At 51.2% G+C, this 70,475-nt stretch overlaps 1 protein-coding gene across 5 annotated transcripts; it reads left to right on the top strand.

Annotated features, from left to right (window-relative positions):
* Positions 1–31,148: 31,148 nt before the first annotated feature.
* Positions 31,149–54,357, top strand: PFKFB3 (6-phosphofructo-2-kinase/fructose-2,6-biphosphatase 3; the record flags this gene model as incomplete). 5 transcript variants are annotated; one of them, XM_079700911.1, is made up of 16 exons in its annotated part: positions 31,149–31,224; positions 38,129–38,254; positions 39,238–39,334; positions 39,913–39,979; positions 40,448–40,522; positions 40,913–40,969; positions 43,148–43,272; positions 43,981–44,188; positions 44,610–44,756; positions 44,864–44,968; positions 46,310–46,439; positions 47,068–47,130; positions 47,245–47,309; positions 49,072–49,245; positions 50,699–50,721; positions 52,808–52,850. In XM_079700911.1, 16 exons carry the CDS (start codon positions 31,149–31,151, stop codon positions 52,848–52,850), a joined length of 1,581 nt encoding a protein of 526 aa, XP_079557037.1. The 5 variants fall into 5 exon arrangements, with proteins under 5 accessions (XP_079557037.1, XP_079557039.1, XP_079557038.1 ...); XM_079700913.1 differs by lacking the exons at positions 50,699–50,721; positions 52,808–52,850 and adding an exon at positions 54,310–54,357; XM_079700912.1 differs by lacking the exons at positions 50,699–50,721; positions 52,808–52,850 and adding an exon at positions 54,307–54,357.
* Between the last annotated feature and the right edge of the window lie 16,118 nt (positions 54,358–70,475).

The raw sequence follows: 70,475 nt of genomic DNA, 5'->3' as shown, positions 1-70,475 counted from the left end.
GCAGGGTGTATGCCTGTGTCCTTCCTCGGCCCCCAAAGGATGACTTCAAGTGCAGGAAGAAAATACTGCAACTTTTCTTTCTATTTATTATTAACTCATCCTTTTTAATTTCTAATTTTCAAGCAAGTTTTATAACGTACATAATATATCAGCGCAGTAGCACCTGTATATAATTTACAACTAAAGACGTATCTTATTAGGGGGTAGTGATGTGTGATCAGAGAAGTTGGGAGGCCACTGCTTAGAGAAATGATGACACAGCAGGGAGAGAGCAGTGCTTTGCAAACTTGAATGCACGTGACTCATTGGAGATGTAGTTGAAATGCAAACTTGTGTTCAGTAGGTCTGGGCTGGAGCTCCACCTTCTATAGTTGGAGGGTTGACTCAGAAGGAGTGGAATGTTTCTCTCCTCCCCCGCCCTTTTTTTTTGCCACAGTATCCATTCATTCGGTGTCTTAGTCATAGAGTGTAACCTGGAAGCCAGCAGGGGGTCAGGAACAGATATTCTGGAGCCTCCTCCCCAGAATGTCCCAGCTTTACCCCTGGCACTGCGTGGAAGTCCCTGTGTGGTGAATATCACAGAGGTCCTGGCATCTGTTCCCATCAGGGATGTGTCATTGTCCTGGGTCATATGACGTTGCTTTGCTTGGTCCAGATGGCCCTAACCCTCTGCAGTGCAGAGGGAGAGGAGGGGGAGGGGGGAGGGGGAGGAGGTGAGCGAACAGGTACACCCCGTTAAAGCCGCCCCCCACCGCCCCGCCTTCTGTGCATTCCCCGCACTTCCCTTCCCTTGCCGGCCTTGTCTGGGCACTCTGAGACACAGGTGACACGGTTGGTACCTACCACTTCTAACGTTAACTAACATTGGCAAAGCACATTTCGACACTGCTGCTTAAAAACCACAGCTCCCCGGGCCTAGAATTCCTTTTACCACTTTGTAAATGAGGAAGCTGAGGCCCTGAGTGGGCAGCCGACTCATCTAAGATCGCAGGGCCGGGCAGCCGTGGAGCCGGGCAGGCTCTTCCCGCTGCATGCTCGCTTGTTCTTTACGTTGGAATAAAAACTTGTCTCTATTCTGGGAGCCAGTGAGAGCTAAGAGGCTTGAGTTTTTGAGGACTTCAATCCTCATTCATTCATTCATTCATCAGATAAGTATCTAGGATGTGTCCGGTCTTAAGTGTTCAGAATTCAGGGATGAACAAGGCAGTCCTTGGCCTTAAGGAGGGAGACAGAGGAGCAAAGATGCATCTACCAGCCTGTTGGGTGCCGTGATGGGGTCAGGTCTCTGTGCTGCTGTGGGTTCCCGTTGCCATGGAAGGAGCAGCAGAGAAGGTGAGACCTCAGGGTCTCATCAAGATAAGGCGGGCGCGGGGGGAGGGGAACGGCAGAGGGAATTTCTCCTCAATTCGACTGAAGCAGAAATGATGGTGATTAGTACGTTTGAAACTTAATAACGCTAATTCTAATGATTTATGCTGGTTGTTATGTCTTCTTGCTAAATCAGCCTATTTAACCATTAAGGAAGGTCCCTCTTGAACGCTGCTAATATTGTTTGTTCTGAAATTTACTTTGCTGTTAATACAGCAACTCCCTTTTCTGTTGACTAGTGTTTGCATGCTGTAGTTCCCCCATCCTTTTACTTTTAATGATGCATGTCTTCATACTTAAGCTGGATTTCTTTTCGTGGGGCTTGCTTTTTCTTTTTATCCAGTGTGATGTGTCTTTTAAGTAGTGTTTGACCATTTGCACTTAACGTAGCTGTGAATTGTCCTCAAGCACAAGAACAGAAATGTCCCCTCCGGGAACCAAGGTGGGAAGATTTTCTTCCAGTCTGTTCTGGGCCAGAGTCTGGATTGGGTTCGGCCTGCTGGCTCTAAAGAATATTTCCCCAGGGCTTCCCTGGTGGCGCAGTGGTTGAGAGTCCGCCTGCCGATGCAGGGGACACGGGTTCGTGCCCCCAGTCCGGGAAGATCCCACATGCCGCAGAGCGGCTAGGCCTGTGAGCCATGGCTGCTGAGCCTGCGCGTCCGGAGCCTGCGCGTCTGGAGCCTGTGCTCCGCAACGGGAGAGGCCACAACAGTGAGTCCGTGACCTCGGGTCTGGAGCCCATGGAGCTTGGTCTTCAGGTTTGGGAAAGGAGCTGACTGTGAACAGACAGCACAGGCCCCACTGTCCCCATCCTCACACCCATGTCTCGCCATTTAGAAGCCCCACCTTCCCCCTTCAAACCCCTCTGGCTAGAAAAAGCCCACTTAGGAGGCTCATAAGCCCACTTCCTCCATGAAGCCTTCCTGGGCTGCTGACTGATGTACAAAGGGGTTTGCCTGTGGAAGGCATGCACATTCAACACCAGCCTTGTGGTGGCCCGGAGTGCGATAAACTTCCCCGACACAGCATGAGAAGAGTCTCTTTGAAAAGAGAATTTCTAACGCTTTCCCTGAAGCCTCAAATGTAACAGCCAGGCCTGGTTTGGCACGTCCTGAAGCAGAAGGGGTTGGCCCTGGGCGTGGGAAAGGTGGACATCCACCCCTGTGTCTGCAGCATCCGAATGGAAGGTTGCTCTCCAGGTAAACATCTGGATGCCCTGTTGATGCATCTGGTCACCACTCAGCGTCCTTGTGGTTCAAACACTAAATTCTCAGACCCCTAATGGGACCCAGCAGTCAGTGGGTGGGGAGACACAAGAGGCTTGGTTTCCGACGAGGACCAGGAGCACATGGCAGGTGATGGGTCACCAGGATCTGGGCACTGAGGACCAGAGTGATTTACCAGCCCCCCAAGGCCAGACAGCACCTGGGAAGGAGCAGCAGGACAAGATCCTCCACCTCCAGGAGTGCTGGAGCACGTGTGCCCTGTCTCTCCCCAGGAAAGGCCCCTCCGTGATGAGCCTGTCTTCACCACCTGCTCAGTCACTAAGGCCCGTTATTCAGGCCTCCCCAGACCCCCTCACACACGATCCTCTTCCAACTGGGGACGTCCTCCTCTCTCACCCCTGTGCTCCCCCTTCCCGCACTTGACACTTCAGATTTCCCCTCACAACCCTTCCTCCACGAAGCCTTCCCAGACTGCTCGTGGCAGAATTGAGCGTTCTTCTTCTTCTTTTTTTTTTTTTTTTGTTGTACACAGGCCTCTCACTGCTGTGGCCTTTCCCGTTGCGGAGCACAGGCTCCGGACGCGCAGGCCCAGCGGCCACGGCCCATGGGCCCATCTGCTCCACGGCACGTGGGATCTTCCCAGACCGGGGCACGAACCCGTGTCCCCTGCATCGGCAGGCAGACTCTCAACCACTGCGCCACCAGGGAAGCCCCTGAGCGTTCTTCTTGCTCCTTCCACCAGGCCCTCACGCACTTCTATAACCGTCACTGCTTGTGTTCGTGTCTGTGTCCGCAGTGGCCCATGGAAGGTGGAGGTGAGATTCCGTAGTCTCCGCGTTCCCAGGGCCGAGTGCATCTAAACTGGAGGAAGAGCTTGTCAAGAAGGCTGCGCATGCTGTCGGCGTCTTGTGTGTGTCTAGTCCATCAGCATATACTTTCAGCACCCACGTTCTGGGGGGGCTATGCTGCCCGCTGTGTTGGATGCAGAGAGAACATTCAGGCTCTGAACACACACGCATAACACAGATCCACGCATGTGAAAAGGTGCAGACAGGATGCCAGTGTTTGATGTAGTACAGGAAGTAAAAGCTCACGGGAACAGCAAGGGAGAGATGCTAAGAGACACGGAGGACATGTAGGGATTGGACAGAAAGGAGGAAAGGGATTTCCGGAGGGTTGCTCTGTTGAAAAGCAGAGACAGACGGGGGGGGTGGGGGGTGAAGAGGGTGGGGGAGGGCATGTCTGGGGGAAGAAGCAGATCTCTGGCCCAAGTGGAGGAGGCACAGGGGAGAGAGGCCGCCGAGAGTCCCCTGCAGAGGACCTGCAGTGAAGACTGAGGGGGTTGGAAGTGGTCTTAGGGGAAGTAGGGAGCCAGTGATAGTTCCTGAGCGGGGGGGGGGAAGAACAGAGCTGAAGTACCGTTTTAGGAGATGAGTGTGTGAGCAGTGTGTACGTTGGACTGGAATAGGGAGGCTGGGGGAGGAGATGGGAAGTGACGACCTGTGGTCTCGGGAGGTTCGAGGGCTTACATCTGACCGGAGACAGTAGGAGCGGGCAGCACACAGATCACTTGTATGAGTGACCTTACGTAGAATAGGGTCTGGTGACTAAGTAGCCGTGGGGATTGGAGGGGCAGGTTATGGTCAGAGGAGGGACCAGGGATCACCAGTTGGGCTTGTCTTCTAAGCTCCCTAAGCCTCAGTTTCCTTGTCTGTACACTCAGGGAGCTGGGGCCTGGTGACTCATCCTGGTCTCCTGGCACACGCCTGCTGTTTACATCATTTCACTGACCAGCCCTGTTTACCGGAAGCCCAGCCTTCCCTGATCTCTTCCCGTCTGGCCGCATCACCTACTTTTCCCATTCATCCAGCGTGGGGCTTCTTAGAAGAGTCCCAGCACCCCCAGCACCTGGCCTGGTCTTGGCCCGGCTGTCCAGGCAGGGTGTCCCCAGGTGCAGCTCAGTTTCCATCTAGTGAGGGTGGCCACAGCCCGGGCTGACCTCCTGGGCCCGCTGCCTGGAGCTGCTCGTGGCCCCGGCCAAGGAGGCTGAGATGGAGCCCAGCTATCAGGCACGTGGTCATCCCTGCCCCGGACCGTGGGGACTGGCCGGTGGGGCCGGAACTAAGCGCTTTTGGTATGGGGGGGACAAAGGGCGGGTGTGAGGCCACCTGGCGCTCCGTGGGGCCCGGGGGCTCCGAGTTCCCAGTCTGCAGGCTTTGCGGGCGAAGCCTGGACCTGGGGTCCTGGCGAGCCTCATGCATGGGCCTGTTTGGTTTTTTTTCAGTGGAGATGAATCGGACCCAGCATCTCTCCTCAGACACCAGCATCACCTCTTCTCGGGTTCCCGCGCATGAGGGAAATCTCTCTTTTTCATAGGGAGAAGCAGGAGGCCGCTATTGAAGTGGTGATAAATGACTGACAGATTGTGAAAAATTACTGACAGGTTGTGAAACGTTGTCTCGGTCTTGCTCTGCGCCCTCTGTCCTTTTTCTCTGCAGTTTCAGGCTCTTTCAGGGGCAGATTGCCAGATGTCGCGGTCAAAATCCCAATGCATTGAGCACTTAGTTCATGCAGGTGTCGTCCTGGATGTTTGCGTGCGCACATTGAAGCTTACTGAGTGAGGTCCTGGCATCCTCAGCCCTGTTTCACAGAGGGTGTCGCTGGGCATGGGGAGGGGTGGAGCCCAGAGTGATGGCCACTCCCTGTGTCACTGGAGCTGGAACGTGACCAGGAAGTCTGGCTCCGGAGCCCTTACCCAGGAAACGGCGTTGCTCCATGAAAGTCACTGTGGAGGAAGGAGAAAGAAAAACCAAACAAACCAGAAAGGACTTTAAGGTGGAAACACAGATATACATCTCATTGTGTTCAGAAGAGGAGGCATCCAAATGGTCAGGAAGCAATGAAAAGTGACTCCATCTCCCTAGTCATTTAGGAAATCAATTCAAAGCCACCATCAGACCCTTGAACAATGTAGGGGTTAGGGGTGCTGACACCCCCCCAACCCCTCCCCCCCACACACAGTCGAGAATCCACGTACTGCTATCTCTGCCTCAAAAACAGAGGAATTGATAAATGACTCACCCAAGGGCAGGAAGCTGACACAGTTTGGAGCGAATCAGGATTCAAACCTTTGTTCTTTTTTTTTTTTTTTTTTTTTTTGCAGTACACGGGCCTCTCCCGTTGCGGCGGAGCACAGGCTCCGGACGCGCAGGCTCAGCGGCCATGGCTCACCGGCCCAGCCGCTCCGCGGCATGTGGGATCTTCCCGGACCGGGACACGAACCCGTGTTCCCTACATCGGCAGGCGGACTCTCAACCACTGTGCCACCAGGGAAGCCCAAACCTCTGTTCTTTTGATTCCACGTATCATGATCTCTAAGTGCCACAAATGTTTCCCCACCCTTAGTTAATTTAAGGGTCTGTAAACTGAAAACACAGGTACTCTATTTATTGAAAAAACTCCACATAAAAGTGGACCCACACAGTTCAAACGCATATTGTTCAAGGATCAACTGTCTGTCCCTGTTTCAGCCAGGATGGCTAAAAAGAAAGAGACCAAGTATTGAGGAGACTTTGGAGTGACAGGAATGCTCGTCTGGAGGTGAAAATTGACATCATCATTTTGGAAAATGCTCTGGCAATATTTACTGAACTGTGGTCCAGCAGCTTCAGTCCTCGGTGTAGACCCGCAGGAATCGTTTATGTGCCCAGACGTGCAAGAACGTTCCCAGCGGCATTATTGCAAGAGCCCCTCAGTGGAAACCATTCAGCGTTCCAGCAACATGGAGAAAGAAATTGTGGTACATTGTGCAATGGAACAGTGCTAACGAAGGAACCACGGCTGTAAGAGGCGACACGAAAGAATCTCACGGGCACAGCGTCGAGTGCATAAAGCCAGACCCAGGAGAACAGTAATGTGCTGCTCCGCTGACGTAGCGCTTGAACCAAACAGACGAATCCGTTGTCATAAGTGGGTGGTGACTGGCAAGGGCACGGGGCTCCTGGCGTTTCGGGAAGTGACCTAGTTCTTGCGCGGGCGATGGTTACGCAGGCGGGTTCACCTGGAGCTTTATCGAGGGGTGCATTTACGTATGTTACAAAAATGAGAATGAGATGTTGATTTTAAAAATGGCTTGGGGGATTGGAAACCTGGGTTCTAGCTGTCACCAACTTGTGAGTGCCTCGGGCCAGCCACCTCCCTCTGGATCCACTTTTCTGTGAAGTTGATGGCCCGGACGAGGTCGTGGTTTGCAGATCTCTCAGGGCCGCAGAACCATCTCTTCAAACAAAACCTCACCTGAAGTCTAAGTACATGAAACAGATCGAGTGGGATGGGAAGAAATCGGGGATGAAATCAAGATGGGAGATGCAGGTGCTGTCTGGCCAGGGCTGGGGAAAGCAGGTGGGAGCCCCCTGACCGCGTGCTCTTGGGGGCTTGCCGAGCTGGGCTTCCTGGGCTGGGAGCAGTTCTGAGGCCTCCTATGACTCCGGTGTGCAGCGCTCAGAGCGCCTGCAGGGAGCCACCCCAGCGCTTGTGGTTCTGCAGTGGCTTCTTACAGGACACACTTCCGAGCTCTACAGTCAGCCCAAACCGGGAGGGTTTGGCTGACTGCTTCGCTCTTCCTCCCAGTGGACAGAAATTCAGCCGCTACCTGGTGACTGGCATGCAGCCGTTCACCTCTTTGTATGAATTCCTCGTACCAGATTCTTTTTCCCCTACACATAAAAGACTTCAGTAAAACCCAGTTAATGGGACGTTTTGGATGCACGCATGGGGTGGGGATCGTTTGGGGAGCGTGGAAAACTCTGGGAGGTGGAGTGCATCGCAGAGAGCTCCAGGCACCTGCAGGGGTGCACGTGAGGGTGGATGTGAGAAGTGGGGGCTGGCGTGAAGACCCCAAATATGGGAGGGGCCCACGTACGGAGAAGCTCCCGTCGGACTTGGATGCCGCCTGGGTAATAATGGGAAACGTGAGACATCGAACACCAGTGATGCCCAGACTCAGAGAGAGAGCCCGTTTGTTTATTCGGGCCCCATTGCTTAGGCCTCTGTGGGCACACGCTGCCCAGCACAGCACCACCCACTCGTCGGATGTTTACGGCACACCTACTGGGGGCCGGGCTTCGTTAGCGGCAGAAACAAACAAACAAAAATCTCTGCCCTCATGGAGGAGATGAGACAATAAACAGGATAACATAACACAGCACGTTAATGGTGATAAGTGCGCGGCGGGGTGGGGGGGGAATAAAACAGGAAAGAGGGGTGTGAAGTGTCGGGGGCATGTGTGTGTGCGCGCTAAATCATAGTGACGGGGCGGGGTATCACCAAGTGACTTCGGCAGGGGGTGCGGGAGGGGAGGAGGGGCCCGGAACTGCCACGTGGTGGACAGAGAGCTCCTCCCCGACACAGGGGCCTTTGGTGATTGCGTTGGAATGCAGTCAGGTGGTATTTCTCCTGGGGGCAGGGAGTGGGCGTCTTTGCCTTGAATTTTTCTGCTGGATCAAGGGATTTATTGCTTTTGGAGCAATTCCAGGCCTCGCAGGGCTCGTGGGGCAGTGTCTGAGGGCCCCTGCGTGTGTTTGGCCCCTACTTGCCTCTTCTGCCCCAGAGGGCACCCTGCGCTTCTGCTTCTGCACATTGGGCTGGTGGGATTTGATATAGGACTTTGGTCACTGCTGGCACCACTTTTTTTTTTTTTGCCGTACGCGGGCCTCTCACTGTTGTGGCCTCTCCCGTTGCGGAGCACAGGCTCCGGACGCGCAGGCTCAGCGGCCATGGCTCACAGGCCCAGCCTCTCCGCGGCATATGGGATCTTCCCGGACCGGGGCACGAACCCGTGTCCCCTGCATCGGCAGGCGGACTCTCAACCACTGCGCCACCAGGGAAGCCCCACTTTTGAAACAAACTGCCTTGGGAAATGGTCTCTAGTCCCAGTTTCCTCCTCCCTACCCTGGTGACCACTGTGGAAGGCTTCTCCACCACTCCGGGTCCTGAGACAAGTTATTAAATCTCTCTGAGATTGCATCCTTATCTCCAGAATAGCAATAGTTCCTACCCGGTTGGGTAGTTCTGAAGATGAGAGATAATCTCTTTTAAGTACTTAACACGACGCCTGGTACATTCAGTAAAAGGGAGCTGAGATGAATTTATTGGCTAAGAATAAAGATAGCTAATACTTCCTGGGCTCTATTTTCTACCCTGTTTTACCAGTGAAGAAACTGGGGCGTAGAGAGGTTAAGTTCTTGGTCCAAGGTCACCCAGCTGGTACGTGGTGAATTTGAACCCAGGCAGCCTGGTTCCCACCAGGGAAGAGCAACAGATGAAGGTGAAGCAGGCAAAAGCTTGAACTTGTAAGACCCTATGCTGCTTTTGAGCTTTCTCCAAGTCCCTTACTCTTTGCTGGAAGCTTTCTGATCATTTATCAGCTAACAGTTTGTTCCCTTAGGTGCTGAAAGGCCACATCTACAAGGAGAAAGATTGGGGCATGGGGAGGACGCCCCCAGCTGGAGGAATTTCCCTGTCCCTCCTTCCTCTGCTCTGGGGTGTCACCATCAGTTCGGGCCCTCAAAGGATGGTGTGGAGGTCCAGGAAGGCAAGGGGCAGGAGGTGGAGGAAGAGAAGGAACCCACCCCGCTGAGTTCTACCCGTCGGAGGCTGGGTTTTCGAATGGGGAGGAAGCTGGCGTCCCAGGAGCCCGAGGTGGACAGGAATCCTGTTGTCTGAGCAGGTAGGTACGGGAGGGGCGAAGAACAGAGACGTGCCTGTGAGCCAGACTCAACCAAGGCAGACAGCGGTGCTGGCGCTGGAACCCAGTGCTCCCTTCAGTTTGGTGAGTTGTGAGATGACCTCTGAGCCCCCTGAGTGACAATGAGGCATGTGACTAGCTCCAGACGGGGAGTGCCCTTTAACAGGCGCAGAGTGAGATCAATCTAAGTGACAGGTACGACTGCACGGGAATGATTGGACTCTCAGCACTCAGCCATTCAAAGTTACCAGGTTTTAGAAATGTCTGGAATTAACATTATTTTGAATGAACGAGTGAGTGAATGATGTACATGTAAGTCAGTGTGGACTCCGGGACAACAGGCAGTCCAAAGGCGTTCAGACCAAGGGAAAAACGTAGTACTATTATTTTTTCCCTAAGGATAACAATAATACAGGCTCACTGTAGAAAGGGCAGGGAAATACTACGAAAGAAAGGCATCACCCGTGTTTCCCTAACATAGAGGTAGCTGTTGTTATCATTTCCGGGAATTTCCTACTTTTTTTCCAAAAAGTTGATCATGGGATGTATGCAGTTTGTACTCTGACTGCCTTACTTTTAAGAATTCAAACTAAGATGGTCTACTCGGTTTATTCATTCTCTGGAAAATGGCAAATTGTTGAATGTGTCCCTAAAACTAAGGCACATCCTAATCATATGATATAGAGGTTGACCCTTGAAGAGGCGTTTGTACACCCATGCACATTCACCACAGCCAAAAGGGGGAACCAGCCAAGTGCCCATCGATGGAGGAATGCATTAATCCACACAGTGAGATAATACTCGGCCTTTGTGGAAGGAAGGACTTTGTGACACGTGCTGCAACACGTGTGAACCCTGAGGGCGTCATGCTAAGAGAAATGGGACAGTCACGAGAGGGCAAATATATGATTCCACCTCTCTGAGGAATTCAGAGACAGGAGGTAGAATGCAGGTTACCAGGGCCGATGGGGAGGGGGAGGGGGACTTATCCTTTAGCGGGTGAGAGTTTCAGTTTGGGAAGATGGAAATTTCTGGAGGTGGATGGTGCTGATGGTTGTACCGCACGTGGATGTGCTCAGTGCCACTGGACTGAACGCTTAGAAATGGTGAAATTGGTAAGTTGTAGGTTACATCTATTTCACCAGAAAGAAACGAAACAGGGCAAAAGATAAGAGTTGGAGCCATGGAGCCTGGCTTCCAGCCGTGGGGGTCTCTGCTCCGGTGACTCTTTGTCCCCCTCCTCCCCGCGCTGCCTCTCTCACCCCTGACCCGTCCTCTGGGAAGCGTGAGTGTGTGCGTCACACACAAGAAGAGGAGAGGAGATGGGGTAGGTAGCGGAGGGGAGCCCGGCACACGCTTGGGGCGGCTTGGAATCCTGACACCACCTCTGGGAGAAGCAGGGCCTCCCAGATCACAGGCCCGATGCCTCCCACGGGCTGGCTCTCCACCCACTCCTGTTCCTCCAGGCTGCGGACATGGAGCCTGGCTCGGGAGCCAGTGGGGGCCAGTGGAGGAGGCGGCGAGATGGCCCCAGGCTCTCCCTGGCTCAGCTGGACGATGCCCAAGTGTGGGTGAAGTTTGTCATCCAGTCCAGGGTCTGGGGCCAGGGTCAGGAGGGCAGAGGGCCGAGTCTCTGCCAGACAGTGCAACCCCATTGCCAGTGCCCCAGGGACTCCACTTGCTCCACGGCAGGGTCAGCCGGAGTGTCCGTCTGTCCCCATGGACCCACCCTGTTGACCTCAGAAAGTGGACATGGCCGAGCCCTGCAGGGTCTGAAGCAGCAGAGCCCTGCGTGCACACATGTACACGCACACACACACACACGCGTGCACCCAGGCCCATCCCTAGGTGACTTAGTCTTTACCCGCTACCCCAGCTGCTCTCATGGGGGTGGGGAGGGGACTCCCAGTGATTCTCCTCATCTCTGTTGGGTGAACGGACCTCGTGGGTAAATGACCTTTCGGGGGACTTTTCTAGCCTAGCAAAGCAGGTAGGAGGGAATTTTCTCTGGAAACTACCTAGTAGTTTAGTATCCTAAGAATTTATCCAGCCTTCTTTGAGAAGGTCAACCCAGTTCTTCATTCTCAAAAGCAAAACAAAACAAACAAGAACAAGTTTCAAGGCTGCTAAGTGGCTGGTCATAAGGCACGGAAAAGAAAAGGCTGCAGGTGTACCAGGAACACCGACTCCGAGAGGTTCACTTATTCTAGATGTTTTTGCTCACAGATCTCTCCAAAACACCAACAAACTCCATGGCGATTGTGTCTACTAGTTGCTTCCCATGCAGATATGTCTTGTTTCCTGAACAAGATATAAAGTATTTGTAGTCAGATGCCACGAACTTCTCCCAATCCTGTGGCCCCAGCCTGAAGCTCAGCATAGGGCTGGTTAGGTGTGGTGCAAATTAGGATCTTTATTTGGCTAGACACAATGATCACTTGAGAGGCTGTTAAAAAATTGCAAAGCCTAAATCCTACCCAGCAGTTCTGACCGAATGGGTCTAGCATGGGGTTTACACATCGGATGTTTGGAAAATGTTCTCTGGGTGGTTCTCATGTGTCCCTGATGCTGAAGACCAGTGATCTGTATCATGGTTCAGGTTAAGTAATCAGTTTTGCGTGTTCGCGCCTTTTTTTCCCCTTAGATTATCCAGCCTATCAGCCTGGGATCTCAAGTTATTGAAACCCAGGACATAACAAACCTGATTGAAATAGCCAGGAAGCTAAGGCCTGGCTTTCCATGAGGCTCAGTGGAAGAAACGCGTGGGTGACCAGGTCGTGCCCCAGAGGGTTTCCTGCTGAGGTTGCTTCACTTCAGCAACTCTTATCGGCCCATGAGGCCTTCCAGTTCTCTCCTTACATCCTCATTTGATCTGTCATTGCTTTGGGAGGATTATGGAAACAACTGCTGTTTTAACCCACAGTCCATTTACAAGGCATCCCGGGCCAGGCTGTTTCTGCAGGGAGCTCATCCCATCCACGTTACCTGGAGGCTGTAGCATCTGCCAGGACCCATAAGTTTCTTCTCCTTTTGGTGCCTTTCCTCCAACCTCCAGCATGGGGCTCCTGAGTTCCCTTGTCAAAAAAAAAAGAAAAAAAGAAAGAGAAGGTGATCAGAAGACACCCCCATTTATAGTTGCTAATATGCTAGTCGTTTACTGTATCCTTTGTTTTTGTTAACATGTTATTTAACCCAAATTTGCACTGGAGGTCAGACTGAGAAATGAGAGCCTTTGTCTTCCTCCAGGAAAACTGTTTGGATCAGCAAGTAGGTGAGAAGGGGCGGTGAGGGCTGCCAACCTCAGGCTCCCTCCCCGGGGAGTTAACCTGTGTTATCCGAAAAGGATGATATGGCAGAGACTGCGACAACATCCACGCGCCCCCTTTCTGAGCAGCAGAATCCCGGGCATTTGGTCCAGATAAAAGACTGAGTTTCCCTCCTGACTTTGTGGCCAGTGTGGAAACCACGTTCTGGCCAGTGAGGTGACAGGGAGGTGTTCCAAGACTTCTGCAGAGTGTTTTTTTGTTTGTTTTTTTTTTAATATTTACTTACTTATTTGGTTGCACCAGGTCTTAGTTGTGGCAGGCAGGCTCCTTAGTTGTGGCATGCAAACTCTTAGTTGCGGCATGCATGTGGGATCTAGTTCCCTTACCGGGCACCAAACCCGGGCCCCCTGCTTTGGGAGCGCGGAGTCTTAACCACTGCGCACCAGGGGAGTCCCCTGCAGAGTGTTTTAAAAGTAAAAAGCCAAGCATTCCTTATGCCAGTATATTTTGCTCTACATAACTTTATAATATTTAAATAGTGTAATATGTATGACATAGCCTATGTTACACTGTTTAATATAGTGTAATATATATGACATGGCTTATGTTACACCATTTAAAATATAGTAAATGAGGAGAGAAATGTTATGCAACTATTCTAGGCTGCTTCTCTACAAATTACCTGTTTCCTGTGTGGCAGGACTTTTCTTTTTCTTTTTTTTTTTGGCCAAGCCACATGGCTTGCGGGATCTTAGTTCCCTGACCGGGGATCGAACCCAGGCCCTTGGCAGTGAAAGCTTGGAGTCCTAACGACTGGCCCGCCAGGGAATTCCCAAGTGGCAGGTCTTTTGTTGCCAACAAGTGAAAAGTTAAATTAAATGTAATTGCCAGTATACATTATCTTTCAACATTAGGTTTTGAAATATGAGAGATGCCGTGATTTGATCAGATGCATGCAAATTCCAACCCTGAGGAAGAGCCTTTTGAAGTGAATGTGCAGAATTACTACCATTTTAGGTGCTTCATGAACTTAAAATTTTTTTACTACCATTTTAGGTGCTTCATGAACTTAAAATTTTTTTACTACCATTTTAGGTGCTTCATGAACTTAAAAATTTTTTTGAGTTTTATTTTTTGTTTTGAAATAATTTCAGACTTACAGGAAAGTTGCAAAAATAGCACAAAGCCTTCCAAGATAGCCTTCATCCAGATTTTGCAAATGTTAACATTTACCCTATTTGATTTCTGCTTCTCTCTTTTTCTCTCTCTTTCCCTCACTCCTCTGCCTGTCTGTCTCTCTCTCTATCCATCCATCCATCCATCCATCCATCCATCCATCCATCCATCCATCCTACCCACCCTAGGTGCGCCATGTGAGTGAAATCATACAGTATTTGTTCTTTTGTGACTGGCTTATTTCACTCAACATAACGTCCTCACGGTTCATGCATATTGTAGCAGATGTCAGAATTTCCTTCCTTTTTACAGGCTGAATAATATTCCACTGTGGATAGACCATATTCTGTGTATCCATTCATCTGTGGATGGACATTTGGGTAGTTTCCACCTCTTGGCTACCGTGAATAATGCTGTTTTGAACATGGGTGTGCAAGTAACTCCTCGGGATCCAGGCCATTTATTTCTTAGAATATCCCCCTATCTGGGTTTGTTTGTTGCTTCTTTATGATTAGATCCAGCCTCTACATTCAGGAACACCCGGGGAGTAGTGCCGTGTCCTCGGGGTAGGTCTTTGTGTGGTAGGTCTTAGTCTTATTCCTGCCCATGTTCACTTTGATCCCTTGTGTAGGATGGTGTCCGCCAGCTTCCTCTACTGTGAGGTTTCTGTTCCTCCTCTGTAATTAATAAGTGTCTTGTGGGGAGATACTCTGAGATGCTGCAAATATCCCATTTCTTGTCAAACTTTCAGCCACTTGATGACTCTTATCTGAAATAATTATTACCAAGTAGTGCCTTACAAATTTCATCATTGCTTTTACACTTACTTGTTGGCATTCTGTGTAAAGAGACACTCTTTCATCTCCTGCACCCATTCATTCATTCGTTCTATTTACAGGTGAATGGATTTGGGGATTCTCATTTTACTCAGGGTTATAATCTATTACTATTATTCATTTTGTTGCCCAAAACTTGTACCAGATTTGACCCGTGGAATGCCTTAAAGTAGGCCTTTGTGATTTCTTTCTTTGTGATTTCATCTCCTTATCATTTTCTCATGAAGTCACATGTCAACATCAATGATTCTTGTGGTTCCCATCTTTACACAGTCATCAATACAGTTCTGTCGTCAAATACCAAATAACTGAGACTAAATTCGTCTAAAGCTGTACCATGGCCAGACCCCTCAGAGCGGCTGCTGATAATTCATCTGAGCGATAAGCCAGCCAAGCGTCAAGAGCACACTCATCTTGCACCCTAACTTCTCTGAACTCCATACACACTCGGATGCTCTCAAGCTGTTTTATTTTGGGTATGTGTGTTGGTTGGGTCCTCGGGGAAGCAGACAGGAGTCAGAAGTGCAAGAGATTTATTGGGGGTAGTGCTTGTGAAAAATAAAGGGAGAGGGTTGCAGGCCTGATACCTGTGAACGACGAGTTGGGGGGTGTGCGGGAAAAGGTGGAGGGCATCTCCGAGAAGTCTCTGCCAGCCCCGGTGGGGAGCTTCAGTGCAGAGCTTGCCCATTGTGGGCAGAAACGGCCAGACCCTGGTGCCCTGCTGGGCTCAGTCCTTACCTGGGAGCTGCCGGGAGGGGCATGGCCTGGGCTCCGAGGCCACCACGGATCCCGAAGTGCTGTGGTTAGAGACTCATTTAACTGCACCGCTCATAGCTGACGAGCAAGTTCTTTCTTAAAGGGAGACCGGAGGGGCATACCTCTAAGGCTGCCTTAGGAAAAATATTTAAAGATTGTGTTTATTGATTCAAAAATGAGGAATTTGAAACAGAACTAATTTCTACACGGGGGGTGAACATCCTCTTGGGGTCCCACACGTTTGTCACTCCCTGAGGTTTTAATCATCACTAGATGGGAAACACTGGTCTAGGTGTCTAACTCCGTTCTCGTCTGGGGTTTCGAGCTGGCGTCTCTGATTGGTTCAGAGGGGCCGTAATGGTCTCAGTTGCCCCAACGGGTGACTAGAAAGAATGAGTCGTCAGCCGGGATCACGGGAGGGCTATTGCATTCCAGGGGGCTTGTCAGAGTAATGTTCCACCCAATCTGTGGCTCCTGGCCCCTTGGCTACCCAGGCTGATCAGATGTGTGATTAAATGCTGGGTCAGCAGCTTTGTACCCAGATTCATTTCGTATCGTGGTTCTAGACTTAAAGACTTTACAACGGAAAAGGACCACTGAGATGATGAGGTCGTTCCACACTTCAGGTGTACAGAAGTGCCCTGCCCCAAATCACCAAGCTGATGAGCTGGGCCGGGGGCTCACAATGGGGCAGGCACTGTGTCATCATTCTGTACCATCATGGTCCCCCCATGGCCTCCAGCCCGCAATCGGGCTTCTGCTTCCGGGAGCAGCACAATGCAAGTCAGCTCCCCTGTATTGGTAGCTGTTTATCATTTTATCTCATCATCTTGTCCTTTATCTCACATCTAGTTCTTTAGCTGTTCCTCACAGAGTGGTTTCCAGATGGCTGGGGCCTTCTGACTGCCTTCCTCTGGATGTGTCTGAGTTTGTTACCGTTCCCTTAAAAGGCGTCTCCCAGAACCGGACACATGCGCAGTGTGGTCTTAGCACGGCGATAACAGACCACCCGCCCCGCTAACTTGAACGCTAGGCATTAGCACGGCCCAGCTGCTGTAGGCTGTCCAACATCTACTCAGTGCCGTTTTCTAAAACCTGCATTTAAACAGTTTTTTGGCTTGATTTGGCTCTATTTTTAGAATGTTTTCCACCGGGAGAAGGAAGAAGTACAAGGGGGAACAGAGAGGGGAAAGGATGTCAGCTCGGATTTGGCAATTGCAGAGCTGCATGCACCACGGGGCGTAAGCAGGCTTGCGACACAGCCTGCGCCCCACTTTCTCAACCTCGGCTCCCGGTGCGTCGCCCTGGGCGCTCACCACACGGCAGAAGGTGGCTGCTTGTCAGTTCCGTCCTCCCCAGGGTCCTGGGTCGGGAACCTCGGTTGTTTTGACTTCGGCTCTTCTCCGTGTGTGTGTGTGTGTGTGTGTGTGTGTGTGTGTGTGTGTTGAGGAAACCAAGGGCTGGAGACCAGGTCATGTGTGTGTGTGTGTGTGTGTGTGTGTGTGTGTGTTGAGGAAACCAAGGGCTGGAAACCAGGTCATGTGTGTGTGTTTGTGTGTGTGTGTGTGTGTTGAGGAAACCAAGGGCTGGAGACCAGGTCGTGTGTGTGTGTGTGTGCGTGTGTGTGTGTTGAGGAAACCAAGGGCTGGAGACCAGGTCATATGTGTGTGTGTGTGTGTGTGTGTGTTTTGAGGAAACCAAGGGCTGGAGACCAGGTCATGTGTGTGTGTGTGTGTGTGTGTGTTGAGGAAACCAAGGGCTGGAGACCAGGTCATTGTGTGTGTGTGTGTGTGTGTGTGTGTGTGTGTGTGTGTGTGTGTTGAGGAAACCAAGGGCTGGAGACCAGGTCATGTGTGTGTGTTTGTGTGTGTGTGTGTGTGTGTGTGTGTGTGTTGAGGAAACCAAGGGCTGGAGACCAGGTCGTGTGTGTGTGTGTGTGTGTGTGCATGTGTGTGTGTTGAGGAAACCAAGGGCTGGAAACCAGGTCATGTGTGTGTGTGTGTGTGTGTGTGTGTGTGTTGAGGAAACCAAGGGCTGGAGACCAGGTCATGTGTGTGTGTGTGTGTGTTGAGGAAACCAAGGGCTGGAGACCAGGTCGTGGAGCCTCAAGAGGAGAAGAAGTCTACTAACACGCCTCAGCCACCACCTCGGGGTGGGCCTGGATGATTCAGAAAATGCTAATCTTCATGTATGTGTTGAGTACTGGAGTGTTTGCATGAGCACTCTTAGTGGTATCTGATTTGTCCCCTTCCTCACCTCGCGAGGTGCACAGGCAGCGATTATCCTGATTTTCCAGATGAGCCAGCTGCTCACCAGGGCGAGTGGCTCTCTGTCCCTCTCCAAGCCCTGGGGTTCCCTGAGTGGTTACGGAGGCTACTTCCAGCCCATGATGTGAGCCATATAGCATCACTGCAAATACATTCTTCCTTCATCCAACATACTGAAGACGTCCCGTGTCCTGACATGATGGCAGGCTCTAGTGATACACGGATGAATAGCTGTCTGTGTTTTAAGTGCTTATAGTCTAGTAATTACCATCCAGTTTCTATTTGCATTTCACTGAGAGCAATTAGAATCCTTGGAGAAGTGGAGATGCTTCCAGACCATCTAGAGGGCTCATGGGCAGAGGAGGGAACTTGGGTCCAGAGAGGGCAATCCCGTGACCTGGTACAGACAGGGTCAGGGCGGGGTCCAGGCTCCCAGCCCTAGCCCACGCCCCTCCCCACCCTGCAGTCTCTTCCGTGCCCCCACTCCCGCTGAATAAGCTTTGGAGACCAGACAGGGCTGGTTTGCATAGTTGAGGATCCAAACCTGGGTTATCCATAGGTTCCCTAGAATCACTTTTTGCCAGTCATTTCAAGAGCCTGGCTGTGGTATTAACAGTAGGTCTTATGGTGTCAGTCAGCATTCACTCCTCCCTAGAACCTGATTCCTTTCACATCATGGGGCTGGTCCACTCTTGCTCTGCTGTGTGGAAAGCTGTGTTCACACTGCTTTAAAGCCCAGGAGTGGGCTTCTGAGCCTGAAGAGTGCATGTCTCATGGGGACACGACAGCTGCTCACACAGGTTGGAGGGTGGGCATCTGCCCTGGAGGAGGGGGCAGGTGGCAGAGAGAGAATTGAGGGAAGTTGCAGGAAGGGACATTTGTCTGTCTGGCCAGCAGCCCATCTAATAATAGAATGACCAGCCTGAAGCCACAGGTTCAAGCTGAGGCTTTGGGGGAGGGCCGTCAGATTTCTAGATTGGGGTTTCTAAATGCGGTGTGGAAAGAGCCTAGGGAACATGCAGGGTGTGGAGGGCGGGGAGGTAAGCTGTTCCAGCAGCAGAAGACGGTGCCGGGTGCGGGCGGTAGAGCGGCTGGGAGCTTGACCCTCTGCCCTGGCTCCACCTTCGCCTCAGCCATGGCTAACCTGCAAGTCTGAAAATCATCATTTAGCCGGGAGATTGCTTAGCTAAAAACTGGGGTTCTGCTGCTAAGGATGATGGGAAGAGTGGCTACTGGGGTGAGTGATGGTTAATTTTATGTGTCAACCTGACTGGGCCAAGGGGTGCCCAGGTAGCTGGTAAAACATGATTTCTGGGTGTGTGTGCGTGGATGTTTCTGGAGAGACTGCCTCTGATTCAGTGGACTAAGTAAAGCATATGGTCCTCCCCAAAGCGGTGCACAGCATCCTGTCTGGTGAGGGCCTGGATGCAACAGAAGCATGGAGGAAGGGCGAACTCACTCTCTCGGCATGAGTTGGGGTGTCCATCCTCTTCTGTCCTTGGACATCGGACCTCGGAGCTCCTGTTTCTCAGGGCTTCAGACTCTGAGTGAATCCCACCTGATTTCCTGGGTCTCCAGCCTGCAGACAGCAGATGGTGGGACCTCTCAGCCTCCAAAACCGTATAATGAGTTTCCTTTTGTACATACATACATATTTCTCAGGAGAACCCTGACTATTACAGGAAGTAATGGAACCTCCCAGCTATGTGATGGATTTCACTGAGCAGGGTGGAGTGGGGAAGGTGGAGGAATTGGGGAACCTGTTTTCTAACTTAGATGCCACCACCTGGCTGAGAGTTCAGGGAGAGATGCAGGGTCTGGAGAAAGCTGAAGGCTGGCTTTGCACAGAGCCCTTGGCTACGAAATCGTGAGCCCACTGCGTGCCGGGGCTCTGCTGTGCACTCTTCTTACGAAAACCCCATTGTATATAGCTGTGCATTGTCCCCGATGCATTGTGGAGCAAAGCCACTCTGGTACAGCAGGTCACACCCGCCGGATGTGAAATGAACACGATGTGAAATGATTTTGTTCGGTCTCCTCCCCTCTCCTCCTTCCCCACCCCTTGTGTTGTTGATGACGAGGGGCCTGGGTAAGGAGCAAAGTGGGGGAAGGCTGCCAGTTGGCAGGTGCAGACGGGGCTGTGGATGCAGAGGTCTGGGCTGACCGTCTTTTCTGTTTTTCTCCGGTCTCTCGAATTTGCTTTTTCCTGGTCTTTCTAGCATCCTCTTCTTCTCTGTCTTGTTAACCACCCTGTCCTAACTTGAACAGGTTTAATATCTTCATTTTTCAGATCGCTCTCTGTCTTCCCTCATCCGCTGTCTTTTTTTTTTTAATTGAGGTGAAATTCACGTAACATAAAATGAACCATTTTAAAGCACACAGTTCAGTGGCATTTAGTGTACAGTCACAGTGCTGTCCAACCCTTGCCTCTATCCAATTCCAAAACGTGTTCATCACTTGGAAAGGAAGCTCCATCCCCAGGAAGCAGTCACCCCTGTTCTTATCGGCCCCTGGCAAGCACTAATCTGCTTTCTGTCTGTATGGCTTTACCTATTCCGGATATTTCCCATTGATGGAATCACACAGTACATAACCTTTTGTGTCTGGTTTCTTTCACTTTGCATAATTGTATTAGTTTGCTCCGGCTGCCATGACAAATACCACAGACTGGGTGGCTTACACAACAGACACTTATTTTCTCATGGTTCTGGAGGCTGGAAGTCCAAGATGAGGTTGGGTTTCTCCTGAGGCCTCTCTCCTTGGCTTGCAGATGCCTGGCTTTTTGCTGTGTCCTCACAGGACCTTTCCTCTGTGGGCATACACACCTGGTAGGTCTTGGTGTGTCCAAATTCCTCTTCTTTTTTTTTTTTGGCCATGCCACACGGCTTATGGGATTTTAGTTCCCTGACCAGGATTGAACCCGGGCCCTCGGCAGTGAGGGCACGGAGTCCTAACCACTGGACCCCAGGGAATTTCCAAATTCCTCTTCTTATAAAGACACTAGTCAGATTGGATGAGGGTCCATGCTAATGGCCTCATTTAACTTAATTACTTCTTTAAACACTGTGTGTCCAAATACAGTCACATTCTGAGGTACTAGGGCTTAGGGCTTCAGCATATGAGTTCTAGGGGACCACAACTCAGTCCACACCTGTAATGTCTTCAAGGTTTATCCATGTTGCAGTGTGTTTCAATACCTCCTTCCTTTTCTTTTTAAATTTTTTAAATTTTTATTTATTTATTTATTTTTGGCTGCGTTGGGTCTTTGTTGCTGCACGTGGGCTTTCTCTAGTTGCGGTGAGCATGGGCTTCTCATTGCGGTGGCTTCTCTTGTTGCGGAGCACAGGCTCTAGGCGCACGGGTTTCAGTAGTTGTGGCTCGCGGGCTCTAGAGTGCAGCTCAGTAGTTGTGGTGCACGGGCTTAGCTGCTCTGCGGTATGTGGGATCTTCCTACACCAGGGATCGAACCCGTGTCCCCTGCATTGGCAGGTGGATTCTTAACCACTGCGCCACCATGGAAGTCCCCCTCCTTCCTTTTCATGACCGAATAATATTCCACTGTATGCATGGACCACATTTTGTCTTTCTGTTCATCTCTTGATGGACACTTGGGCCTTTGGTTCTTGCGAAAAATGCTGTTACACCCACTGCCTTTTTACATAAAGGAGTTACTGGCACTGGGGGATGGGTGGCAGAGGAGGGCCAGGTAGTATGTGTACACTGTCCCCAGGGAGCAGTGCTAAGTGTCTGGGTGCAGATTCAAAGTCCAGCCTTCTGTATCAGGGCAGCTCTGGCCCTCCTAAAGCTGGTAACAGGTATTTGACAAGCAGCTGTGTTGTTGTGAGCTTGCCTTGGGGCAGTGAAGAGCTGCTGGGTTGTTTGAGTCTTTAGTGGATGTAATCACTGTCCAGGTGTTTGCACACTATCCCTGGCATCTGTCTGGCCTCTTTATCCACCATGACTAATGGCTGAGTGATAGCTTTCTTACTGATAAGGAAATAGCAAGAACTATCAAAAAGAATAACTCCAGAGTTGTCCAACTTATCCTCAGTTTATCTAGTGATGTACTCTGAAAATCTTTCACCTACTGAAAGTTGTGCAGCCCTTTTCTCATGGCAGAGGTGGGTTTTTGCCTGTTTCTTTTCCATCTGTGATTTGGGAGAGTGTCATGCAGGTCCTAGAAGACTCTTGGACAGGGGACATCTGGGGTGGCTTAGTAGCTGCCATGGTTTTCCCTACTCCACAGTGAGTTTACCCAGAGCTGCTACATCAGTTTATCTGGGTCTTTCTTCACTTCTGGATTGTTTCTTCGATCTCTGTTTTGTGTTTGTGTCTATAAAATATTGTCCCTGGGAAACTTTTCTGACAAGAAACAAAGCCACAAGTGTTCTAGGGCATATATCCATGCACACAATGAAAACAGACCAGGTTGGTGTCAGAGAGGAACGGGTGGCCAGCCTTGTCTGTGTGGGGTCCCTGTGCCCCGGTGTCTGGTCCTCAGATTTTCTTCTTTAGAAGCTGGATTTTAGCAGTGCAGCCAGAGATGGTCAAGCTTAGGGAGACCAATCACAAACCAAACTGGTGAGAGAATGGTATTTAAACTAGATTGCCCACTTGGTACATTTCTAGGAGGATCATGGCTGCTGGTCAGAATAGAACATTCAGGTCTGCTCGCCAGTGGGCTGTCTGTGAGGGCAGGTAAGCGGGAGTTAGAGGGATTCTGTGCCTGGCGGGGCAGAGAAGGGAGCATGTGGGTTCCTGTCGGGGCTGCTCCCAGAGCTGTGTATCAGAAACTGATACATAGTTTCTCAGCGAAGTACCCATTAAGTTATCCTCACTGCACAGGGCAACTTTTTTCAGGATCTGAGGGCCCTTTACCACAACCTATAGTGTGGTTACGGATCCCAACATCCAGTTATGGGTTCCAGCACCCTGATCTTTTTCTACCTCACCCCCGCCTCTTGTTTTAAAGCCTTGGAGAGGAATTTTCCAGAATAAAGGTTTCTGGCCTGGACTCCTCTTCTAGTTTCATAGGATAAATGCTCTCTGGGGGAGGAGTGAGTGGAAGAGAAACTGTCTCCACGCAGGGGCCTGTCTTTTGAGCTCTCCTTGACCCCATCTTCCTTACAAACCCAGAGTGGAGATCCTGGAGCTAACGGTTATTTCAGGATCCCAAGACCATTACCTGCTTATTATAACCTGTTCTTAGCACTGTAACCAGAGGCCAGTCTTTTTTTTTTGCCACTGTGGCATGCAGGATCTTAGTTCCCTGACCAGGGATCGAACCCGTGCCCCCTGCATTGGGAGCGCGGAGGCTTAACCACTGGGCCACCAGGGAAGTCCCCAGAGGCCAGTCTTTAACCAAACATGCATTCTGTCAACCAGTGTTGACAGATACGTGCGACCAGCCCGGCTCTGTTCTAGGCCCCTCGGGATGGAAACAGCTGTGAAAGCGAGGAAGGTCCCTCCCGTCCTCTTGCACATCCTTCTCAGTGCCCTTTGGGGACTTCCTCTTTCTCAGAACAGGAGCCAGTCGTCCTGAGGGTCCACAAGGTGCCTCCTGACTGCCCCTCCCCCTCCTCACTCTCCAGTCCTCTCTGTGCTACCCACCCGGCTCTTCCCTGAATCCAGATCCCACCCCAGCGCCTCTGTCCGTGTGTCTCCACTTGGGTGCCTCTTACTCCGGATACCTGGAAGGGTGACCGAAGATGCAGGATACAAAATGGAATGTGGACCATCTCGCCAACTTGTTACAGCACGTGTTGAAGGAACAGTATCTGGACTATGTGAGGCTAACTAGTATCTAGTGCTGCTGTTAGGTTCTCCTGTTTCTTCTCACAACTGGAAAATCTTAAGCCAAGGTTGTCGCTCCTATGGGCCAGTGCTGCCCTGCAGCTACGGTGATGTTGTGCTGTTGACAGCCTGGCCGTAAAGATGTATTATCAACAATAGAAATTTGAAGCTTATCGAAGAATTTGAATAGTGTCCGAGAAATAGGATCTTTCTTTTCTTCTTTCCCTTTGCTAATCAATTAGGACACCTTAAAACCTTTGAGAAGTACACAGAAAGCCCAAGACCTCCTCTACCTCTTTTTAAAAATTTTTTAAAGCTGACTCAGTTTTATTTCATAAAATAGTCATTTCTTTTTAAATTGGCTCAGCTGTGGTGTCAACCATGCGCCTTTTCTGCATCAGTAGGGGAGGCTGTCCCAGTATGAGGGCTGGGACTCTTTGGGTGGCTGTCTCTCTGTCTTCATATGCTAAGTAGCACTTTACATTGTAGGTTCATTTGAAAGTTTTTAGTTATTAATCTTCATAATCGTTTCTTAAGACGATTCTTATTTCCTCATTATATCCAAATACTAAGTAATGTAGACATTGTCATAGAAACCACTTGGATCCAAAGTTTTATTGTTGACTTTGTTATTGAGAAGAAGACTGAATGTTCTAGTTGGAAAGTAATTTAATTGGGTGACACTTGAAAGAATACCAGCCTAGCCGGAGATCTTGTTTTTTATTCCTTTGCTTATTAGCTATGTGATCACAGGGAAGTAATGTAATATTTCTGAGCTTCAGTTTCATTAACTCCAAGGGAAAAAGGTCGGGGCGTACGTGCACGTGCGTGTGTGTGTGTCTGTGTGTGTTTGTGTGTTAGGGACACTGTGAAATTCAAAAATGAATTCGTAATTCAGACAAGGACCACATCTCACTTGACTCTGGAGACCCCGGATCAGTTGCTTTCATTGAATACTTGTTTAATGTGGGGAGAAATGAGAGATACTGACTTTTAGTTCCATGTTTGCTCTTGGGCTTAGCAGAGAAACGCTGAAGGACGATGAAATGGATATGAAATTCCCAGCGGATCTGCCCCAATTACATGCAAACTTTCCTTATTCTCTCAACCTGGACTTTACCCTGAGCCTGCATTCGGCATAACCTTACCCAACACCTCTCTCTTAGTTCCCTACTTGTAGTCTAATTCGTGTACATTTCCCCCTCTGGTCTTCAATTACAAGCTCTTGGGCGTGGGAGATCTTTCTTTGTCATACTCGGAGTGAGATGGAGCAGGGAACACCTTGATGAGAGCTGTTTGATCACCTGCTCTTCCTGGCTGGACCCGAGATTGTTGTGTTTCCGGTGCAGCCTGTTCTGTGTAGTGTCTGACACACAGCTACTGCTTGTGAGCATCTATTAAATGTGCCAGAAGATGGACAGTGAGCTGCTCATCTCTGTGGCTCCTCTTCCCTCCAGGAAAGACAGGCTCAGCATAGCCGTCTGGAGTCTTCAGCTGAACTCTGCATGTGTCTTCTCTTTATTTTGTGCTGTGCATGCAGATCGGTGACAACAAAGACTACAAACCCACCAATATTCTCCCAACGATTTATGCAAAGCCCAGAAATAGAATCATCCCCCCCACTCAAAGTAAAACACAGCTTGAGCTTGATTCCGTTTTTCCACAGGTGCAGGATTTGTGCAAATTCTGTTTGTATATTTGTATCATTTGCAAGAAGCAAAGGTGTTAGGAACACATGCAAGTCACTACAAGAGTTCTTGGCTACCTTTCCGTCAGTTCCCTTCTCCGTTAATGCCTGGATCTATACCATCTATGCTTTTTTTCTTTTTTTCTCCGGAATTTGAGCAAACTGAGCTATCACCGATTTAATATTTGGGGAGTTTTAAAAAAACTTTTTATTTTGAAATACAAGAAGTTACAAAATAGTACATAGAGTCCCATGAACCCTTCACCCAGCTTCCTTTAATGGTGACATCTTATATGACTGTAGTAAAATACCAAAACCAGGAAATTGACGTTGGTACAAGACTGTTAACTAGACTACAGAATATCTGACTTTTTAAAAGCACACATATTCTGAAGTCCTAACGTAATACTTTTAAACACAGATAGCATATGTCTTCATATAGGGTGAGGAGGTTGACAGGGAGTGTAAAATACTCTCAAAGCAGGAGCCTGGTGTGATGCTAGGTGTGAAACACCCAGGGGCAGTTTTAATAGCGTGGTCCCAAGGTCGGGGCATACACTCAGAAGAGGAAAGGCCTGCAGGAAGTGGAGGACCACGGACTGGGCAGAAGGAAAGGAAACTTGCTGGTTCAGTAGGACTTCAGTTGTGACGATTCACCCAGAGCCGGGTCGTGGCCACATTTAACTGTCCTGATACTCTCGTGACGAGATGGGTAAATCCCCTCATTTGGAGAAAAGTGTACGTGACATTTCTAGAAGAGGAATGATTTTTTTAAAATAGACTTTATTTTTTAGGACACTTTTAGGTTCACAGCAAAAACGAGGGGAAAGTGTAGAGATTTCCCATGTACCCCCTGCCCCCACTCACGCACAGCCTCCCCTGTTATCAGTGTCACCCACCAGATGGTACATTTTACTAAGGGACCTACACGGACACATCATTGTCACCCACAGTCCATAGTTTACCGTGGGTTCACTCTTGGTGTTGTATATTTAATGGGTTTGGACAAATGTATAAAGACACGTATCCAGGGCTTCCCTGGTGGCGCAGTGGTTGAGAGTCCGCCTGCCGATGCAGGGGACACGGGTTCGTGCCCCGGTCCGGGAGGATCCCACATGCCGCGGAGCGCTGGGCCCGTGAGCCATGGCCGCTGAGCCTGCGTGTCCGGAGCCTGTGCTCCGCAGCGGGAGAGGCCACAACAGTGAGAGGCCCGCATACTGCAAAAAAAAAAAAAAAAAAAAAGACACGTATCCATCATTGTAAGATCATACAGAGCAGTTTCGCTGCCCTAAAAATCCTCCTATTCATCCCTCTTTCCCCCCAACCCCTGGCAACCATTCATCTTTTTACTGTAGTTGTACCTTTTCCAGAATGTCATAGAGTTGGAATCATACAGTCTGTAGCCTTTTCAGATTGGCTTCTTCCACTTAGGAATATGTACTTACCGTTCTTCCATGTCTTTATCGTGGCCGACAGCTCATTTCTTTTGGACACTGAATAATATCCCATTGTCTGGAGGCACCACAGTTTATTTATCGTTCCACCTACTGATGGACATCTTGGCTGCTTCCACGTTTTGGTGATTATGAATAAAGCGGCTATAAACCTCTGTGTGCAAGTTTTTGTTTTTTTTTTTTTGCGGTACGCAGGCCTCTCACTGTTGTGGCCTCTCCCGTTGCGGAGCACAGGCTCCGGACGCGCAGGCTCAGCGGCCATGGCTCACGGGCGCAGCCGATCCGTGGCATGTGGGATCTTCCCGGACCGGGGCTCGAACCCGTGTCCCCTGCATCGGCAGGCGGACTCTCAACCCCTGTGCCACCAGGGAAGCCCTGTGTGCAAGTTTTGAACTGGGTTTTCAACCTGCCGTTGTGGCATCGTGTGGACGTCCATGCCTGTGTTCCCATTCACGTGAGTTACATTTTATTTAGAAAAAAAAAATGTTGTCCTCTCCCCTGTCTCTGGATGGGCGATGAGGTAAGGGCTTATTTCAGTCTTTTATTTGGCGTCTCTCTTCACTCTCTCAGACACGGGATTGTTCACAGGAGCCGATGATGACACTTTGTGTCTAATTAGCAACTTCTGATTGCTCACGCCTGCCATGGCTTGTTCTGCCTCCTCTCGCTGGACAGGAGGTGGGTTCCAGCATGGTTTCCGTGTTGCAGTCTGGCTCACTGGCTTCTGATCGTGGAAATGGGGTTGCTTTTGGCTGAAGTTACAGCAGCATGGGGCAGCAGGGGTGAGGGTTAGATGCCTGTGGCCGGCAGAGGGAACTGAGAAGAGAGAGGTCATGGAGAAAACCCACCCCCATCATCCTTTCTGAGTCTGGAGCTAGCTAAGGAATTCGCTATAAATAAGCACCGCAAGAGGCACTACTGTGCAAGAAGGGCTTTCTTTCCTCTCTCCTGCCGGGAGCTCAGCTGTTCTGGGTGAGATGGGCTGAGTCACAGTGTGCTCTGCCCTGGTCAGGACTCCACTCAGCACCCCCGGGTCAGGCTGTAGTCATCACAAGTGCCCTGGGGGCCATCTGCCCACTGTGTCAAGTAGAGGGTCCTAACTGGCTGTGTTCCTTGACCTTTGGCCTACTTCTAGCTCCTCTAATCGCTAAACTTCCCTTTACTCATTTAAAAGGATGACTGGATTATCTGGAAAATTCCTTCTAGCCTTAATAATGCCTAGGACCACAGGTCATAGAACCGCCCCCCCGACCTGCCCCAGTACTTGGAGCTGTCCTATCTGTAAAAACATCATCGTATTCGAGGAATTTTTACATTCTCTGCTGCCTTTTCTGAAGGACGGCGTTCTGATCATCCGCTTGGGGTGGGGGGTTGGTCAAAGCCCTGGATAGTTGGATACAGATGCGGTCATTAGCAGAACTAGGGAAAGAGGTGGATGTCTAAAACAGTAAACACTGAACCAGTAGGTTCTTGGAGTTCAGATGCAATTGGGTTGTTTGTAAACGGCATTGCAGTCAATCAGTGTTAGCTTCCAGAAGGATGCTACGCTAATGTATGGCACTTGAGGATTGCAAGGGCCACACCAGTTCTAGCTGCCCCCCCCTTTATTTTAAAGTGTAAATTTGTCCTAGTCCCCCACTCATTCCCAGTTTGTTTGCACTTAGATATCAGAAGTGGGAGGGGGATTACTTGAAACTTCCATTTGCTGGCCCCCATTAGGTGTAGGAGGTGATGAGGGAGAACTTAGTCTCTGCTCTGTAGCCAGAACGCCTAAGGCTCTAGGCGTTACCGACACCCGGGCCGGGAAGGCACCAGGTCTGGGTGTGGAGTGTGAATACTTAGCTGGAAGCTCCGAGGAATGTCAACCGCCTCGTGCCCTCAGAGCTGGACCCTGGTCAGACACATCATCCAGATGACGAGATTAAAGATGTGCCTTCACTGGTGTGGACCGCTCTCCCGCTGAGCTGAGACCCACAGTTGTTTTCAAGCTTGGACACCCATCCCGTGCCTTGCCCTTCAGCGTGTGCAAAAAAATCGGTGGGCAAGTACAGGCACGTGGGTACACCAGGTACACTGGGTCCTCTGGGAGAGACAAGTGTGCAAGCCTGTAGGGCTGCAGCCGTCCCCACCCCGGCCCCAGCGATCTGGGAGCGGCGACTTTCCGGCGCGGGCGCCAGCGCTCCCTCGCTGCTATTTTCCTCTTTGGATCAGACCACTCTTATTTCAGGAGTGGAGTGGGACTCTCTCTGGGGCGCTATAGGGTGTCATCTCTGGCATTTGCTCCCGGTACAGAAAAACAAGTCCAAATGCAGTGCACTCGGGTTTCTGAACAGCTGCCCAAGCGCCGAAACCAGACTGTCAGCAAAGCTGTGGGAGGGAGGAGAGCAGGGACTCAGGAGAGGGAAGTGGGGGGTGGGAGTGTGGGGGGTGGGAGTGTGTGTGGGGGACCCAGGGTGGGGGCGGGGGGGAGGAGGTCAAGGGCACCCTTTCCGTAGGCGACTCTGGTCCCTGGGCTGGGATGCGGGGAAAATGGGGGATGCCCAGGCTAGTAGGGTGCCTAGAGTGGGCGTCGGGGCGCGGGGGGTGGGAGGGGGTCGGGGGTACCGCCGGGTGGGCAACACTGGCCGCTCCGCGACCCTGGGCGGGCTGGGAGGGGGATGCTTGGACTGGGGGTGTGCCTGGGGTGGAGGTCGGGCTGGGGGGTGGTTTGGGGCACCCGCCCGATGGGGGACGCTGGGCGCTCCCCGCCTCTGGGCGGGCTGGGGTGAGGGGAAGGGGGAGGCCCGGGGTGGGGGGCGGGGCAGGCGGGAGCAGCTTGACGGCCGCCAGGGAGCGGGCGCCGTCCCAGCCGAGCCATGCGGTACGTGAGCGACGTGTGGCAGCCTCTGCGCAGACTGTTCCGTGGCGGTGTGGGCTTCAGCGAGCGCCGCCTCCTTCCAATCACGGCGCAGCCCAGCGTGAGGGATACACCTCTGCAGGGCAGGGCTGCGCTGCGCACCGAGGCATCGCGTTCCAAAGTCACATACATGCCATGCCCTGTGCAGGCGGCAGCCCCCGCTCAAAGCAGCCCAGATCTTCACGGGGCGGCCACCGACCTGACTACTCGACTGCCACATGTCGCCTGCTGATGCAAAGCTGCGGGGACCGGGGATGCAGAAGGCACACATACACCAAAAACTGGCGAGGAAGAGATGCAGTAGGGCTGCGCCGGTTAAATGGCACGAATTTTAGGGGTTTGCACAATCATGGTGACGCCTCCAATAGTTATTCCGGGGCTTGCAGCCAAGTAATGAATTGCAGGTCGGAATAGGATCTATTTTATTTACTCTTCTACTCGGAGAGATAAAGGTATATCGAAAATATTGTAAACGGTGACCGTGAAAACCAAGATGCCACGTTCCATTTTGGTCCAGCCTCCGGGTCTCTCCCACCCCCTCCTCGTGCCCGGCATTCCGGGACCCGGGGTTCCAGGTCTTGGGGGCTGGGTGTCGGGGGAGCAATGTTCAGCGCTAGTTGGGGTTTCTAAGGATTTCAGGAAATTGGGCGGGGTGAGGACGAAGGACCAGGGAAGCCCTCTCCCCGTGGGTGGCGGGGCCCCTGGCGGGTGACTCACAGGTATGTTTAGGGAGCAGCTCCGGCAAGGAGTGACCCACAGGCGCTCTCAGCATCCTCCCTCTGGCTTCCCTCTAGGGTAGCAGAGACAACACCCCCCACCACCCCCCGTCCTCTCTGACCTCTCTGCAACCTTTAACCCGAAACACGCGTCTTCACCTTGACTGTGCCTGACCCGGAGCGCGTGCTAAAAATGCAGAGTATGGGGGTCCCATTCCCAGAGAGACCGAGTCAGCAGGATGCATTAAGCACGCCAGGTGATTCGGCAGAGGGGGTCCGTGGACCACACTGGACGGTGCTGTTTCTTTCCTCCCAGCGCAGTTGAGGTGATTATTCTGGGAGGCTGTGCAGGTCGCTTTTAGGGGATGATAGGAGGGGGCTCACGGAGTAGCACTTTCAGCCAGGGCTGGTTTAGGGCGTTATCCGGGGAACCTCAGTAGCCGGGCGCGCCGATGTCGCCGGCCTGCAGGGGGCGCCAGCAGGCTGTCTCCTGGCTGGGCCACCCTCCTTCCACGTGAAAGGGGGATGGAACACGAGGAATGCGTCCCCGCCCCGGGGCTGACGTGTGCGTCTCTGCCGGCCCGGATTCTTAAAAGCCCGGGAGGAGCACTGGGCATCCCAGCAGAGCCAGAGAGGAAGCGAGTTGGTGTGGACCGCAGCGCACTCGAGCCGGCGCACGGGGACCGCGGCTGTCACGGCGCTCCGAGCATCCCGGGGCTTCCCGAGCGGAAGAGTCCAGCCTTGCAGGAGCTGCGGGTGCAGCCCCAGCCCTCCCGCCCCTCTCTGGGAGGCTCACGCCTCGGGCGAGCGTCCGTGATTTAGCACAAAGCACGTTTCCAAAAAGCCGCGCTCTCGCGCACGCACCCCCTCCCCCCTTTGTTTCGGGGGTCGCCAGACCGCTCTCCTCCCCAAGTCCGAATTCTTCAGAAGGGGCGGAGAGCCGCCGAGTCTCGGCTGAGAAGATGCCCCTGGAGCTGACTCAGAGCCGGGTGCAGAAGATCTGGATCCCGGTCGACCACCGCCCCTCGTTGCCCAGATGTGAGTGCATACGTGCGCGGGGCCGGGCTGCCGGGGAGGGCGCGCCGTGTGGACAGCGAGGCCATTGTGTGGCGGGCGCCGGCCGGGCGCTTTTGTGCCGGCTCCCCTCCTCCGGCGCGCTCGGGCGGGCCGGGCGCCGCCCTCCACGCCGTCCCCGAGGCCCGGCCCAGGCGCCCCCAGCTCCTCCCCGCCGGCCTCGGCGCGAGGCGGTGACGGCGCGGGCGCTGCGCCTACCCTGGCCGGCGTCGGGGGCGCTGTGGCCAGGCCCGCGGTCTCCGCGGAGCTCCACTCCGCTCGCGCCGGGAGCGCAGAGGGACCCGGAAACGGCGAGCGCACGGGACGGGAAGCGCGGAGCACGGCAGAAGGTCTCCGCTTCGGGGAGGCGTGGGAAGGGACGTCGGCGTGTCCCCCGGCCCGGCCCCCGCTCCCGGGCGCCCGCCGCGCCTCCTCGGGTCTCAGCCCCCTTTCTCTGTCCGTCGCTACCTCCCCTCCTCTCTCTCCCCCTCCTTCCCCCCTCCTTTTTACCTCTTTCCGTCTCGCCTTTCCCTCCTATATATTTATCTCTCAATCTCTGTATTTCCACCCCCTCTTACTCCATCTTTCTATATGTCTCTCTCTCTTTATATATCTCCTGTTTTTCTCCCCTTTCTATGAATTTCTAATCTCCTCTCTCTAGTTCTGGTTTTTACCTCTGTCTTCTCTCTCTTTACTGCTGTCTACCTCTCTCCTCTCTTCCTTTCCCCGCTTCCACCTCTAGCTCCTGTGCTGGGAACTACAAGAGAGCTGTCTGGAACCAAGCCTTTGTGCAGGTTCGGGGGGGGGGGGGGGTGTCTGCGGATGGGTGACTGCACAGTTGGCAGTGTTTCCCACGTGCGCGCGCGCACACACACACTCACTGAGCTCGGAGTTTGCTGGCAGTTCACTTCCTCGCCCTGTGCGTCGTGGCCCATAAATGCTTTGGGAAGGTTTACCTTGGGCTCTGTCCCCAGCCAGGGAGAGAGCACCTCTTAAAAGGGCGGTGCGGGTGGTTTGAAGGCGATACCCCTCCTCCAGGGAACCGGCCCAGGAGCCTGTCAGGTGGCCAGGCTGAGACAGCCGTGTTTTGCTCCAGGTCAGGTCAGGTTGCCTGAGACGTAAACGTGGGCTCCCAAGTGCAAACCCTCCAGGTGGCTTTTAGGCATCCACAGAGCCTGAGCACTAGGTGGCCTGCTGACCTTCTGTGCTGCCACGTTTCTCAGGGGATGGTCACCAAGGCCACGGTGACAGCTCCTCTCCCCAGGCTTTGCCCAGGTGTGAATCACCCCCCCAGCCCCCCACCAAACTCGGACCTGCCCCAGGAGGTTGGGAGAGCTGCCCCTGGGGTGCTCCTAGGTCGTCCTGTTGATGGGGACCTGGCCAGGTGCTCCCCACACTGGGGGCGGGGGGGCTCCTCCACCAGCTTGCCCCCTCTGGTTCAGCGGGCTACAGAAGCCTGAAGGACAGCTAGGCTACTTTACAAGGTAGCCGAGGGCTGGGGGCCTTGCAGATGTCTTGTTCCACCGGCCTTTCAGGTATGCTCTTACATAGCTCGCTGAACAGGCTGACCACGGTCCGGTTGTATTTCTGTAAAACCTACTGGTAGTGGGGAATGCCCCGCCTGAAATCCTGAGGGAGATGGCAAGATGCAGAAACAGCCCCAGCCTTTTTGACTTTTGAGTAAAAGATATTTACGGAGTGCTCGGTAAACTGTAATGGGTCATACAAATATGGGTTGGTTCTCTAAACGCCTGTATGTATGCGCATACAAATGCACATACATATTTAGTTGTTCTCTGGGGTTCACGGTCGGGTGAGAACTGGGAGGTCCAGCCGGTGCCGGGGTGCTGAGATTGGCTGGCATCCGCTCAGCCGCGTGATTGTGAGAGACACAAGTATGCAGCCATGCTTTTCCTCCAGGCTCCAGAGACCCATCCATTAGAATCTATCAGTCTGCACGTCTCACACGCAGATGAGAGATTTGCCTGAAAATCCCTGTCGGAACAATTCACGGCTTGAGGTGGGGGGGGCTTGCTAAAGCTGATGGATTAAGTCTCCTGTCCCCGCCCACTCCTGGAATCCCTGCGTGTGGCTGTGGGGTTATGTTTTTTTCTTATGAAAATATCTGTACCCTGGATATTTACTGCTTACATGCCATTATTTTAAGTAGCAGTGTCTGTCTCCGTTTATATAGTCACATTTGTCTCTCATCCAATAGCGAAGAGAGGGTATCCCTTCTTGGCGTCTTTCCAGATTCCCTGCCCCTCCCCCCTTCTTTCATGGCATTCGGAACATTGGGTGGATTTTCTCCCTTCTGAACCTGTTCCCGTCTTTCTAAGTGCTGTCCTAGTTGGGGCTCTACAGCAGCCTCCTCTGAGATGTGAAAACTACAAGAGGGCAGCGGAAACACTACTGCCGATGTATAAAGAACAGTCAAAGAAGCACAGTACGAAGCCCCAGATTGATTCGTTTGGTGGTATTTCCACCTCTGAAACACATCGGTTAGGGGCCCCGTTGCTACACCTTCATGGTGGTAAATGCTTCTTACAAAACCTGCAGCTTCCTTCGAGTGCAGACGGTAACTCAGGGAGACTTACTGACTTGGTGAATCAGCTAAATGGACAAAGAAGTAAATTCTCGACTGGCAAGAGCTGGCGATCCTTTCTGTTTGTCATCACAGAAAGCTGAGAGTTCTGTGTACAGGTCTGGACTTACTTATCGTTTCCCCACTCAGAATCCAGTTTCCTCATCTCTGTAAAGTAGGTTGTGTACTGTCTGCTGAGAGGAGGTTTCATCTCAGCAGGGGCTTAGCTCCACTGATGGTTTTCCAACTTAAAGAGGGAAGGAAGGGAAGGAAACCTTCCAGAGAAATCCTGACCTTATCCTTGGGTGGCCACTATAATTTATAGAGGGGATTCTTGGCCCTGACTTCACATTAAAATCATTTGGGGGAGACTTTGGGGAAAAAATCCATGCTGGTACCCCACACCAAGTTAGAATTGCTGCAGGTGGGGCCCGGGCATCCTGGTTTTAAAAAGCTTCTTAGGTTCAGCCACTGGTTGAGAACCACTGATTGAGGAAGGAGGGACTGAAGGATTGCGGGTGAGAAAGTCCGAGGTGAGCTGGAGCTGGTCTGTCCCTCACCGCCTGTGCAGGGGGACCTCCTTCACTTGTGGGTCCTAGTTCCCTCGTGTCTGGGATGATGAAGCCTTAATGGCTGATGGAGGCCAACGTAGCAAGTATCTTACACATATTATCTTGTGATTAATCCTCCCGAGAACCTTTATGAAGCATCCCTGCATTTCACAGAAAGGGAAAACCGAGACCCTGAGAGATCAAGTAACTTGTCCACGGCCCGAGGAAGTGCCAGGGCCCGTCACCCTCTCAGCCACCATGCTCTTGTGTGGTCAACTGATTCACTAAAATGCCCATCCCTCGCTCTCTGCCAGAGAGCGTGTCGGGTTGGGAGGGCCGTTTGTTGCACAAAGGTTAGGCGCGAGTTAAAATGTGTGTGCAAAGCAATGAATGAGTTTGGCATCCACCACATAGTCCAGAAGAGCTTTGAAAAGAGATTTTGCTGAGCTGGGGTCTCCCTACCCCGCAGAGCTGCACCTGCCTGGGGTGAGCTCACTTAGATGTTTTGTTTTGTTTTTTTGAAGTTTTTTTTTTTGATGTGGACCATTTTTAAAGTCTTTACTGAATTTGTTGCAATATTGCTTCTGATTTATGTTTTGGTTTTTTGGCCGTGAGTCATGTGGGATCTTAGCTTCCTGACCAGGGATCAAACCCACAGGCCCTGCATCAGAAGGCGAAGTCTCAACAACTGAACCGCCAGGGAAGTCCCTAGATATGTATTCTTAACACGGACCAAGCAGACTCTCTGGGCTGGTGTGATCTCAGGAGAGGGTTTGTGTCCAGCGGAGCACAGTCCAGGGCCAATCACATGGACCCATTCCCCAGAGAGCCCTTCTTGGGCAGTGGCATCACCGCAGGGTCACAGCAGGGCTTCCTGTGCAGCATGTGGTTTGCCCTTGCCTGGCAGCGGCAGGGGAGCAGGTTGCCATGGTTACTGTAGACACCCGCCCGTGGAACTTCCATGGGGCTATCCTGAGCACTGGCCCTGTCTACAGCTACAGCTTGGCCGTCAGTCTTCCATTAGTTCCCCTGAAACTCGGCACTGAAACATGACTTACCTACTCGTCGGGGAAGAGCACAAGTGATGTGGCATCTTTCTGAGGTTAACATTTTGGTGTGCCTCTGAGTAGAAGAAAGCTTGCAGGAGGTATGGGAGCAGCGGCAAAGTGTCTTCCATTGGTTTCTTTTATTTCCTGAGCCTGCGTTGTGGTGTCCGTACCGTGGGCCAGGACAGCTGTCCTGCCTGCTTGAGGCAGTGGGTTACTTTGATCAGAGAGGTTAGCAGCTCAGTCAGGGAACAGGGCTGGAATTGGAACCTGCGAATGCAGCCTCTGTCCAGGGGCTTCAGACGATTGCTTCTTTACCCCTCTAACCTCTGTGTATCCCCTTACACACAAGTACTTTTTGGAAAATCTTGTGAAAATCCCTGTGCTGTTGGGGAGGAAAACAAAAAGGCAGAGCTCCAGGGAGGGAGGTATGAGAGGTGGGAGGGTTAAAAAGGTCTGCAGAGAAGAAGAAACAGAGTCAGAGGGGAACTGAAGCAGAGGCAGGTGATTATAGGACCATGAAAGCACTTGAGATGTGTTGTGAGTTTTTAAAAAAAGGGGGCAGGGATGAAGAAGAGTAAAACCCGAAGGTTTAGCCACAAGGTTTTGTGGTTTCCCTTCTCTCTTGGGGACCCCTGGGCAGGGGGGCAGCTGCAGGCACCTTTGGCCATCCCTCTGGCAGCTCTCTGAATCTCATGCAAGAAGCCAAAGGAAGAGAGGAATCATTTCTGCTTCGCCAAAGGAGGGATGGTTTGTTTGGGTTTGAGATCCAGCTTGAATTTTTGGCTTCAGATATGTACTCTGCCATGTCTTTATGGTTTTTTTTTTTTTTCCTCCCGAAGTGTCTACTGCCAGAGGAGATTTGCGCATACGATTAGTGGATATAGAAGTAATGCCCGATTTGATAAATCAGTCAGCCTCTGTCTCTGTTTCCTTGGCATGAGTCCAACAAAAGTATTCCATGTATGTGCACAGCTGAGAGTGTGTGTGTGTGCGCGCACGCGCGCATGTCTGTCTCTGTGTGTGGATGCTCTTGAGAGCAGTGGCATGTGGGGACATCAGATAAGACCAGGGGAAAACCGGTGGCTTGGGGGAAGGGTGAGCAGAATGAGTATCGTTTCCAGGCGCAAGCGAGGACACTTTCACTTTCTCATGTGTCACCTGCAGTTGCCGGAGTGACACATGGCCGACTGGTGCTTCTTCGCCCCACTCGTGTGCTCACGCAGGGCAGGGAAATGGCCTCTGTTTTCTAGGAACCTGTTTGTTCCCGGCCGATGGCTGCTGGGGAATCCCAGCCAAGGGTTTCTGTGGCTCCCTAGTGTCTCCTGGCCTCCCGATGGCCTTTTTCCTCCTCCTCCTTGCTCCGCATGGAGAAGGTCACCGATGGTCTAGAAACATGAAAGGAGACACAGCCCCTGTGTGCGGTGCTTGCTGCCTCTGTGGCCCCAGCCTGCAGGTCCAGGAGCAGACCCTGGATCAGCATGGCCGGTGTTTGGACACGTGACCTCAGTTTGGCCCCCAGGCCCAGCATCATGGGGCTGTGTTGGGGTGTCCAGCTTAAGAGGAGGCATCTCCTCAAGCCTGTGCTGTCAGTGGCCTGGCGGCCCTCCCTGCCTCCCATCTGCTGGTCAGGGAGCGGGCAGGCGGCTGGTCTCTGGCTCCCATGGGCAGCCCCAGGCTCGAGAGCAGTCTCGTCACCAAGATGCCGGAGAATCTGAGGGGCAAGACGCCAGCCAAGGAAACACTGCACCCGAAATGTCCAGAACAGGGTTCTTTGGGCTGCTTTCTTCAAACCCAGTGAAAACCTCTCTCCCTGCTGTTTTGTTGAGATTCTGAGGAACATGGGACAGTGGTTCAGCAGCAAAGTCAGGAGGGGATTTTGCAAATGCCCTTTGACTTTCAGCAAAGTCAGGCAAGACCCTCTGGGTTTCCGGGGGCCCTGCCGGGGCCCATGTGACCTGGTGGAAGGGGGTAGCAGGAAAGGGCAGGAGAGTCTCAGGAACAGATAAATTTGTGGGAGTCAGCCTCCCGGGTCCCAGACCTACTTCCATTTGATAAACTCTTACTTGTGAAAATTGCCTTTTAAAAATTACTTATTTTAGGAAGGCCATGCAGACTTCGTGCATGGCGGTGCGGAAATTGACAATAGGCTTCTGTCATTTGGCCACCGCTGGGGCCCCGCCCCCCAGGGCTCCTACTTGCCGCCTCCATTTACATGTTATGTTGCATCTGAAGCAACCTCTCCTACTGATAACCTCCTCATCACTGGTGAGCCTTACACCCCCAGGGGTGCTTTCTGCTCTGGGGTTAGTAATTGGTTCCTGGCTGGGTTTTGGGCCCTCAGGTGTCAGGCTGGGAACTTGGGGTCCCTGCCGTGTGGACCTCAAAGCAAGAGGGAGCTGTGTGACCAAGGGTTCTGGCCACCAGGGGCCCAGTCCCGCTGGATGGTAAAATGTAGGGGCTTCGAGGTGGGAATGAAAGCCGTGTTTCCGTGGAATTCTTTCTTTTCTTTTCTTTTTTTTTGCCACACCGTGCGGCTTGCAGGATCTTAGCTCCCTGACCAGGGATCGAACCCATGCCCCCTGCGTTGGGAGCACGGAGTCTTAACTGCTGGACTGCCAGGGAAGTCCCCCGTGGAATTCTTTAAAGCCTGTTGTGGGCCCTGCTGGCTCCTTTATTCATGGCCCTTTCTGTGTTGCTCTCCCCAGCCTGTGGGCCGAAGCTCACCAACTCCCCAACGGTGATTGTCATGGTGGGCCTCCCAGCCCGGGGGAAGACGTACATCTCCAAGAAGCTGACCCGCTACCTCAACTGGATTGGCGTCCCCACGAAAGGTGAGCCTGCGCCCCCCAGGCCGGGGCTGTCAGGCTGAGGGCACCCTCCCGCTTGCCATGACCGCCCCCCCAAAAAAAGAATGGCCTTTCCCTCTCCAGCTGCTGGGACTCTCTTTGCAGGGCCATCTAACAGGGTGCTGTCCCTGTAGTCGAGGGACACACTTTCCTTTCCGGCTGTGCCACCCTCCACCCTGTATGCACACCCTGCTGTGTATGGGAGGGGGAGGGTCTCTTTCACTGGCTGCTGTCTGGTTCCCACTGCCCTGCATCCTGCCCAGCTCAGCCCTCACCTCCTCCAAGAAGCCTTCTCTGACCACCGCAGTCTGTGTGGATCTTTTCCTTTAAGTTCCCCAAGCCCTTAGTTGAGACACTCCTCCACTGACCGTCATAAAGTGCTATGTACTACTGATTATATTTTTGCGAATCTTCGCCTGGTCTTCCCACCTACACGGGGGTGTTGAGCACGGGGACTAATTTTTCACATTTGCTGCCCACCCTGCCCTGTGCCCAGCACAGTACTTCCTACACTAAGCACTGGCTCAGCACCCACTGCCCACCCTGGGTGCGGGCTGCTGATCTGCAGAATGGCTGCTATGGCCCCGGCCATGCGTATGAGCCTTCACTCTCCCCACCCCCAGTGCGTTGGCGGACATCATGGCCCCGATTTTCACTAGGCCTGTGGCTGCCACCTGCCCTCAGGCTCAGGCTCCAGCCCCGGCCTGGAGAGGCCGGCCTGCAGGCTGGGCCATGGGAGGCAACCCCGGAGAAACAAGGTCCTGGGTTTGGGGGAGCTGGGCAGCCTTCTAGGCCAAGTGATGCTGGCACAGGACGCAGAGCCCACTGTCTGGTTTCCGGGTCTTATCGGGATCTTATTCAAGTCGTGTGCTGGCTTGCTTTTCTTTTCTGGAAAGAGCGATCCTGACCATGGGAGGCCCTTCTGGTGGTCAGCGTGGTCACCTAAGGGGCCTTTCTTTTCCATCCAGTGTTCAACGTAGGTGAGTACCGCCGGGAGGCCGTGAAGCAGTACAGCTCCTACAACTTCTTCCGCCCTGACAACGAGGAGGCCATGAAAGTCCGCAAGTGAGGCCCGGGCTGCGGTGGGCAGAGGGGGACGGGTGATCTGTAGCGCCAGGTTGGGTGAGAGAGAGGCAGCTCGTCCCCCTGCTTGTGTATCAGCCTGAGCCTCTCGGCCTCTGAGCCTCACTGATCCCGCTGACCGACGACAACAGCTCATTAGGAGTGAGCTAAATCATTTTCCTGGAAAATCATCTGTTTACGTTAGATAAGGATTTTCTTTTCACCTCAAAGCGACCAGGGAACTGAAGTATGACAGCTGCACTTTAGAATCACTTGGGAGCTGGGCACAGCCCTGCTCAGATGGGTACAGTGGGCATTTGTGGGCAGGACCTGGGCACCTGTGTTTTGAAAGCTCCCAGGGGAATTTCCCTGTGCAGCCGGCACGAGGCCGAGTCCCAAGTGCTGCAGCCATGTGTGCGGGGCTCCCATCGGGGGCCTCGGGCCTGATGGTCCCACCTGCCTGAGCAGTTTAGCAGTAGAATCACAGGTCACCCTGCTCGTTGGGGTGAATTGGGGGTGCCTGCGCGTCCTCCTGCGATGGCCCGGCTCTGACGCGCCCATGCTCTTTCTGTGTGTTGCAGGCAGTGTGCGCTGGCTGCCTTGAGAGATGTCAAGAGTTACCTGACGAAGGAAGGGGGCCAGATTGCAGTAAGCCTGGAGTATAAGCCCTGTCTCCGATCCCAGCGGGATGGTGCCCTGGGGGGCAGGGAATGTAGACAGAGCTGTGTGGGGACACCTCCAGTGGGGACGGGTGTCTGGCCTGAGCTGTGGGGGACAGGTGTCTGGCCTGAGCTGTGAGGGAAGCAGGGGGCAATGGCAGCACAGGGACTCTGGAGGAAGGTGATCGTCGGGCGGACTCGGGGGCACAGGCAGCTGGACCTGGGGCGGCTGCAGCCGAGGGAGCCAGTGTCCCTTCCCTGTGCTCCCTCTCCTGCGTATGGCTGTTGTTCCTTTGCTTTAAGTTCTATTCCCATCCCTCCCCTTCCATCCTTGAGTGCAGGAGGCAGTGGGGGGCCTGGGAGGGTGAGGAAGTGCCAGGCCTGACCTCTGGTGGTTTGGTAAACACTGTTCAACTCAAACTGGGCTCTCTTCACTGCCCTTCTTTCTCCCTGCCAGGTGTTCGATGCCACCAATACTACTAGAGAGAGGAGACACATGATCCTTCATTTTGCCAAAGAAAATGATTTCAAGGTGAGCCTGATTTCTCGTCTTGCCTCGGAGCGCTCAGGAGCAAGGGAAGCCCCGCAGGGATTGGCTGGTTCCTGTGCCTGGAGCACCGGTGCTCCATGCTCGGGCCTTCCCCTCCCGCTGCCTGGGTTTTGCTGCCTACAGATTGGGTCTGACTGGTGGGGGCTCTTAGGGGTTACAGTGACTCGGGAGGGGGAGGGGGAGCACCCCTCTATTGGGGGCGGGTGCAGAGAACTCAGGACTGAGTGGCTGGTTCCTTTTTCTGTATTTGGGGATTTATGAGTGGGGTCCTTTCTGCTCCAGTGTGGTAGTGCCATCACAGTGATACCGAAGTTGGCCCTTTGTGTTACCACATTTGTTGTTTCTTAGCGTTTCTGTCTTGCTTCGTCCCAGGTGTTTTTCATTGAGTCTGTGTGTGATGATCCTACAGTTGTGGCCTCCAACATCATGGTAAGACCCTTTGTAGTGTGCTAATCTGAGAAAAGTGAGGGACTGGGTTGGCCCAGAGAAGCCACCCTGAGAAGGAGCTGGCTCTCCCAGCTGGTTGTTGATTTTGTGTGAGGAGGGATTGGGGGGTCAGAAGTACAGAGCGGTATTTAACTTAAAAGCACATTCTGTGACTTGGACAGGCTTTATCAAGGTCCTTTCAGATGGTTGGCAGAAAGCTGTCTTTGTGGGACATAAGAGAGAAATTGGGGAATCTTGAACAGTTTCTGTTGGTGGCAGGAGCTTGGCAGTTGAGGGGTGATGGGGCTGCTTAGGGCAAAGAGCAGCTCACCCCTCCAGACGGGAAAGGAAGTAGCAGGCTGGTCTCTTTTGCTGTAAAGGCCCCTGGTAGGTAAGAATGGTTGTGTATTGACAAAAGCACATAGGACTCAGCAGACAGAAGGCAGAATTCCCAAATTTGGGAAGAATGTGGGTGGTTAAACTATCTTCCTGCGCCTCTCCCTGTACCAAGGGGAAGTTGCCCGGGTAAATTGAGGGTAATTGGCAGTTTAATTTGATTAATTCTTAAATTTTATTTGTTAGCAGTAGCTCATAAACAGAAACGGTTACTATGAAGACTTCACTACAGTTCCCTTTCTTATATCGTAGATAATTTCTTCTCCAGCTTAAATACATCAGAGTAAGACATTACCTGTAAAGAAAAGCTGGTCCGACACTTCTACAGGGAACGCTAGAGTTCGGCCACATACAAGTGCGCATCCTTTAAAGGGATGCTGGGAGTTGGTTAGCTTTTGGTGTTGGGCCTTTTCTCCAAGGCAGTGGGAATATTTACATGCATTTCTCAGAAATGAGTTCATATTTCAGGAAGAGCTATTGAAATGGTAGAAAATCAGTCTAGATTGGTTTCAGTGGCCCCAAAGGAAGAGGCTCAGAGTAGGAGGAAACAGAAGTTGCCATGCTCTAAACAAAGGGTTTTGCTGTATTTCTTTCATTTGGTTCTACCATTTCCATTTGGTAGGGAAGCAGAGTGCAGCCGCAGAATCGTTTTTCCCCAGTGAGCCGTCTACACTCGCTTTGGCCAGAAACTCTTGTCTCATCCTCTGTGAATCCGTGGATCTGTTTGCCCCGACCCTCTCCGTGTTCAGAGATCTCTTTCTCTGATGAAGCCTCAAAGCAACTTTGCAGTTTTTAGGCCTTTCTGTTGTGCTTTTTAGGCAAAGGCTGTGCTGGAGAAAGGGGTTTGTGAACTGAGATTTTTTTTTTAATTGTGCTAAAATATACATAATATAAAAGGTACCATTTTGACCGTTTTTAAGTGTTCAGCTCTGTGACACTCAGCACATTCACATTGTTGGGAAGCCATCCCCACCATCCACCTCCAGACCTTTTTCATCTTCCCGGACTGTAACCGTGCACCCATGAAACTCCCCACTGAACTCAGATTTTGCAGCGTGCCTGCTTCTCTTTTATGGTTGTGGTCATTGTTGAGGACGACAAGAGCACATGCATTAACAAATCCTGGGTTTCCCTGAAATCTGCCAGGTTGCTCAGGCCTATTGTTCAGCTATAGGGGATGGCAGGCCCGAGGGGCATTCCTTCTCCGTCTCTGTCCCATGAGAGCAAGCCTTGGGCAGGAGGACTGGACACGCAGTCCAGGTGGAGAAGCATCCATTGGGGTCCAGTGACAAGTGCGTGCTGCCCCCACCTCTGGGCAGTGGAGGAGGAATCCTGCCTGGCACGTGGGACCAGGGCATCGCCAGCACCTCCCGGTGCACTTTTGCTTACGGACAACCTCTGCTTGGTGGGGTGAACGCTGCAGGTGCTTATGGGGAGCTCAGCGGAATTGACGGCTGGGTTGTCTGCTGGTGACCTGGCTACTGGATTGATCCCGAATTGGGGCCCATTCAGAGGGGTTCATTAGAATCCGCGTGGATTTCCTGTGTTCGCCCTTCCAGGCTGAGAGGCTCTGTCTGCTCTGGGTGCTCTCCCCGTGGAAGCATGGGGGTATGACTCAGCGTCCAGCCGTATCTCTTTTTTTTTTTCTCTTAAAACGCTGGGTAGGGTCATCATCATTCTGAGCCCGTCTGTGCTTTTCCCCGTTTGCGAGCCCCAAATCCTGCTTCATTCTAAGCAGAAAGCCCTCCAGCGTGATTTATCAGCTGCCTCTTTGTGGTGTTACAGGAAGTGAAAATCTCTAGCCCAGATTACAAAGACTGCAACTCAGCAGAAGCTATGGACGATTTCATGAAGAGAATTAATTGCTATGAAGCCAGCTACCAGCCCCTCGACCCCGATAAATGTGACAGGTAATTCCTAAGACGTGACTGTCTGAGCCACCTACTTTAGGGCTTTGAATATTATTCTTGATGTTCCCACGAAGCATTTGCTCCTGGATACTTTTATAAACTCTCTTTTTAAGTATCTTAAAAAAAAACTCTTGGGCTTCCCTGGTGGTGCAGTGGTTGAGAGTACGCCTGCCGATGCAGGGGACACGGGTTCGTGCCCCGGTCTGGGAAGATCCCACATGCCACGGCGCGGCTAGGCCCGTGAGCCATGGCCGCTGAGCCTGCGCGTCCGGAGCCTGTGCTCCGCAACGGGAGAGGCCACAACAGTGAGAGGCCCACATACCGCAAAAAAAAAAAAAAAAAAAAAAAAAAAAACTCTTGATGACATATTTGGTGTTTTAGACATTGTGTACAAGTGTGGAAAGTGAATATTTGAGCCCCATCTTGCTCCTGTCCTTTGATATTTCCCTTGCTTTCTTTTCCATCCTCTTGCTTTTCTTTCCCTGTGCTCTGGGAGGCCAGCCAGCCTCTCCAGCACTCACTCCTCTGTGGGAATTACAGACTCGGACCCCCTGACTCTCAGAGAAGAGAGGTTCCGTCTGTGTCCCCAGGAGCTGACACTGCAGATTGGTTGGGGCTGAGTCTCGGCAGTGGGGCTGGGGCGGGGTCAGGGCTTTGCCCCGGCTGTGCTGTCCAGTGTTCTGACGTGCTGGTCGCCCTCCTGTGCAGGGACCTGTCCCTGATCAAGGTGATCGACGTGGGCCGGCGGTTCCTGGTGAACAGGGTCCAGGACCACATCCAGAGCCGCATCGTGTACTACCTGATGAACATCCACGTGCAGCCCCGCACCATCTACCTGTGCCGGCACGGGGAGAGCGAGCACAACCTCCAGGGCAAGATCGGAGGGGACTCAGGCCTGTCCAGCAGGGGCAGGAAGGTAGGCGGAGTGCGGGGGTGGGGCAGGAAACCGAGGGGTGGGGCTGTGCGTCCCTGTGTGCGTCTGTGTGTGTGTGTCCCTGTGTCTGTGTGTCCTTGTGTGTACATGTATGTCTGTGTGTGTTCCTCTGGGTATGTATATGCACGTAGGTCTGTGTGTGTACGTATATGTGTCTGAAGAGGGTGGAGGGTATCTTGAGCCTGTGGGGAGGGGTGTGTGTGTGTGTGTGTGTGCCCGAGGGGACGGGGTACGTGTGCAGTGGCTGCTCCCAGGCCGCCCTCACCAGCAGTGAGGACAGTGTGGCCGACCCCGATGTGCACAGGGACCGGCCCTGCACTGTTTCTCTGGGAGGGAGGGGCGGAGCTGGTGGTCCAGCGTGAGCCCCTCATCCCGTCTGCCGTCCCACCCCGCCTCCCCCCAGTTCGCCAATGCCCTGAGCAAGTTTGTGGAGGAGCAGAACCTGAAGGACCTCAAGGTGTGGACCAGCCAGCTGAAGAGCACCATCCAGACGGCGGAGGCCCTGCAGCTCCCCTACGAGCAGTGGAAGGCGCTCAACGAGATTGATGCCGTGAGTCCGGGGAATCCTGAGCGCTTCCCACCTGCAGGGGCTGCGCTGGCCAGGTCGGGGTGGCCGTGGCCGTATTCCCTTGAGTGACCTCTGGGTGTTCCCGCCAGGGCGTCTGTGAGGAGATGACCTACGAGGAGATCAAAGACACCTACCCCGAGGAGTACGCACTGCGCGAGCAGGACAAGTACTACTACCGCTACCCCACCGGGGAGGTGCGTGCCGCCTGCTCCCTCTGCGTCTCTGGCTCGGGCCTGTGTGTGCTGGGCAAGTGATGGGCAGGTGGCCGGGGTGCTGTGGGCAAGGAGCTGAGCTGGTCCTTCTGAGGCTACTGTGTGTGGCGAGGCTGGGGAGGGGGGCTGCTAGGGACCCGGAGGGACCCGTTACTGGTGACTCCGGGGAGGAAGGGCCCCTGCGTCCACCCCGCTACCCTGTGCCGATGCTCGTCCTGGCCCGTCTGCCTTTGAATCAAGTTTCCCGAGTTGGACCTTGTAAACAGCTCCAAGAGAAGCACAATTGTGTTTCCCACAAGCAGCAGGGACAGATGTGTTTCTCTAATGACGTACATGACAATTCAGGAAAGAAAAACAGTCCTGGATGGTGATTCACTGGGCACAAGGGCCCCCTTGACTGTGGGCGACATGGCAGACACGTCAGCAAGTCACTTGTACTGACTCCATCGATGCCGGTGGAGGGACCTTTAGGCCGTGTAGCCCCCTCGGGCTGAGCGAGCAGCTGCCTGCAGCACTGAATGGAGAGTCCAGCTGTAGGCGGTGCTCTGGGGTCTCTGCAGGCTCGGCCCGGTGACACCCAGTGGGGGTGCTTCCCATCTGTGGTGCTTCCTTCCGCTCAGCGTGTCAGTTCCCTGGAGGCCAGGACGCTGTCCCTGGTCCCTCCCAGGCCCTTGTTCCCTGGGACCTGCTTAGTGAGAGAGGGGACTGGGGGTGGAGGGAACCTCGGTGGTCTTAAAGGTACAGGCCTACCCTTTCTTTTTCAGTTTTCTTTTATTGAGATAAAATTCACATCATATAAAAGTCACCATTTTAACCAAAGTGTACAGGTCAGTGGTTTTTCTTAGATTTCACAATATTGTACAGCTATCACCACTAATTCTAGAACATTCCATCGCTCCATAAACAAACCACAGCCTTTTAGCGGTCAGTCCCAGTTCCTCCTCCCCCGCCCCCGACAACTGTGAGTCTGTGTTCTGTCTCTGGAGTTCCCTGTTCTGGACGTTTCACGTCAGTGGAATCATACACCCTGTGGTCTTTCACTCTGTATAACGTGTGCAGGGCTGTTCTGCGCTGTAGTGTGTGCCAGGGCCCCGTTCCCTCACTTTCCCGGTGGGGGGGTGAGGGTCAGGAAGGAGCAGTGAGAGGGAGAGGGCAGTTGGGGTGGGTCCCCCAGTGCCCGGGAGGGATGCAGCACACTGAGGTGTGGGGGGAGGAGGTTGATGGAGGATCCGTCATGCGGTCTCTGGTTTATAAGTGGGAGAGGCGTGGCCACGGATGCCGGGCTTCTGCTCCAACTCGGTGGCCCGTCCCTCTGCCTTGCAGTCCTACCAGGACCTGGTCCAGCGCCTGGAGCCGGTGATCATGGAGCTGGAGCGGCAGGAGAACGTGCTGGTCATCTGCCACCAGGCCGTCCTGCGCTGCCTCCTGGCCTACTTCCTGGACAAGAGCGCAGGTGCCTGGTCCTCCGATGCATCCTCTCCCGGGAGGTCAGGGGGTAGGGAGCCAGTCACAGCCCCCCCAAAGGAGAGAGGGAAAGGAAACTGGCCTTAGAGCTGGGGTAGCCTGCTGACAGGGGTGAGGAAAGGCTGCGTCCCCTCCCCCTCCCCCCACCTAGGGCTTCCTTGCAGCCCCTGGAAGACACTCGAGCAGTTTGATGCTGGGTGGGCTTAATGGCTTCGAGAACCAGCCTCCCGGAAGCCCTGTGTCCCGACGTCTCGGGCTGTGGGTCAGGTGGGGAAGAGGCAGCCCACCTCTAAGGAGTTAACAGCCCAGAAAACTCTGATGTTACTCTTAACACTTAAATGTGGATCCTGACACCTGAGTTGTTTGGGAAATGGACTCTTTTACTCCAGCGCATTGTGTGAGGGTTTGGGTTTGCTTCGGTTCTGTTCTTTGTAGGGCCGCCTGCCTCGAGCACAGCAGGCCAGCGGCCGGGTTGCGGGGTGGGGCGGTGGGTGGGGTGACACCCTGCCCAGTGAGGCCTCTGCAGGTGGTCCCCACGTGGCAGAAGCTCTCCCTGGGGCCTGGGAATGTCCCCCCTCAAGTCTCCAGTCTCACCGTAACCCTCCTCTCTTTCTCAGAGGAGATGCCCTACCTGAAATGCCCCCTTCATGCTGTCTTGAAGCTGACGCCTGTCGCTTACGGTGAGTGTGGTGACGCAGCCCCTCCGAGACCGGTCTCCCTGGTGGGGTGGCGGTGAGGCTGTGAGCGCGGGGCCCCTCTAACCGGTAGCCGACCTCTTCTCTGCCCTCGTCCAGGCTGCCGAGTAGAATCCATCTACCTGAACGTGGAGTCCGTGAGCACTCATCGGGAGAGGTCAGAGGTGAGTGCGAGCTCGCTGCCGCACACACACCCCCGCCCCCCCGTCCTCCTTCTGGGAAGGATGCTGCCAAGCGGCGGCACCAGTGGGCGCCAGCACTTGGGACGCCCCCCCACCCCCACCCCGGCGGCTTGTTTGTAAAGGCTGGCTGTGTCCGTCGGTGCGCTCTGTCTTGTTTGGAACAGGGGCCCTCGTGACGGCCCTCCCTGTCCTCGGCATCCGCGTGCTCCTGCCTGCCCGTCTGGTGGCTTCTCGGCATCGTCTTCCTTTTCTCTCTTGCCATGCTGCTTCCCCCACCACTTGACCCGAGAAGTGAGTGTTGAGGAGGAAGACATTCTTGCTCTTTGAAACGTAACCGTAGCCCAGTTACTGTCACCTTTTCCTCCGGGGCAGCTAAACGATTGCAGGGTCCAGAGTCACGGGACCCACACATCCGCTCAGTCATCTGCATGCACTCAGGTCCCAGATTCCCACGAAGACGATAAGAGTGAAGAAGGGGTGGGACTGGGAAACACAGCTGTGACTCGGGGGTTAGCCACGGGAGCAGCGGCGGGTGGAATGATCTTCCAGGAGACCCCAATGCCTGGCCGCAGCAGACCCTCCCTCTAGGGTGGGGTCTGGAATTCGGTGGTCAGCCTGGCTGGGCCTCCCAAGGGCAGCGCAGGGTTCTGCCCAGGCGTACATTGTGAAAGAAAGTTTGAATTTACTCTATACCGACCGTCAAACTCCAGCTCTCTGCCAGCATCAGTCTGACCCTTTCTTTTACACTGAGTGTGATGTTCTTGTCCCTGTTCCCAAGGAGCTTGGCCAGAAGATTTTGGCATTAAAATCCCAGCTCCCATGGCAGTTGCCTGGCTGGTCGACCGAAGCGAAGGCGGACGGCTTCCCTTGGCTGTGACGGCACCTCCTGAGCCAGGGTGTCAGGATGCGCGTTTGCCCTCCTTCCAGGAGTAGCAGCCTCCCCGCTGGACTGCCAGCAGCCGGGTTCTTGGGGTTGGGCCCGAACTGGGCTCTGGTGGCCCCTGAACACTTCACCGTTCAGAGCAGGGCAGGGGCTTAATGGAGACAGACCCCAGCTCAGGCTCCTGGGCCACGAGCTACAGAGTGACAGGCCCTGGGGGACTTCAGAGGTCCCCATTCCACTGGAGTTGTCACTTTGTCGGAAGGCTGGTGTTCGGCCCTCGCTGGCGGTTTCCTGCGTCTTTGGTCTCCTGGCTGGGGGAGGCTTGAGTTTCCTGTCCTAAGCTGGGTGTTCTCGCTGGGAACAGGAGCTGTGAAGATCCTGGCTTGAGGTCAGTGGGAGGGGGTCCAGCACCACATCTGCTCTCCCCCGCCCCTCCTGCTGCCCACCGCGGTCGCCCGAGCCTCACGCCCAGGACCCCTGCCTCTGTGTTTTTGGAGGCTGGCAGCAAGGTCCTTCTGATCTCTTCCCTGCTGTAACTGCATCACTGTCTGTGCAGAACCGTCCTGCTCGTCCTCCCTCGCCTGCTTTGCGAACATCGTGTCTGTCTGAGTGGGTGTCTTGGAATGATCGGGCAGGGGGTTCGGGAGGAGAGATCATCCTTGGTCTTGCCGAGCGCTAGACACGGGACGAGCCAGCAGCCCCTCGGTCCAGGGCCGTTCACCGTGGTCGGGCTCGTGGTCTCAGTGAAATCCAGAAGCAGAGAAACGTGTTTGGTTTGGTTTTGGATTTTTTTGTTTTGGCTTATTGACTTCCCCTTCCTCGTAACTGTCGCCTTCTCTCTTTTGTCTTTGTCTCGCTTAGGATGCAAAGAAGGGACCTAACCCGCTCATGAGACGCAATAGTGTCACCCCACTAGCCAGCCCCGAGCCCACCAAAAAGCCTCGCATCAACAGCTTTGAGGAGCATGTGGCCTCTACCTCCGCTGCCCTGCCTACCTGCCTGCCCCCGGAGGTGCCCACGCAGCTGCCCGGACAAGTGCGTTGACCCCCTTCTCCTTCCTGAGTCGAGTCTCGTGCAGGGTGGGGAGAACGTGCCTGCTGGGGAGAAGCGTGCCTGGCGGGGCGGCGGCGGCCTCAGACCCAGGCCCGCTTGGGGGTGTGCGGGGAGAGGACACGGATGCCGCTCTGAGTGTGGGACCCCCGGATCCGTCCTTGAGACCTTGGCTGTGCGTGCACACGCCTGTTCTGGAGAGGTGGTCTTCCCCGGGCAGAGCCAGGCAGAGCAAAGAAATGGCCGAGTGTCTGCGATCCATTCACATTGGTGAACAGTTTCTTCTCAAAGTTGAAGGCAACCCCCAGTTCAGGAGTCTCCATCCAGCTCTGGGCTGTTGGCTTCTGTGTGTCCCGGGGACGTCTTTTCTGTCCCCATGCTGAGTATTCTTCCTGACTTGCTCCCTTTCCATCGTTCCCCGTTAGAGCAAAGCTCTTGTCAGATGGGGCCCTGCGAGCGTGTATGGAGCCAGCATGGCTGGGCTGGAACCCGGGCCGGAGGACCTGGAATTAGCCACTTTCTCCTATAACATAGTAAAAAACCCCAAAGCAGAAAACCAATTAGATTTCATACGTTATTTCATTTGCTGTGATGGGGAAAGGCTAAAAGATACTGGCTACTGGGCATTAAGATTTTTTTTTCAGAAAACCACTCTTTTCCTCAACAACACCCGAGAATCCTGGCCAGGATGTGAGATGTAGAAATCCCTGGGCACAAATTTGGGTCCCACCCAGTGGTCTCCCCAACCTCCAACCCGCTATGCCTGGCCTCTGACAGAAATCACAGGCTCAGGTTCGAATTGGATTTGTTAATGAGCTGGGTGCTGAAGGCCCACAAGCTCTTTCTGCGTTTCCCCCAAAACGCATTTAAACCGTGTGTTGTCTGAAAATGTGGTGGGGGGTGTTGTGCAGCCCCAACAGGCCATCGTACCTCTTCAGGCCTCAGTTTTCGCATCTGTGGAATGGGGGAGCAGCAGCTACTGCCAAGGGCTGGGTGATCGTGCTGAGACTCTGACATGGTGGTGTCTGCTCCTGGCGCCGGCTCTGGGGTTTTATTGTCAGGTTCTGTCACCTCCCCGGCCTTCAGTCTCCCTGTTTTTTAAGGTGAGGGAGGTAGACTGGCTGGGAGGTGTCTAATTAGTGCTCCTTTCAGGTCTAACGTCAGAGGTGCTTTTTATGAAAACTGAGAACTGAAGTGGTGTGTCAGTGATATCCTGCATTGGTGTAAACGGTGGGGTCATAGTTGGAAGGTTAGAGGCCGCAGTCACAGACACCGTGGGGACCGGCCAGGCGGGGGTTGGGCGGTGTGCAGGGCCACTGGCTGGACATGGCCGGGAGGGTCCAGGGCTCTGTCCCCGCGGAGGCTGCCTGGTCCCCGATGACCTGGGCCCTCACCCTGTCCCTCAACTGACTCTCTCTCCCACCCTTTCTCTCTGCAGCCTTTGCTAGGGAAAGCCTGTTTGTAAGTATTTTTCTCTGAATACTTTTGCTTTTTGCATCTCTTTCTCCTTGCTTGCCAGTTTGGCCTCCTACCTGTTAAAGTGTTGAGGGTAATGCCAGTTTCTGTGAAATCTGAAGGAGGAAGATGGGACGGGAGGAAGAATAAGGGATTCATGGATTTTCAGAAAAGGATACAGGAAGTCGGCGGGTTTTGGGTGCATCCTCCTGCTGCTGCGGCCACCGCGGGGCCGGGGCGATTGTTAGTATTTGCAGTGCTTGATGGCTGGATGTCTATCTGCTTTTTCCCTCTTAGAGTCAGGTTTTGGCGGGAGCTGGGTTTGTGCCTGCTGATGTTGTCTTTTAAGTTCTGGGCCTCTCCCGGGAGAGCCCTGTCATTTTGAAAGGAAAGTTTACCCAGAGCCTAACCTGCAAAACAAAGAGTGGAGGACCCAAGCCTCTCTCTCCTGTCCTGGCAAGGCCCCCCACCTTCAGGGCCTCCGGGACCCCCAGGCTCTGGAGAGGTCTGTTTGGGAGCCATCATTCTGCATCGGGTTGTCCTGTATCACAACCTGCTCGACGTTCACGGTCACGTTCAGGATGGGGTGCAGCTTTTTCTCTGCAGAGAGTTCAGTGTTAGCAGCTGCTGGATAATCCAGCGCTTCCTCTGTTCCGGTGGCCCCCAGCCCCAGAAGGAACTGAGGCCTTTATATTGCAGGGTTTTAATAGGAGACACCCTGAAATATCATCCCAACGCCACGAGCCACACCCACCCCACGTCCCTTTCTCTGGTTAGGCTACCTGGACTAATTCACGCAGAAACGTGGCTTGTTCTTGGAAAATAGGAGCTTTTGGGCATCATGCTTGGACTAGGTGGTACCATTTGTTGAGAAATATATTTCATCACTTTACGGCTTGTACACATCCCGAGTCTTTGGTCCTTAAAATAACCCCAGGAGGTCGCAAGGCAGTTCCTGTCCCTGTTGCTCAGATGAGGGTGAGTCTCGCCCACGGTCACCCAGCTGCTTTCGTAGCAGAACCAGCCCTTGAATGGGTCTCCCAGTCCCAAAGCCTGGCTGTTTTCTCTCTGCCGGTTTCCAGAACAGCCAGGGTCCCGTTCACCTGCCTATCCTGGGCACCTGACATTTGCAGCCTGTGGGGCGTGGCCCCGAGCTGTTCAATTTCCTTTCTCTTTCTTGCAGCCTCTCCCCTGCAGCTGCTTCCCGTGGCTGAGACGTGTTTATTTAATGGTGGGCCTGCCCGTTGAGTTCAGTCTTTAAGAGTAACAGTCCCACGTCCGTTACCCCCTTGATGCCAGGTGTTGCACCCAGGATGCCCTGGGATCAAGAGTCCTCCTTGTGTGAAAACTAGCCTTTGGGTTTGGAACCTTATGGTTTTGCATCTGTGTGTATCCTGTTCCTTCTGACCCATGGCCTGATGCTGCCAGGAGAGAAGTCTTCTTGCTGGGAGGGGTCCATTCAGGCACATCCCCCAACCCTCTAAGGTTGAACTTGTCCATCTCTAAGGCTAATAATGCCTGTAGCCAAAATCCCTTCAGTTCAGCAAAAATGTGTTCTCTGGACCCATCACACCTGCATCCACTCAGGTGTCCCAGCATCCAGGTGTTTTGATGATGAGAATATGGATGTAGCACTTAGCAAGATACCTGACATGTGGTCAGTGCCTGGTGCACAGTAGCTGTTCCCGAGGGAGATGTGATGCCCTGTGCTTTGGTGGTTACATCCAGGGCTCTCTGGTCTGTGTTCCCTCCTCTACAGGCCAGGGGGATTTCTCCTCATGGGCAGCAGGAGCGCCTAGGGACTAGGGAGTGGGGTGCCCCTGGGGTCTTAGTGTTGTAGCCTGAGGATGCCGGTGATGCTGGTGCTCTGGTAAAACAGGCACGACAGCCAGGTGGGACTCAGCGCCCGCCCTGCAGTCCACTCTCCAGGGGCTGCACTAGGGCTCAGGACCAACGGACCATCTGGCCCTCATGATGCATCCTTGACTTTTAAGTTTCAAATGCACGCTAAGAAGAGAATCCTACTAAAGATGTTCTGTTTTGTTTTTCTTTCCCAACATGTTTCTTCCTTCCCCCCCACTATGCTTGAAAGACGAACTGTCTGTCATATTTTCTCAAAGTTTTCTCCTTACTAACCTTGGAAAGGTAAATGGCTCCGTGCATGCCCTCCTGTCCCCTCCACATCTCTCTGGGTCATGGCATCTCAGCCCTTGGGGCGTCTCAGTCTGCGTGAAGACTGGCCATTGTGAAGTCTGTGACTCATACACCCTGTGCCCCAGAACTTGTGTGTTTTTAAAGAGCAGCCCCATTGTCTTGAGATCCCCCATGTGTCCAGAGCCAGGGGCACCATGAGCGAATGACGTGGCCTGTTCCTGTGGTCCCCCGTGTCATCGTTGCATTGCCATCATTTGTGGGTGCTCCAGCCTTGGGCATGAGGTGTCCCAGGGTGGGTGGGAGCCAGCACCTCCATCTCTGACCCCACGGGTTGACTGGGTCCTCTCTGGCTGCAAGGCTGGGGACCTCCCCAGGAGACACCCCGCTCACAGGGGCTGTCTGATGCACTCGTGGTCGGAGGGTCGGTCACCTGGGCTCCTGAGTCCAGCTGAGAGCGGGCTCAGATCAGGCACTGGCTTCCGTGCTGCCAGCCCTGCGATGGTCCTCTGTAGAGATTCTCCACCTCAGCCCCCTGGTTCACGCAGGAGGGGAGTGAGCCTTGGTGATGCTTACATTTCTGTCTGCCTGGGTTCCACTCTTCCTGCCGCCCCTTTGAGACAGTCTTGGTGGAGACACTCAGGATGCAAGAGAACACTTTTAAAGATTCTGCTTCCCTTTCCCGCAGGGTGAGTTAGGGAGGGTAGGTCAAGAGACTGCTGCTGTGTGGTGGCAGCCATCATCTGTTCCCAGCTGATTGAAAAATATTTTTTAAGGGGTTTTTGGTACTGGTCAGCATCTTTGGGGTGGGGCTTCTGGGTAGGATTGCTTTTATTAGAACGGGGTGAGAGCTTTACTGACACATGCCTTCTCTGCTCAGCTCCCTTGCTTGAGTTCCGGCATCCGAGCTGTGTTCCTGGCATCCAGGTCCCTAGGGCTGTGGTATACCCTGCTGGGAGGAGAGTCCTGATGCTTCTCCAGATTTAAGCCCCCCACCCCTTCCTCTGCCTGACAGCGAAGCCAGCATGAGTTTCCCGGGTTGGGGCAAGGGTAGCCTTGGGCTCTAAAGGGCCGTGAGCCGGGGGGCGGGGGGTGGCCTAGGTGCTGGCACCCAGTGCTCCCCAGGACAGCTCTGACCCACAGGAGCTGCCTGCCCTCCCCTCCCTGCCTCCCTGCCTCCCTGCCTCCCCTCCCCTCCCTGCCTCCCTGCCTCCCTGTCCTTCAGGCAGATGTCAGGGGCCCTCCCGGCCCTTCTCCCGTGGGACCCCCGGGCTTAGCCTCCACCACGTTCCTGGGCCACTGTTTGGTGATGATGCTCTTCAGGGCCGTGGTCTTTGTTGGGGAGAGGGAGGCACGTCTTAACTGCATGGCTTTCGTCTTTGCTTTAGAACCCTAGTCAACAGGAATGGTAACCGGCTTCCGCGTCTTTTCTCCCGAAAGCAGAACATGAAAGGCTCCCCGAGCGGCGCGGAGGCCTCCAGGACGCACTGACGCAGCCCCGCCGGCGCCCCGCCCTTTCGCTCCCGCAGCTTTGCTCCCGCCTTTCTGTCTGCCCAAGGCCAGCGATCCCAAGGACATCTCCCGGAGGGCGGCGTGGAGGAGGGGCTGCTGCTCCAGGAGGACCGGGCCGCCGCCTGCCTGTGCTCCCCTGGCCTTCGGGCCACACGCCCCGCGGACCCCTTGAGGCCCGGGAAGGACGATGTGCAGTGGAGGCGGGACGGCGGCGCCTCCCCGTGGGCTTGTTCATCTCATTTCTGGACCTTCCCTGCTGGCGAGATGACACTGCCCGGAGTCCTAACCTTAAAGGGGGCCTGGATCTCAGCTGCTGAAGGTTAAGGGACACTGAAGACTTTCAGAAGGCTCTTGGTGCCTCTCGGCCTGGACGTTGCCTCCTCGGCCCGTTCTAGGTTGGGGTCGGCCGAGAGAGCCCGGAGCTGGACCTGCTGGTCAGCCAGGCAGCGACCCTCCGCGTGTCGCTCACCCTCCCGGGTGTGTGTCCTGTCTCTGAAGATGGTGTGGGACCGTCTAGTTGCGGAGGTAGGAGGAAATACGTTGCAGAAAGAGCACCGGGGCCTCGCCTCCCAGGGAAGGCTCCCGCCTGGATTCGAGGCACCTGGGACACGGCTTTCCCGGGGCTGCTGGCTCGTGCACTTTTTTTGTGGCAGAGAGTGTGACCTGAAAGTCACACCTTCAGGAACTTAGATGTTTGCATTTTGCGCCCTGGGGGTTGGATCTCTGAAAGGATGTGGGAGTTGGGCAGCCTGTGGGGAGGGGAGGGACCCCTCACCCCTTAAAACGGCTGGGGAACGAGGGTCTGGCCGCCTCCTTTGGGGCCTTCATCACTTCCTGTGTTTCCCGGGTGGGGACAGTGGCCCAAGCCAGGCCCCGCTCGCGGCCACTTCCTCCGAGAGCCTGGCTGTCCGCTGTCTCCTGGCAGGATTCAGCTCGGTTCCCTACGCTTGTGTCACGCGTCTGCTGTGTGCCCAGCATGGAGCTGGGTGCCTTGGGCGATTCTGGAGGAGAGAATGTCCTCGTTTGCCTTCATGGCCCCTGTGGCATTTTGGGGGCGTGGTTCAAGGCAGGGCTTGTGGACACGTGGTTCTAAACACCTGTAGTTTCCGCCTGCGGGTTTTCCTCTGAGGCCTCCGAGGACTGGGGGAGGGGCGGTGTCGAGGCCCAGGAGGATGGATTTGGACTCAGCAGTAGAGTTTGTCCAAATGACCCTTATCAGGATTTCTGAAAGCCGGTGCCAAAGGTCACCTTCCCTTCCTGCCTTCTGCTTTGGGGTCCCACATCCTTACCCCTCTTAGCTTGTGCAGTAGTCACTGGGGGTAGAGGCAGGGGCGTCTAGACAGCTGGAGCTGGGAGTGGGGAGAGGAGCTGTTTTGGGGGTTTTGTTTGAGAGGAGCTTGTAGAAGAATGCATGTTCCTCTGGTTGGGAGAAATGGGAACACGATTCGGACACCCTACAACCAGGTTTGTGGGTTTCACACAAAACCATTCAAATCCTCCCTTCCCTTAACGGGCCATCTTCCCAAGACGATGTCTCTCTGTACATTCCCGTGCAAGACTGGTTACTTTCTCACTTTCCCGCTGTCTTGTCAGACTGTGTGTGTGTGTGTGTGTGTGTGTGTGTGTGTGTGTGTGTGTGTGTGTGTGTGTGTGTGTGTTTTAGACGGAGGGCCCTGCAGCTCTGCTCTTGAGAATGGCTCTCTTATGTCCACCTTTTGACTCCTTCTCTGGTTGTCGGAGCTGACCCTGAATTTTGACTCTCATGGCTGCCCGAAATCAGTGCATCCACAAAGGATGCACTTGGCCTAACCCGGGACCTTGGTTTTCAGGAGCCTCAGTGGGGAGATAGAACATCAATACGGGCGTGGAGGGGAGATGGGGAGAGAGCGGAGGCTGGGAGACTGGAGACCAGGGGCCTGACATCTGAGGAGGGAAGCGGTGGACAAGGGTGTGTCTGAGCCACGGTCTCAGGGCTTCTGCAACGCCGACCATTGACTCTCCCTCCCTCACCCCCCGAAAAACATCTGGGACCAATATTTTTAACTTTGCATGTTTGTTTTGGGGGCGGGCTCACCCCTCTCCTCCTTCTGTCCTGAGACCGTGGGCGAAGCTCTTTGTTTGGGGCGGGGGGGAAGAAAGACTGTTTGAACCACGCCAATGACGTTTTCGTTTCTAATACTTGAAATTTATTTTTTTATTATTTTGATAGCAGATGTGCTATTTATTTATTTAATATGTATAAGGGATCCTGAAGATGGAAAGCTGTATAGATTGGGTCTTGTTAGTTGGTTGGCTTGGGGGCCTTTTACGTGTGATTTCTGACTTCTCTGTGTTCTGTATACATTTGTCTGAATTAATTACCTGGGATGAAGCTGTGCCAGCTTTCAAACAGGGGATGCCTGTCGGAAATTTGTATATTTTGCAGTTGCCAGAACAATAAAATACCTGGTTGAAATACACGGATGAAGTGCGTCTCTGGTCCTTTTTGGGGGGCGGGGAGGATGAGTCTTTCATGACACTTGGGGTCAGTACACCAAGTTTCTACCACTCAGCCCCATCACCTTCCTTCAAACAGGACTTGCAGGGACTTCCCTGGCGGTCCATTGGTTAGGGCTCTGCGCTTCTACTGCAAGGGTCCTGGGTTTGAGCCCTGGTTGGGGAACTAAGATCCCGCAGGCCGCGCGGCCTGGCCAAGGAAAAAAGCCAAAACGGGACATGCAGATTCTGATTGCCTAATGTCTGCATTTGCAAAACAATGTTGTGTCACCTTTTTAAAAAAATGAATAGCCTTTATTTTTAGAGCTGTGTTAGGTTTCGAGAGAAGAGCAGGTAGTACAGAGAGTTCTTGGATACCCCCAGGTCCAGGCATATGTCTCCCTTGTTATTAGCATCTTGCATTTGTGGTACATTTGTTACAACTGATGAGCCAATATTGATGCGTTGTTATTACCTAGAATCTATGGTTTCCACTAGGGCTCACTCAGTTGTTTGGTCCTGTGTGTTTTGACAAACACATACTGATATGTATCTACCATCACGGCATTCAGAATGCCATCCATCTCTTCTCCCAGCCCCTTCAGTCAGCAGCTGTTCTTTTTTATTGATTTATTTATTGATTGATTTGGCTGTATCTGGTCTTAGTTGCGGCGCGTGGGCTTCTCTCTAGTTGTGGCGTGCCAGCTCCAGAGCACGAGGGCTCAGTAGTTGCGGCATGTGGGCTCTCTAGGTGTGGCACGCGGGCTCTACAGCGCGCAGGCTTAGTTGCCCTGCAGCATGTGGGATCTTAGTTCCCCGACCAGGGATCGAACCCACATCCCCTGCATTGGAAGGCGGATTCTTAACCACTGGACCGCCAGGGAAGTCCCAGTCAGCAGCTGTTCTTATACAAGCCCTGCAGATGGTGTTGGGGCCCTGGGTAGAATCACAGGAAGGCATTTCATCTCAGGTTCTTGGTCCCTTTCACTTCCCTGCCCTTCCTCCCACCCCCTTGTAGCCCCTTTCAAGGTTCCAGTGGGAAGAGACTCAATCCAACTTCCAGGACCACTTTGTGGCCTTTTGGGCAAGCTGAGAGTCATCTGTGCGACAGTGACCGTTATTGAAAAAATACTGAAGAATGAGTCACCAGGTGGACGCATGGTGGGTGAAGGGGCGCAGAGAGCTGCAGGAAGGTGAATGCTGGAAGGACACTCATTATGGAGGGTCTAGAGCCAGACTGTGGCTCTTCGTACCAGGAAAAACAAGTGAGGAATTCCCCAGCGGCAGATAAAGTCATTCTGTCAAACAGGAACAGCTGCAACGCCTTAAGACTTAATGGTCTTAAGGAGATCCTTACGCGCCCTGAGGGGTGAGGCAGTTCCTGTTTGCTGTTTTGCAGATGGAGAATCCGACACTCGCCAAAGGTAAAGAACTTCCCCAAGGCTGCTTAGCAGGTGAATTTTAAGGATTCAAATCCAAGTGCCTGGGACACTAAGGTTTGTGGCTTTAACCGTTGTAAAATTTCCCCTCCGCATATTTCTGGTCTCTCCGAGTTAATGGAAGTTAGCAGTGGAACAGGTGAGAGGTCAGGTCAGTTTCAAGCTGCTTGCGCGCTGGGCTGGGAGGCATGGGCCGTCTTCCCTCCTTGCTTCCTGGGGTGCTCAGCTGGTGGTCAGACGGTCAGGGTCTTCAGGGAAGTCAGCAGTGGCCCTTGAGGAGAAGGTGGGCACCCTAGTCCAGATTCTGGACTCCCCAGGTAATATCCAGAATCCGTCTTGCTAATCTTTCCTCCCAAGAAATTGACTAGCACCTTTAAGAGGCAACAGATCACAGGGTCGCATAGAGAGAGGATGCCTCGTGGGGTGGGGAGTGGGCACGCGTGCTTAGGAAGGATTTGCTGCAGCAAAGTGACCTGAGTGAACAGAGCTGGTGGCGTCCCTCTCGAGGGCGGGCTGTGCCTGCATTCTTCATGCCAGGTGCTCCCACCTGCAGGCCCGGGCGGCCGGCAGGAGCCTCCAGCCAGATTGATTCTCATCTCACTTTGCCCTCAGCTCACTTTCCACTTTTCCCACTAGGACGGTTGAGAGTCTCTTAACTTGGAATTACTTGATAAACTGTAGCGGGAGAATTGGCCAACTATTTGGGATGAAAGAGCTAATCAGATCATGTGTTGTACCGTCCATCTAAGTGTTTTTAAAAAATCAAGCTATTAACAAAGGAGAAGAAAATGTTGGTGAATGTCTAATTTTTGGTTGGACAAAGACCAGGCTTAGAAGCAATAAGATTAACTACAAAGGAAATACTGAGATTCCACACCCTGTGAACATTTTAAGTTCAATGTCATAGAAAACCTTGAACATGAGTAAAAGGAAAACAACAGGCTAACAGATATTTGCAACAAATTTGACAGATCCCCCAATTTTTCTAAAATGTAAATTGGAAACACATCCAGAGCAGTAAGAAAAACATGGAGACTCTTCTAGATCCTTGGACAAAGGCTTTTATTTAATCCTTACCATTTAAAGATGTGGCAACTGACGTTTGCTGGGGTTAAAAGTTCTTTTTTTAAAAAAATTAATTTATTTATGTTTGGCTGCATTGGGTCTTCATTGCTGCATGCAGGCTTTCTCTAGTTGCGGCGAGCAGGGGCTACTCTTCGTTGCGGTGCGCGGGCTTCTCAGTGTGGTGGCTTCTCTTACTGCGGAGCACAGGCTCTAGGTGTGTGGGCTTCAGTAGTTGCAGCATGCAGGCTCAGTAGTTGTGATTCGCGGGCTTCAGAGCACTGGCTCAGTAGTTGTGCTGCCTGGGCATAGTTGCTCTGCGACACGTGGGATCTTCCTGGACCAGGCCTTGAACCCGTGTCCTCTGCATTGGCAGGTGGATTTTTAACCACTGTGCCACCAGAGAAGTCCCTGGAGTTAAGTTCTAATGGCTGTTTTAACAGCTTCAGTTGGAGCTCACATTTTTTTGACACAGTGTGAGTAGTTTGGGTCAGGTCTTCAGCCAGTGCATTGATGGCTTAGGCACTGGTTTCAACCCACAGGTTCTGACATACAAGTAAGATCACGCTCAGAGGGAACTCCCATGAAGACAGCAGAAGCATGGGGGGAGTAAGAGGTACAAACTCTCATGTATAAAATAAATAAGCTACAAGGATGTATTATACAACACAGGGAATATAGACGATATTTTATAATAACTATAAATGGAGTATAACCTTTAAAAATTGTGAATCACTATGATATACACCTGTAACTTATATAATATTGTACATCAACTATATCACACAAAAAAAAGTGAAAAAGAAAAAGACAGCAGAAGCACAAAACAGAGTATTTCAGCCACTTAGGACTAAAGGAGGCCCTCCGCACACGCCCTGAGAGATGTCTTTGCATGTATTTAATGGTGTCGACGTCCATGGAAGAAGCCTCATTTGTTTCACGCATTAGCCACACAAGATTCAACGTCTAGGGTGAAATGAAGCCCAGGGACAGGCTGGCTTGGTGGACTGTTAGAACCTGATGGTGGTGGGGATGAGGGTGGGCAGTGTGCGGACGTGTCCCCCATATATAAGATATTTCATAACGTTGCATTGTCAATAAGTGCTCAACACTGGGGGTGCGAGCCGTCCATTTTCAGTTCCTTGAGGCCTAAACTTCAGCTGCAGGCATCAGAGCAACTCTGCCTCTGACGTCGGGTTAACATCTCACTGATGTCTCACCTGGATATTCTGGCACCTACATTTGGTGAACAGAGGGGTAGAGGGGGCACTCGAGGCCTGGGTGGGCTCAGTTTATTTTCAGAAATCTGTGCCGTGTGGCAGAATCAAGGGTAAAGGGGAGACTACCAGCCCAGTGTAGTGAATCAATAAGATGACATCAGGCTTTGGAGAAAGATAGTCCTGGGTTCACTTCTGTCCTCCCACGTTCTTGACGTGCGGGCCTGGACAAATTACTTTATATTTTTAACTTGTTCCCCATCCGTAAAATGGGGGAACTCATACCGTATTTTCAGTAGAATACACCATCAATTTATTAACTTTTCCTACAAAAGAGAACTAACCACATGCACAACTAATGCAAGACAAAATTCAATTTTGGATGTGTTAAATGTAGACCAAAAGTCTCCTTAGAAGTGCAGCAATACTATAATGAATTTTCAGGCTTTTTGTGAGGACTAAATCTTACACATGAAGAGCCCTGGACAGTTCTGGCATAGAGTAAGCACTGGAATGGCTGTTATTAATCTAGTCACGGGTGCCGGGTCCTTTAAATGCAAAGTCGATGCTGTGAACCCCACTTCACAGGTGAAGATCTGAGGCTGGGAGAACTTACAGAGACTGCCTGATTCCGCCCAGGCCTAACTGGTGGTCAGCTCCAGGTGTCAGGGCTGAGCCAGGCGCTACCAGATGAATCACATGTTAATTAGCAAACGGGCTTTTGTGTCCCTGGGGCTATGGAGAGGACTGTCTGTGTCCAAAAATATGTTAAGAAAATAGGATTTCCTTAAGGGGTCATGATTCAGGATGCCCAGTCTCTAAGATTCTGTGTTTTCCCCTTCCCACCTGTTTTAAACTGGGCCTCAAGACCATCTTTTGGAGTACCCCATTCCTGGGGTACATGAAGGCTTTCCCAGGAGTTCACCTGCATAGGTTAAGGTTACGTTTTAGGCAAATAGGTTTCCAGATCCTCAACTTCCACATTTGCCCTTTCCAGAGTAGCCTGAGAAGTTTGCTTAGATTCACAAATAGTCTTTCTCTACTTTGCAAACAAGGCAGAGAAAGGCAAAGCCCTCCCCACCCCAAAAGCACTCACTACAGTGCATTGCACCCAGGGTGGAAACACCTCCAGGCACCCAAGAAAGGGAAGCCTCCTTTAATGATTAACTCAGGCACTACACACCCCCGGGGATTTCTTTCCTACCCTATCTTTCTGTAAAACGTGAAACTCAGCTACTATTGGAATGTTTTGAATTTAGAACAGTTAACGCAATATGTTAGTGCAACAGTTCTCCAAATTTTTGATCTGAAGGCTCCTTTACAGTCTTACAAATTATTAAAGACTCCAAAGAGCCCTGTTCATGTGAGTTATATCTATTCATATTTAGTGTATTTGAAATGAAAACTGAAAAAAATTTTTAAACTATGTTTTTTTTTTTTTGCGGTATGCAGGCCTCTCACTGTCGTGGCCTCTCCCGTTGCGGAGCACAGGCTCCGGACGCGCAGGCTCAGTGGCCATGGCTCACAGGCCCAGCCGCTCCGCGGCATGTGGGATCTTCCCAGACCGGGGCACGAACCTGTGTCCCCTGCATCGGCAGGCAGACTCTCAACCACTCCACCACCAGGGAAGCCCTAAACTATGTTTTAATAATTTATTTAAAAATAATAAACACATCACATGTTATAACTAACCTATATTTAATGCAAAATAACTATAATTTTCAAAATAGAACATTTTTAGGGAGAAGAATGGCATTTATATTTTTTAGAAATCTCCTTAATGGCAGATTCTCATATCTGATTCTGTGTTCTATCTATTGTGATATGTTGCTTGAGTTGAAGTATGTGAAGAAAATCTAGCCTCACACAGAAATGTAGTTGAAAATGGGAGGAGTATGTTAATAGCCTTTTCAGATAATTGTGAGTATTCTCCTTTGATCCTATACCCAAACTGGACAAATTATAGTTTCTTAAATGTTAGTTGCAGTGCCAAATCCGAAACTTTTTTTTACTTGAAAACTTAAAATGGCCAACAAATACTGTCAGTTGTTTTCCTTAAAGTGATAAGCTCACTTCATTCATTTTTGAGAAAATGTCTGTAAGTATTGTTTTATAATTTAAAGGTTTTTAAGGGAAACCTGATAATTGCTATGCATAAATCCTTTCAGTGACCACCCATTCATTTCCCACAAAAAAGGACAGGACGTTAGTGTGGCAGGCAAAGCCCCCAAGCCAGGGACCCTTCTGCTTACCTTCCAACACCTCCCCTAATGACCTCCAGGCCTGGCTACCCCAGCTCCCACTGTCGGATCCTCTGTGATTTTCAGGGTGAGCCATGTTTTCTATTCTTGACCCTCTCCACATTCTTCTCTCTCTGCCTAGATCACAAATCTTTACCCCCCAATTTAGTCAAGTCTCACGAATCCCTTAAGACTCAATTTTAGGTGTCAGTCTTCTGGACTGTCTTCCTTCATCCTTGTGATGGTTAATTTTATATGTTAACTTGATTGGGCCACAGGGTGCCCTGATCAAATGTTATTCTGGGTGTTTCTGTGAGGGAGTTTTTAGATGAGATTCACATTTAAATCAGTAGACTGAGTAAAGCAGATTGCTCTCCCTCATGTGGGCGGGCCTCATCCAATCCGTTGAAGGCCTGAATAGAACAAAAGACTGACCTCCCCTGAGCAAGGGGAATTTTCCTGCCTGACAGCATTTGAGATGGGATATGGGTCTTCCTCTGCCTTTGGACTCGGCCTGAAATGTCGGTTTTTCCTGGGTCTCCAGCCTGCTGGCTTTTGGATGGGGACTACATTGCTGGTTCTCTTGGGCATCCAGCTTGCTGACTCAACCTGCAGGTCTTGGGACTTGTCAGCCTCCTTAATTGTGTGAGCCAGTCCCTTATTATCTATCTATCTATCTATATCTCTCTATCTCTCTTTCATTATACCATTATATAGCTGTATGAAAACATGAAGTTTAAGTATGGGGTTCTCTGAGAGTATATAATATTAAGGATTGTATCAATTGATCAAGGTTCTCTAGAGGACCAGAACCAGTGGGTATACATATATACATATATATATATATATATATATATATATATATATATACACACACACACATACATACATGATAAATACTCAATAACCAATCTCAGAGCAAATAGGCTGATGGTGAATGAGTGAAAGAAGGGCTACCATTTGAGAACTCTCATCCTTCTGTTTCAGGTTACTTCAGACCTTTCTGTCTTTTATTAACCAAATTGTTTTTCACTTGATTAATCACAAATCACATTCTTGGCTGCCATTCTGATCATACGATATTTATCAGATGCTGCAGTGGTGACCAATGGACAAAATGACACTCACCCAACTCTGCATTTCCCTCTGAATCTCAACTATTTTTTAAAAAAAATTTTATTGAAGTATAGTTGATTTACAGTGTTTTGTTAGTTTCTGGTTTACAGCAAAATGATTCATATATATATATATATATATATTCTTTTCCATTTTGGTTTATTACAAGATATTGAATATAGTTCCCTGTATATTCCTTTCCTATACAGTAGGAGCAATGTTCCTTTGCTGTACAATAGGAGCTTGTTTATCTACTTTATGTACAGTCGTCTGTACCTGCTGATCCCAAACTCCTAATTTATCCCTCCTCCCCCACCCCCTTTCCCCTTTGGTAACCATAAGTTTGTTTTCTATGTTTGTGAGTCTATTTCTATTGTGTAAATAAGTTCGTTTGTATCATCTTTTAGATTCTGTATATAAATGATATCATATGATATTTGTCTTTCTCTGTCTGACTTACTTCACTTAGTATGGTAATCTCTAGGTCCATCCATGTTGCTGCAAATGGCATTCTTTCATTCTTTTTTATGGCTGAGTAATATTCCATACATATATATGTGTGTGTGTGTGCGCGTGTGTGTGTGTGTACCACATCTTCTTTATCTACTCATCTGTTGATGGACATTTAGGTTGCTTCCATGTCTTGGCTATTGTAAATAGTGCTGTTATGAATATTGGGTGCATGTATCTTTTTGAATTAAAGTTTTCTCCAGATATATGCCCAGGAGTGGGATTGCTGGATCATATGGTAGCTCTATTTTAAGTTTTTAAAGGAACCTCCATACTGTTCTCCATAGTGGCTGCACCAATTTACATTTGCACCAACAGGGTAGGAGGGTTCTCTTTTATCCACACCCTCTCTAGCATTTGTCATTTGTAGACGTTTTAATGATGGTCATTCTGACCGGTGTGAAGTGATACCACAGTGTAGTTTTGATTTGCATTTCTCTGATAATTAGTGATGTTGTGCATCTTTTCATGTGCCTATTGGTCATCCTTTGAATCTCGACTCTTGATCATGTCGAATGGGGATGGGGGTGGGCCATCTCCTTAATCTTGTCTCCAAGAAGCTGGGTTCAGTTTACCTCCTTTCTCTAGTTTAACCTCTTCTTTGCCCAGACGACCATGACTTTTTCAGGACAGTGGCCTTTAAACTGGTTGAGGTTTCCCCGGGGTGTTTAAAGGAAGACCTTCTAAGGTGTAAGGGGAACAGCAATAGTTTCGAGCAATCCCAGACCTTAAATTCCCTAAATTGTATTCTTTTGCAAAATAATGTGTCTGAGAATGTGCTTCTTGCCCATTTCAAATCTCCCCTAGCTGCATTGCCCTAGTGTATAAAAAAAATTCTAGGGCATGAAACAAAAAATGACTCCCTCAAATATTAACCAAGGTACCTGAACCCTGGAACTTCCTGCCTTTCCCTGCCTTATAGATATTTCTTTAAAGGGAGAATCATTTTGTTACATTATTCTGAATGGTATATGATAAAAGGAAATGGAAGAAATAATAATTTTGTTTCAATGTCTTGGCCTCTTCCATTTCTCCAGTAGTGTCCAAGGATACAACCCTTCTGAAAGAGAGTTGCTTGAGAAAAAATAAAGAATATCAGAAAGAAATACTGAATGCTTAAAGTAAAAAAAAAATTTAAACATAAGTGATTATTTTCAGTTATTCTCAATATTATTCTTCAGCTGGAGAGAAAAATACCTTTAAACAGAGCAGCCATGTAGGTTGTCATAAATATTCTTTAAAATGTAACTGGAATGTTTTCTAGGGCTAATACAATTTGTAGAAAACATTGCAAAAAATCCCCACAGATAAAACTTCTATGTCATCTCTTACACTGCTTGTTTCAGGGCTGTGATGTCTCCATACGTATAACTTATGCAAAAAATGGATGAGTGAAATTTCACCTTGGGGGCGGGGAGAGGGAGAGAGAGAGAGGGAGAGAGAAAGAGAGGAAGGATGATAAAGCAAATGGGATAAAATGTGAACAATAGGTAGACCTAGGTAAAAGGTGTATAGTTTTTTTTTTTTGGTTCCATTCTTATTCTTGCAACTTTTCTGTATTTTGAAATTATTTCCAAAGAAAACGTTAAAAACTTTTACATGTTTCTGTGTGTTTTGTTTAAAAAATAATAAACATATCTTTGCTGATGTCATTACAAAACTGATTACATTAGTGGCAAAAAAGTGTTCCTTGAGTTGACGTCAGAGGCAGTTACTCTCCAAAATGTTAAGTTAAACAAGGTCCAACATCAATATCAAAACGTTAAATTTTACATTGTCGTTACTACTTTTGATCTTCTGAACAATTTTACTGAGCAAAATAAAATAGAAGATTACATGTTTATTTTATCTTCAGGAGTGTAAAGGTCTAATTATCCAAACAATTTTTATTATAAAACTGAACCTTGAAAGTGTCTGTAGAGTTTGGCTTTTTTTCCCCCCGTCTTTAAATCAGCAGTCTAACAAGGAATAGAAAAGATAAAACTCTCTTCAGTGCTTCTGACAAAGCAGAGTGAAAACAGAAGCATGGAAACATGTAAATTGTGTGAAAGAATTTCTTCTTAAAGAATTTCATGGATTCTTTAAATGTCTGGGGCATTTAATGAGATGGTTAAAACCTATTCTATCAAATAGTAACATGAAACATTTATTCTGATGGTCACCGGTCCTCCTTTTATTTTATTTTGAAATGTGTAGTGATGTCTACCACCTATTAATTAAAATTAAAATTAAAACTATGTGCCAGCTGCCAGACAGGTTAGATTTTAGCCATGTTAACTTTTCTCTTTCACTAAATATATCTAGGGAAAATCTGAATTTCATGGTTAGTGAAAGGAAAGGAGCTACGTCTTGTTTTTATTTTATTTCTGTTTTATCTTTTAAAAACAAAACTTAAAAAAAACACTACTGGGCTTCCCTGGTGGTGCAGTGGTTGAGAATCTTCCTGCTAATGCAGGGGACACGGGTTCGAGCACTGGTCTGGGAGGATCCCACATGCCGCGGAGCAACTAGGCCCGTGAGCCACAACTACTGAGCCTGCGCGTCTGGAGCCCGTGCTCTGCAGCAAGAGAGGCCGCGATAGTGAGAGGCCCGCGCACCGCGATGAAGAGTGGCTCCTGCTTGCCACAACTAGAGAAAGCGCTCCCACAGAAACGAAGACGCAACACAGCAAAAATAAATTAATTAATTAATAAACTCCTACCCCCAACATCTTCTTAAAAAAAACAAAAAAACATTACTTTCATTACTTTATAGAGTCAATATTTGTAGGGACTTGCCCAGGACTGCATGGCTAGGATGCCTGGGTTCTAGGGCCATTAGAATAAGTCCATGTAATTAAAGGACCATTTATCAAGCACTTACCACATGCCTCGTGCTAGGATACTGGACATTTGCATGTTAGCATCCCGAGATTTCTTATATATAAAATGAAGGGCATAGACTAGATAGATTCAGAAAAACTTTTCATTTTTGAATATTTTTAGATTTACAGAAGAGTTGCAAAGATTGCACAGAGAGTTCCCGTCTACCCCTTACCCAGCTTCCCCTAATGTTAACGTCTTACAAAAACATGATATGTTCATCAAAACTGAGAATTAACATTAGTATAATACCATTACCAAAACTGCAGACTTTATTTGAATTTCCCCAGTTTTTCCACTAATATCCACTTTCGATTCCAGAATCCCATTCAGGATCCCACATGGCATGTAACCTCCTTCAATTTGTGACAATTTCTCAGACTTTCCTTTTTTTAAATAATGACTTTGATACTTTTGAGGAGTGCTAGTCAGGTATCTTGCAGAAGGCTCCTCAACTTGGATTTGTCTTAGGTTTTCTCATGATAGGACTAAGCTAATGCATTTTGGGGGAGGTGATTTTCTCATCATATCATATTGGGGGACAAGATAACAACACGACTTATTGCTGGTGATGTTAACCAGTCATTTGGTGAAGATGGTGTCTGCCACTTTTTTTAAATTTTTTTAATTTAATTTAATTTATTTTTTTATACAGCAGGTTCTTTTTAGTGGTGTCTGCCACTTTTCACCATCAGGTTAGTGTTTCTCCCTTTCAATTTTCAGTTCTTGAGGAAATTATCTCCATCTCTGAAGGGAGGAGGAGTAAAGAATTTGTGAACATGTGTTAAAACCACCACAGTAATTGATCAAGATTTGGGGGGAGACACTTTGAGTATATACAAGTATCTTGTTTCTTCTTAAAGTTTCACCCTTGGACTTTAGCATTCACTGGTGTATTTTCTCTGTGGATGTTATTACGGTGGTGTCTAACGGCAATTTTCTATTTCCTTCCTTTCTTTTACAATGATTGTGTGTGATTCTTCTGTAAGGAAAATTAGTCACTCCTCCCCATTCATTTACTTTTTCAATCATTTATTTATATCACTATGGACTCACAGATACTCCTTTGCAGATGAGTTTTTAAGTTTCTTACCTACTCTGTCGTTCTTTGATTTCCATGAACTATTGCCTTCCACTACCCAGAATGTTTAGCACTTCATATTCCTAACTGGGATGGAAGTGGTTACCTGTTTCCATGCTAACTGGAAGGTCAGCATCATCCTGGCTCAGGGTTTCCTCGAGTGCAGTAACTGCAATGGAAGATTTCTCTCAGGTGTTTGGGTTGAGAATGCAGGATGAAAACATTCTCAATGTAATGCCCTAAAAACAGTTTTTGTTTTGCTTTTTTTCTTTCTTTTTTTAAAATTGAAGTATAGTTGATTTACAATGGTGTGTTAGTTTCAGGTGTACAGCAAAGTAATTCAGTTACAGATGTACACATACATCTATTCTTTTTGAGATTCTTTTCCATTATAAGTTATTACAAGGTATTGAATATAGTTAGTTCCCTGTGCTATATGGTAGGTCCTTGTTGTTTATCTATTTTATAAACAGTAGTGTGTATCTGTTCATCCCAAGCTCCCAATTTATCCCCCCCTTTTTTTTTTTACAGCAGATTCAGTTACTGTGCAGTCTAGAGGGGCTCGTTCACTAGAACGTGAGGCTTTCACATATGACTTGGAAGGGGCTTATCCCTCCCAACAAGTATCTGTTGAAGGTGTGTTATGTGCAAGTCATTGTTTGAAGTACTAGAGACAGTAAACATTTTAAGACTGAGCATCACCCTTTCTGGGCTAGCAATCTGATAGATTCACTGGGGATGCCCAGGTCCTAAGAGTTCCAGTACGGCCGAGGTGTCAGCCTAGAGAAGAAGGCAGGAGCTTCAGTGTCTCATTAAAGAAAAAGATTCCTTTACAAACCACATTGTCATGATTGGAAATGGAGCAGTGGCTGGTCCCAGGGCAACACATTTAGCATTTTTGTCCACCTCCAAGATGTGAGTCCAGAGTAGACTTGACCATAGCCTATTACAAATATACACAAAACTCCTAGATGTAACTCCCCACCCAAGGCTCTTTACTTTGTTATTAAAGTCCCAGAATGTCTCAGTGGATGAAGTTGGTGAGGAATGACAGGGATGGAGCGAAGAATAAGGAAGGGTAAGTAAACGCACTGTGACAGCATCAGACGAGCCCTCCCCGACCCCCCCAGGAGGGAGCAAGGACACGGCCATGTGCTCAGGCTGGCCTCTAAGTGCCACCCCTCTGATCTTGTCTGCACATCTGAGCTGTCAACTGAGGCAGACGTTTTCCTGGGCTGCTCCCCCGGGGCCTGGGACTTTTTCTTACTGGGGCCTGTTCTCTTTCTCTAATTCACTTTGCTTCTCCCCCCCACCCCCACAATGGAGTGGAAAAGGTGTGAGACAAATTATGATTTGTCATATTGTAACTCCAGGGGTTGGAGTTAAATGTGTTAGCCGTTAGTTTCCTCAGCCCTTTGAGGGGACAGCGTGGCCTCAGCTCAGCTGTTGGGGACTTTCTGGGCCCCAGGTGCCAAATGAAGAGCATGACACCACTCCATTTACCAGGATAAAAAAGCATATACCCAGGGAGCGTGAGTCAAGTGCATGTAGTGAAGATCAAACCCTCATTTCTCCAAGGGAACCAGACCACTGCCAGCCACAGGAAGACGAGCTTGGTCAAGACAAAGGGACTTTCTGGAGAGATGCTGTTCTCTCTGGAGCAATCTGGTTGCTCACTGTGTTTTAGAAAGACACTAACCATATTCCAGTTCAGACCAGGCCTGAGAGTGTGGGGACAGTCCCCCGCAAAGAGCTGTGCTCAGCGGATGCTCTGGGTCAGAGGGACCTTAGCCCAGTCAACACTCTGGGCTTTCTTACACAAGAATAAATTAGTTCTGTGGCAAGAAGAGTACATCTGAACGAGTAATTCTTTTTTTTTCCCTGATTTGATCAGTTTTTTATGTTAAATCATAAATTGGAGTTGATTTAACAGAATGTGGGGGTTTTTTTGCATGTACAAAAATTGTGCTTTTTGCCCTTTTATCTATTGATGTGTTGTATCACGTTATGAGAGCTTTCACTATATCCTTCTAAGATATACCCAAGCTGGTCATTATTTATTTTTAAAATACATTGCAGATTTCAATTTGCAGATA

The sequence above is a fragment of the Hyperoodon ampullatus genome, assembly GCF_949752795.1.
Source record: "Hyperoodon ampullatus genome assembly, chromosome: 3".
Lineage (NCBI taxonomy): Eukaryota > Metazoa > Chordata > Mammalia > Artiodactyla > Ziphiidae > Hyperoodon > Hyperoodon ampullatus.
This window is presented reverse-complemented; position numbering and strand designations above follow the sequence as displayed.